The sequence below is a fragment of the Amblyomma mixtum genome, chromosome 2, assembly GCF_055824585.1.
Source record: "Amblyomma mixtum isolate Tamu chromosome 2, ASM5582458v1, whole genome shotgun sequence".
NCBI lineage: Eukaryota > Metazoa > Arthropoda > Arachnida > Ixodida > Ixodidae > Amblyomma > Amblyomma mixtum.
Window position 1 is genome coordinate 207,044,800 of NC_143013.1, and position 72,089 is coordinate 207,116,888.

At 43.7% G+C, this 72,089-nt stretch overlaps 2 long non-coding RNA genes across 2 annotated transcripts in view; both read left to right on the forward strand.

Annotated features, from left to right (window-relative positions):
- Positions 1-37,828: 37,828 nt before the first annotated feature.
- On the forward strand, positions 37,829-48,990 carry LOC149362368 (uncharacterized). The gene is made up of 3 exons (XR_016288496.1): positions 37,829-38,241; positions 39,326-39,399; positions 48,763-48,990. It is a non-coding gene; the product is annotated as an uncharacterized LOC149362368 (long non-coding RNA).
- A 15,712-nt stretch (positions 48,991-64,702) lies between these two features.
- LOC149362369 (uncharacterized) overlaps positions 64,703-72,089 on the forward strand; it is an 11,028-nt gene continuing 3,641 nt past the window's right edge. Inside the window, exons 1-2 of the long non-coding RNA XR_016288497.1 lie at positions 64,703-65,113; positions 66,196-66,269. This is a non-coding gene — a long non-coding RNA (uncharacterized LOC149362369). The remainder of the gene's footprint in view (positions 65,114-66,195; positions 66,270-72,089) is intronic.

Sequence of the window (72,089 nt, forward strand, 5' to 3'; positions counted from 1 at the left end):
GCCTCACTTTCAAAGCCTGCAGTGCAACACAAGCAGAAGCGGTCACGATTGCTCTTGCGGCCTCACCTTGCACTTCAAATTACATAAGCACCGAAACGCTAGGGGTCTGTCCGAACGTCGACCAAGGCTGCACTCCCTTGCTAGCCTATCGAATCTACCGAAATTGCATACTTTATACTGACACCACACACCGTTACCTTATATGGGCCCCTGCTCATTAGGGGTTGGCAGGAAACGAGGCAGAAGACGCAGCCGCCCGAGCTCTCTCTCACCGGGCTGTTTTCTCCTTCCCACCCGATCAGGAACCCCATTTTAATCCGGTCTATACCTTCAAAGATGTTACAACCTACTATTAAGATAGTGATCGCATTTACCCTCGCCCATGTAAAGGCCTGATGAAGGTGGATTAGTGGCTCCTTCTCTGCCTCTTCACCAATACAGTGCTGTTCCTGGCCGCACTAAAACATTTTGATCCCTCCTTTAGAAGCAGCTGCCCGCTCTGTAGTGCGGTGTCTTCGGACACCTATAACATGGTATGGCCTGCCCCTCCAACTCGACCATTCCCCCCATCCCCAACCCAACCCTCGGGGAATGGGAGCCGACCCTGCTCGGCTGCCACGACTTACAGGCCCAACAAGCCTTAGTCGGGCGCGCTCAGGCGGCGGCCACCGCCACTGGGGTCCCAAACTAGGGGCCTCCACCTAGTGCTTGCAAGGATCGGTTTCTAATGGGCTGAACCAAACATACCTCCTGTCCCTTCCACAAAATGTTTTCGCCACCTTCACCCCCGAACCAGTTCCTGTGCGTGAAGTGCAACAAGAGTATGTACGAAGCCTACAATTGTGACATCAATAACTGCAGCCACAAGTTCTAGAGATGTAAAATTTCAAGAAATTTTGAATGAGATGAAAAAAAAAACGTTTTTTCAGGGGTTTTTTTCATGAAAAATAGGAAATTTTGCAAAACGTGACAAAAAGAGATCTATTTGCAACAGCAAAACAATCAATAATAATGCTCTGAAGTTCAGTCGAACTCGCAGTTATAGATGTCATATTGTCAAACGAACTTCTTGTTATATTGCACCGAGATGATAAATAATGATTTACACTTCAGGCGAATATAAAGATATAAATATCATATTTGTGGAACGAACTTCTTGTTCTATTGCACCCAGAAAGGGAACATAGCAACTGATCTATAGGTCACTCCATATGGGACTCAGAATTACTGCCGCTGGATGCGGCACTACGTGCAGCAGCATGGATTGAAGCTGTCTCCACACCTAGGTTCGACTTGACATACACAAGCTTTGGAACGCGCTCCCCTGAAGGCCTGTTGCGAATCCTTGTATAGAAGTTTCCGAAACGTGACGAGTTTCATTCGCAGCTGGCGGATGATGGTGGTACCTGCAGCAGTCGGCAAGCCAGACGAGTTAGCGGCTGGTTGGTGCAAAGTTCTTGCCACCAGGTAGATGGGGCCACGTGCTTCACTGAAGACCCCTCTCCTGGATCAAATTCCTGCGGATGTCCTGTTCTCTGCTACGTTGGAAATCAAGAAGCTGGGCTTGTATTTGGCTAGAACCGCTTACGTGCACAACAGCCTATGTTATTTATGCCATGTGTGTTGTGTTGTAGAAGTTGCAGCCATTATGTTCTACTTAAGCCGTGAGTTCAAGTATTAGTGTGTTTTTAAGTCAAGCCTGGATCTTATATGTGACCTGGCCTTCAACCCGCGTACTCGTAGCACGAACGTTTTAAAAGCATTACCTGGCACCGGCGCTGACGACTGCTTTCCACTTGTTCAACGATGCACACTGTAATGGTTTTCAAAGCAAAAGCAATAACCTAAACTAAAAGCAAGCAATCATAAAACCTTGAAATTGCAGTGTTAAATTTTCGATGTTTCTTTCCATTTTTTCTTGTGTAAAAAAAACAAAAAAAACATTTTTTTTTTCTAAAATTGCAGTGCTTTTTCAGGCCTTCACATCTCTAGCCGCAACAGCGTCGAGGCCAGGCTGGGCACCTCCGCATGCTTTGAATGGCGACGCATCGGGGGCGTGCTCTGGGCGAGGCCACCTGTCTTGTACTTGTGCCGAGGTCTTCGGCTTTGTGAGCCCCGTGTCACAACCACAAAGTTTTCACAGCCACTCGACGGAAGAAACCATAAATTTCCTAGTGGACACTCCCTATTGCACAAGCTGTGTGGCAGACGTTACATCTGAAAGGAGACCGCAAAACGTGAACGTCTGAAGCCGTTATTTACACAAACGAAGCGCACTCATCCATGACTTCTTGAACCATTTTTATAACCATATTGCTTCCGGCAAAGAGTGTGTCGAGATGACGTAATAGGACTAAAATGTATTTATATCGCTCATCAGAGCTGGAGATTCGTGTGTGGCGCAGCATCCATGCCGTGTGCCCCAGCTCTTTCACGCCGCTTTCCAAGTAAATAAACATTTAGGGGTAAAAAATCTGAGCTTTTGTGCTCAAGCTCCTTGCGAAATGAAATAACAAGCATGGCTGAATTGGCATAGCCGGGTTTATAATCACAAGAAGGAGTTAATTTACCCTGAATTATGTGAAGCAGTCAGTTTAATTTGAGCTTTGTAAAGCAATCAGTTTGACCTGAATTTTGTTGCTCTGAACAAGTTATGATTTAGAGCAGCGGAGCGCAACCCAGGGTTCTTACGAACCGCTTAAGCCAATCGCAAGTCGGCGACATAACGCCGCATCGCGTGGACGCATCAATCCTGAGCTCTAGCCTGCGTCTGGCGGACGTATGACCGAGTGCTCCCTCTTCTAACGCAGTGAAGACAAACCGGTACAAAGCAACATCGCAGTTTGGATACTCGAGGTCGCCCTTTCATGGAAGCCACCTGGGGCGAAAGTGGGCTAACTACGACAGAAAAGCCTAATAAAGTTTATTCCTCCCCCTCCCTCTACTCCGCTTCGCTGACGCCTCGTCAGCCCATGCTTTATCCGGTCCAGGGATTGCTTGGTTCGCCCACCAGCATTACATCAAAATGCTTTGTGTACGGGTTTCATGGTGTGTTGTACACCGTTTGTTCAGTGGAAAGAAAAGCTGCAATTGCCTATCATCTTTAATCCTGCGATGCCCACAAAGCGTAGACTTTTTTACCGTAAACTTAATTTTAAAGGACAAAAACTGAGGCAACGCAGCCACAAGCAGAGCAGCTTATCGGACCTGCTCATCTGTGCACCGCGCGCGATATCAACTGCATCATCTGAAACCCATTGTGAACACGTAAGGAAGGTAAATGCGGTTTCCTCTCTTAGACAAGCTTTGTAAAGCAGCCGCCGCGGTCGACTAGTGGCTACGGCTTCGGGTGCCGAGTCAAAGGTCACGGGATCGAATCCCTGCCAGTGCGGTGCCATTTCAACCCAGGCGATATGCAAAAATGGCCGGGTACTGTTCAATGCGAGTGCACGCTAAAAACTTCCGGGTGGTCGACATTAATTCGAAGCCCGCCACTAGGGCCTCTCGTGTAGCTCACGTGCAGTTTCGGAATAGTAAACCCCACATAACTTATATCATATCGTTACAGTAAAGCATATCGACAACCTACGTGTGAGGGAATCTATTTGTTTACTTTATGGGGTTCAGCGTCCCAAAGTGACTCAGAGTATGAGGGACTCCGTACTAGAGGGCCTCAGAAAGTTTCGACAGTCGGTGGTTCGGGTCAGCAGCCGAGGATCCTAACCACCGAGCCACCGCGGCCGACAGAGCGAATTCCAAAAATGCAAAAAAAGTGAATGGCGGGATGAAACAAATGTTTGAATTCGCTGATAAGATTACAGGTTCAGATAGAAAGAAAAAGGGAATGTAAGTAAACAATATTTCAATTGTTTTTTGGCACAAGTGAGAAGGCACTTGAAGAAACCTAAGGCGAAAGAAAATGACTCAACAAAACCGAAAATTTGAAATTGTTTTTTGAGGAAAGGAAATCATGCAGAATTTTTCTCACATCTCGGTGGACACCTGAACCGCGCCGTAAAGGAAGGGAGGACGGTGGGAGTGAAATAGGAGACAAAGAGGTGCCATACCGGAGGGTTCCGGATTTATTTCGACCATCCGGGAAACTTTAACATGCATTGACATCGCCGAGCATTACATGCCCAGCCCAAGCCCACTTCGTCTTCATTTCGACTGCGATGTTATTAAGCCGCGCTGGTTGCCTTACCAACTCTGCCTGCTTCCGGTTTCTTAACGCTACACCTATCATTTTTCTTTCCATAGCTCGCTGCGTTGTCCTTAACTTAAGCTGAACCCTCTTTGTTAGCCTCCACGCTTCTGCCCCTTTGGTGAGTACCTGTAAGGTACAGCAGTTGTATACTTTTCTCTTGAGGAATATTGGTAAACTGCCATTCATGACCTGACAGAACCTGCCATATGCGCTCCACTCCATTCTTATTCTTCTAGTTATTTCCCTCTCATGATACGGATCAGCTCTCACTACCTGCCCTAAATAGACATATTCTCTTACTACTTCCAGCACCTCGCTATCATTTGTATACTGCTGTTCCCTTGATATACTGTTGAACATTACTTTGGGTTTCTGCATGTTAATTTTTAGCGCCACCGTTCTGCTTTGCCTATCTAACTCATTGATAATGCTTTTCAATTCAAGTGCTGAGTGACTTAGCAAGACAATGTCATTAGCGAATCGCAAATTACTTAGGTAATATCCATTAACTCTTATCCCCAACTGTTCCCATTTCAGGCCCGGAATACCTCCTGTAAACAGGCGGTGAATAGCATTGGCGAGATCGTGTCTCGCGTCCTGACACCTTTCCTTACTGGAATTTTATTGCTGACCTTTTAGAGGACTATGAGAGCTGTGCAATCGTTATAAATATCATCCAACATTTTTACACTCTCTTCTACACACTGATTCCGCAATATCTGCATTACAGCCGATGTTTCCATGAGTAAAATGTTTTCTCGTAATCAATGAAGGCAATATATAAGGGTTGATTATATTCTGCGCATTTCTCCATCACCTGATTGATAGCCTGAAAATGTTCTATCATCGAGTATTTTTTACGAAAGCCTGCGTGATCATTTTTTATTCATTTATTATTTATTATTGATGCCCTCATGACCAAAGGTATTTCAGAGGGGAGTGGTTACATATTATAGAACCAGAACAAAAACAAAAATGCAACATACAAGCGTCATGTTCCTGGTTATACAATTCAGTAAAAGAAGTAAGCATAATATGTAAGTGCAAGGTAAGAGAACAAACAAAGGTAGCTAAAGTAAACAAAGGAAATGAAGAATAATAAGTACATTTCTTGTGCAGTTATTGTTATACAATGTTAGCTAAATTGTTACGGAAGCGCAGGTTGTCTTGAATGCGGGCTGTCGATCCGGGAAGGTGGTTCTAATATGCTGATGTACGGGGAATGAACGACTGAGAACAAGCTTTTGTTTCGTGCGACGTTATACCGACTTTGTGAACGTGATCTAGCCGTGGAGAGATGAAAGACGGAGGAGATATCCTTTCATCGCGTAGATTGGGACAGTTGTAAAAAAATTTATGAAATAAACATAACCGTGAAAATATTTGACGGGAGGCTAAGGGTGGGAGGTTGAGCGTATTTTTCATGGAGGTGACACTTGCAGTACGATTGAAGTTAAGTAGGATGAAACAGGCGGCGTTATTTTGTACAAGCTCGAGTGGATTAATTGAATTTGCGTAGCTGCGGTCCCAAATTGCAGATGCGTATTTTAGTTTTCTACGAACAACGGTTTTATATAACATGAGTTTTAGGGTGGTAGGGGAATTGGAGAAATTCCGGCGTAAGTAGCCTAGCATGCTGTTAGCGTTGTTAATTATGGCGTTAATATGGAGCGACCAATTTAGAGAGGAAGATATATGAACTCCGAGGTAGCGATATGACGTGACGGCCTCCAGCGTGGTATTTTTTAAACAGTATGCAAAAGTAGTAGATGATGTGCGGGAGACAAGTAAAACTTTGCATTTAGAAGAATTTAGTTGCATTAACCATAAGTTGCACCATGCAGATATAGAAGATAGATCATTCTGTAGAGCGCACACGTCAGTAGTGTCGTTAATTTCACGAAAAATTACGCAGTCATCAGCGAATAAGTGTATGTTCGAGGTTACGCAAGAAGGTAGGTCATTAATATAAATAAGAAAAAAAAGAGGGCCTAAAACGGATCCCTGTGGCACTCCAGAATGGACGGGGGTTGATGGAGAAGTGGCATTGTTAGCAGTGACGAACTGAGAGCGGTTGCAAAGGAAATATTCGAGCCAGGAAAAAGCCTCGGATCAAGGTTTAGTTTCCTTAGCTTAAAAAGCAGTAATTTGTGGCATACCTTTTCGAAGCCTTTTGCGAAATCGAGAAAGACGCAGTCAGCTATTGAGCGGCGATCAAGGATCAGATTAAGTTTATGCGTGAATGATGCTAACTGAGTTTCGCAAGACAGTCGCTTACGAAACCGTGCTGCATGTCTGTGAAAAATGAATTTGATTCCAGGAAGTTCGCGATACCTGTGTATAGTATGTGCTCCAATACTTTGCATGGAATGCTTGTCAAAGATACGGGACGGTAATCAAAGGGTGAATTCTTGTTTCCTGATTTATGGATTGGGACCACCTTCCCTACCGTCCAGTCAGCAGGCAGAGAACCGGTATCGAGGGACTGTTGAAATATCTTACAAAGCAGCAATGAACAGTAAGTTTGAGAACACTTAAGAAATTTCGCGTTGATTAAGTCGATACCTGGCTGGAGCATGGTTTAAGGGATTCAATAATCTTCTCAATACCACAAGCTTCGATTCAATTGGGATCCATAGTTATGTAGTTGTAAGTCTGCACTTGTCGAAAAATGGCGTTAGTACAATGAACAAAGTTATTACAGAATATGGAGTTCAATACCGCTGGGCATTCTGCATCTGGGATGGCAAAGCCATTCTCGTCTAATAAGTTAATGGTATCACTGTGGCTGGAGTTGACAATGCGCCAGAACTTTTTAGGATCACTGGAAAGAATGCTAGGAAGTGTGTTGTGAAGAAAATTATTTTTGGTGCTTTTAAGTGCAGTTACGTAAATGTAGTTAGCTTCGCGGTACGCCTCACATCTTGCTTTATTACCAGTCCTTTTCGCAACTCGGTAAAAAGGTTTTTTCATTTGGATAATCGTTTAAGATAGGAGTTGTACCACGGGGCTCCCGAGTGGGAACAGATTGTCCGCAACGGTATGTATGCATCTGTTAGTTCTTTAACTTTGTTGACGAATAGATTCCAGTTAGTATCGATAGAGCGGTCATCAAACCCGTTGCAATAATAATCAGGAAAGTAGGTGAGTTCCCTATTAATGGCCCGAAAATCAGCTTTTTTATAGTCGCGGATGTGTTTAGAAATCTTCTCAGCTGGGGGAATAACGATGCAAATGCCAAATGAGAGCGATAGATGGTCGCTGAGACCAGGTAAGTAAGTGATTTCTCAGGCCATATCGGGATGGGTAGTCAGTATTAAGTCCAGGATGTTTCCAGAGATCGAACTGTAGAGGAAAACGAAGGTGGTCGGTCTGGCTGGTTTTGAGCTCTCCGCTCGGTGTGGGACGTCTTTTTGAGACGTTTTATTACAGACCGAGCGGAGAGCTCAAAACCAGCCAGACCGACCACCTTCGTTTTCCTCTACAGTCCGATCTCCTCCGCCTCGTCGTCGACACAAAGCACGTTACAGTATGTTAGTGAAACAGGCACCTAATGAACTTCGCTCAATAGGTGCCCACGATAGTTGATTAGGAATAGCCCCGAACCACACGTCGCCTTGATTTTCGCAGAACACCACCCCTGTAGTGTATAACTTCGCCGGGTAGTGTACTTAGAGGGTCCTGCAGTGCGCTACTGCAGGCCATTGGAGTGATGCAAGAAGTATAGGCTTCGATCATTTAACTCCGGAAAATTTTGCGTCGCCATTCCTAATTACCAGATGGTGCATGGTGTTATGCTTGCCAATTTCCGTTTTACTAACTTGACAAAAATTGAAAATTTGCGCCCACAAATTGGTATTGTTAACTCGCGAGGATTTTATTTCAGGAAAGGAATAAACTGTACATATGAATAGACTGCAATGGTTGTCAGCCGCCGCGGTGGCTCAGCGGCTATGGTGCTCGGCTGCTGACCCAAAAGACGCGGGTTCGATCCCGGCCGCGGCGGCTAGAATTTCTTTGGAGGAGAAATTCTAGAGGCCCGTGTACTGTGCGATGTCAATGCACGTTAAAGAACCCCAGGTGGTCGAAATTTCCGGAGCCCTTCACTACGGCGTCTCTCATAGCCTTAGTCGCTTTGGGACGTTAAACCCCATAAACCAAACCAAACCAATGGTTGTCATGCACTCAGCTGTTCTACGATATGACGTTTATTGAGGTAGGTTTTACGGGTAAGGAGTAATGCTGCTCATACTAGAAGAAACCTCCGATTAAATCAAATTTTTGGTGACGAATAAAAAACATTTTCAGTACAATTGGTTACTATGTTCTGCCATTATACAGTATTTCAGCATGCATGAGAATTAACAATTTTTGAGTGCAGCGTTATTTTTCCTGCAGTAGCAGCGCAGCGCGCCCAGTGTTGGTGACACGAGCAGAGGCCGCGTGTAACTTTTACTCTACTAGCTGACCAGGAATATCTTGCAAGGAATCTAGCACCAACACGGGCATCGTACTAAGAGGTGGAAGCCTATAATTATGTATAAAAAGTATTAACTACCTTACTTGTCCTAAAATGTGCGTCGTTTTTTTTTATTTTTCAGCGGCCGAGAGGAAAACGTCGGCATATGAACTGCTCGAACTGAAAGACAAGTTGTATTTAGCAAATTACTTCAATTTATTTCGTTTTGAATGGAGATTTCACGTAATACATTGTCAATTTGTTTATTCTTTAACTCACAACCTGCAAATCTGCGACAGTTTTATATGGATTCCAAATAACACGTTTCTTCATCTACAAAATGTGTCGAGCGTTGCAAGTGTATCGTTGTTCTCTTAGGTAGTCGTATTTTGCAACAGTTTTATTATGCTCATCAGTATTCTCATCCTGATGAATACGGAAAAAGAGGAACAAAATAAGATTTAACGTTTATTATTAGTTACTCAAAATTGATAGTGTTCACAGCGCGTACGGTCTAAGCAAGATAATTTTATTCTTCAAGCCATGAAGAATATGTCACTGAATTTTCTCTTTCTTCTTGCATAACTGCCCATATATAGAATAAGATTCTCAGACACACAGTTTATTTCTTTATTCAGATAAAGTTAGCTAATCCAAATTAGTTTAGCCAAGTTAGGTAAATTTTAAAGAAAGCGATTCAGTGGTGCAACAGACGAGAATAAGTGGGTGATCTGTATACCGTAATCAGAAATGTCTGAAATATTTCCGGGCATGTAGTTTCAAGGTGTTTTAAATTAATCGCAACCAAAGTTGGCGAAAACATCGCTGTGGGTAAAAATAGGTCTCTCTAGAGGGGTTATACGTACTATACCAACAGATTTCTGCGATATGTTTTTAAACCCGTGCGTGTTGATATGCTGTTCAGTATCGCGAATACTTATTTGCATTAGCAAATTTGCTGCTGCGGTGACTGAGTCGTTATGGTGCTCGACTGCTGACCCGAGTGAGTGAATAAACTTTGGAATTAATGGCGCATAGTGGGGCGGCGTGGCCCCCAGGTGGGGGTGACTGCTTGGGCCACGACTTGAGAGCGACTCGTTGCTTTTTGTGGTTGTAAAAAGGCCATTCCATCCCTCTTTTGTGGGCGCTGGCCGCAGGGCATGTGGGGGCAGTTTTGCGCGCACCCCCATAAGATGTGAGCCTGTGTTTCGGGGTACCACTGTTACAATTTGGGCAAGAAGGGTCGAATTCACCTTTGGTGCTAAGCGCCAAACAGAAGTGGCTGAGAAGCGAATGAATTTCTAATCAACGAAACAGGGTGGCTTGTGCTCTGCAGCAACTCACACCACCGTATCAGACTGCTGACCAGACAGACGCGGGTTCGATCTCGACCGCGGCGGTCGCATTTGGATGCAGACAAAATTTACAGGCCCGTTGACTGTGCGAGGTCAGTGGAAATAAGTCCGGAACCCCAGGTGACTAAAATTATCCGGAACCCTCACCTGTGGCGTCTTTCGTAGCCTAAGTCAATTTGGGACGTTAAACCTTACAAACCTGAACCAAAACAAATCTACAATTTTTTTTTATCTCCAGCCAAGCTTTCTGTATTCTGTAAGTTCTTCGAGTTTGCGCATTTAGACTTTTGCATCTGCAAGCGATACAGGATGAATATTTAAATATTTAATAGATAAGTTTGCTTGAAATGCTCTCTGAATTTTTTTGGTTAAAGCTTATTTGAAATTTTATATAAGGGCCTCTACACCACAAAAAACTTTTGTGCGCCAAATTTGGAGAAGGATTTGAAACAAAAAATCTTGAAATTGACCAAAATAATTAGGTCCACCTACGACAGTGACAGACATGCTGCCAATTGGCCGAAAGCAACAATGCAGATAAAGGCGCCGGGCATATCAGCGGGATCAAAGATATCTAGCGCGTCGAAAAAAGTTTCAGATCAATTAATCGCACATTCCTTTTTTCGAGTCATAGAACAGTTGCTTATTAGAGCACATACTTAATAGAACATGTCGACCAGCCATCCAATGCCGGATCTCGTCTTAAATCGCCATGGTCGAGTGCGAAAGTTGGTGTCTGAATGAGAGATCGTGCCAGTGAATGAGTAATAATAATGCATGGATAGAGCGAGAGAAACTAAGTGGGTCAAGTGGATACGCAGCAGTCTACAGACCATGCTGCTGCCAGGTTTTGGCTGGGACGAAAATCTTAGCACGGCATGACACTTGTGGCCGGATCATTCTCTCTCACTTTTTATGTGACTAGGCCTCAAAAGTCCCAAGCAGTGGTTCTTGCCTGTGTTGTATTTCATGGTACTTCAACCGACTAGAAGCGACAGTTCTACGTATGACAAGAAAGTTGACACCTACACCAGCATACCAATTCTGCGACCTTCGAGGAATGGCGAGAAAGCTCTAGCCCGCATTACATTTCATGATATTTTTTCATACCTTTTAAGGCCTCAAGGTATTTACATAAGGAAATGATAGAAAAACACAAGAGATACCACACAAACGTGATCGAGATCATGCAGTTTCGCGAAGAAAAAATAAAAAAATATTACAGGATTAACGATAAATAGCTCTTTTTACCTGTTTTAGAGCGGCCGTTATGCCATAAGGTCCATCTCCCAGTGGAGCTGGGTGAGGTTCCGGTGCGGAAGCAGTGTCGGCTCTACAGATTCTATGTTCTTTCGCTGACCCGTTGTTCGCAGACTTCTGGGCGGAGTGAAGAAATTGCGTGTTGTGGATAAGTCTTCGATGTCATACCTGGTGTCTGGAAACCTCAACGTGCCCCTTATGATGATAGGACAGCGAGCGGCTGCGATGATAATAGAAGACAACGTGGCCGCGCGCTGATTACAGAGAAGTGAAAACGAAAAACCAGCAAAAAATAAAAAACTTGCTTCATGTGAGCTCGCCGTGTTTTGTCTCGCTGAGACGCAGTACACGCTTTCGAGAACATGCCCGTTTGGCTCTTGCGTCAGCTTGCTTATTGCATCCTTGTTCATGGGCGATTGTGGGAATAAACAGGCTTGCACTGGAATTCGCTGGAACAAGATAAATTACAGCACATTTGCATCGACATCTTTTGGATTGTGTTTAAATTGTGTGCCGTGTTTTTTTCAAGATTTCAAGCAAGAGAACTAAGGTTTTCGTTTTCTATGATTCGTGCAGCAGTGACGCTGAAATTCTGAGTCCACGTTGGAAATCCCGTATTTTTGTTTTACATCGAGGACCCTTCATACCATTCCTTATATCGTAAGGCGTTCTTTTGCGTGGAAAAATGTAAAGCAACAAAACTTTAACGTCAATTTTTCTTCTGCGTCCCTGGTACATTTCATTTAAGGGAAGCGGAGTAGAAAAAAATTTTTTGCTGTCTAGCGCACGCTGTCGTCTTCCTTTTTTGGTTCATTTTTTTTCTAGTCTTTGCTACGAAATTGTACGGCTGAATAGCTTTTATACTGCCCCCCGACTCACTGCCGATCCCCCAGCGAGAGTACGCGTGTCATCCGTTGTTAGGACAATAAGTGCTACTGTCACAAAATTCGGCGCATTTTAGAAACAAACAAAGAAAAAACCACCGCGCGCAGGGCGTCTCGCCGGCGCGAGCCCAACGGGAGAGAGGGAAAGCCCCCGCCGAGCACGTGCCTTTCTCTCCCCTCCACCACCGCTCACCGCCACGGCGTGCGCCGAAGGAATGAGACATCCACGCCATCAACACACCATCATTTGGGTCCCTGACATTGGGGTTGAGGGAAATCTCATGGCAGACACCGTTGTCCGAGGGTTCACGAACCGGAGGGCGGGTTTGCCGGTCGAACCCTTCAGCACGCCAGAATCTTACGGGGAGGCAATGAAGGCGTTGTTGGGAGCGCGCAAGAAGTACTCGGCTCCGGCGGATATCCTCGACAGAGAGCAGGCCACCACGCTCAGACGACTACAAACAGACACCTACCCAAGCAGAGCCATGTATCACAAAATGTGGCCGAACAGATACGCGAAAGAGTGCGTGTGCTGTGGGGGCTACGCCACAACGTACCACGCCACCTGGGGCTGCGAAAAAAGCCCTTTAGTACCAAAGGTAAATAGCCCTAGTCTAGAGCAGTGGGAGGCCCTCCTGGCTGACTCCGACCCGAGCACACAGCTTATACTGGTGACGAGGGCCAAGGCAGCGGCGGAGGCCAACGGGATCTTGGACTAGGGAAGACCGACCACTGAAGCTCCACATCTATCTATCCCCATCCCCCTACTCCCTAACTCTTCCTTTTGAAAAAAAAAATAAATGTTTCACTACTACTCTCTAGAACGTGCGAGTCGTTTCTTCTGTTAACCGGGGGAAGAGGGGGAAGCCGTGCGTGCGCTAAGACATGTCCCCCTCCTTTACACTCGGACGTCGGCTACGCCGCCACGACGGCGACACGCTAGAACACGCTGGAACCTTCGCGAAACGACTCCTGACTTTAACCAATGAGGACGCGCGGCCGGCGAGAGAAAGAAAGGGAAACTACACTGGAGATGCTGCGTGTATGTGCGCACCTACTTTGGCGCGTAGAACAAACAGACGTGAGAGCGAGCCTATAAAAGAAGGCGTTGACCACGCTCAGCCAGTCCGGACCGCCGTTTAAGCTTCATCGAAGCGCGCCCGTTCGACTCCCGGGAAAACACCACTCGGCCAGCATCGGACCAACGAGGCAACGTTCGCCAGTCGGCGGGACGGCATCGTCGTGGAACTCTGGTCGTCAAACTGCCGCAGTGCCCGGTGAACAAATTGTGATTTGTTTGTTTACCTCTCTCTCTTGCGTTAGTGCACTTTAGGTGCAATATTGCCTTTGTATTGTACTCTCTCTCGAGTTTAACTTTGCATGAGTTGCATTGTTTTATTAATCACTCTGTATGTGCTTGTACTAGCGATTGTGAAATCCGCTGTATCGTCTCTTAGCTGTATAAACTTTGGTTTGTTTGTGAACCTTTGGCTCCGACCCATTCTCTGGCTTGCGACCAGCGAAAGCTGGGCACCGAACGCCCAAAAACCTCTTGTCACTTGGTAGCTGGTCTCCGCTGAGCTTGCCACGCTGAGCCGAGGGCATCTCCTTCGAGTCCGAGACCGCTACCCCCACGCGCTCTAAGGGTGTCTGGGAGCTTACCACGTAAAAGTGCGCGAAGTCTGGGTGGCAGCTACCCGTGCACGTTAAATAATCTCATGTGGTCGAAATTTCCGGAACCCTTCACTACGGCGCCCTCATAGCCAGAGTCGCTTTGGGATGTTAAACTCCCATGAACAATAAACCATTACTACCAAGGTCTGCTCTATAGTTAAGGAAATTCTGCACATCACGCATGCAGTTCAGCCGCTGCTTCATTTTGTGCGGATACCTGCCCCCAACACGGAAGGAGAAACGGGAAGACGCAGTGTGTGCTTACATAACACGTTCTGGACAACGGTAGAGAGAAAGCAGTAGGAGGGATTTTTTACAGCACAAAGCAAATGAAGAATGGCTGAATGTGGAACCACAGTACGCCAGTCGACGTTTCGGCAAGATGACTCCTCTTCATTTAGGGCCCAGACAAATACAAGCCATCGTATTGAAACGTTCCCCAGCGAACTGAGGTTCTCTGTGTTGATTTGTATTACCTGGTTTACAAGGTGGATTTGGCTTACAATCTTTGACGATTCAAAGGAGCCTGTTATCACAGACCATGGTCAAGGAAAGAGGGGCTTGGAGTTAACTTAAATGCTCGGTGCATAACGAACCAGCTGCTTTCCCGCAATAGCGAAGGAGCACAGCTGAAGCGTTGCTGCGGATATTCCTGGCTTGCGGTTTAGGATCCAAAAATTCCAAGTAGCACCTTATCGTCTTTTATGGCGACAGCATGAAAAGCCTCTTCGAAGATTCTTCCTGGCGGCGAAAGCTTGATCGATCATCTGAAGGTAAACGGAATAGCGGCAGCCTTGAGAGAAAACATTGGGATCGACGCACTGCTTAGGACACGTAAATGTGGGGCATGATGTATGGGAGAAAAAATGGATATAGGGTAGGCTGACTTGGGATAAAATGTGCTACTCGTTAGTTTGAAACAAGTGAGCGGTGTCGAGGCAGCGAATGAACGGTGCATTAAATATGCGTATGTGATGTAATGCTTTGAAACTATTGGATAAAAGAAAAAAGGTGCACAATCGGCCATTACCTGTAAGTTGAAAAATGTGTTTGTAAAGGGTGGTGGTGGTGTAGAAACATGTTTACTTTGGCTCAATTTCAAAAGGAGGGTTAACGGTGAATGATATTTTGTCGCCTGTCGTTCTCTATCTTTCACTTTGCGAGAGGGCACAGCCAGCGCTGCCAGCTCTCTGTCCAGGACACTGCACGTCAGGGGGGAGGGTATGGCGAGAGGGTGAGAAAGCGCAATTGGTACGTGGTTGCCATGGCCGCCAACCGATGGGTAGCTAGCTACCCTAGAAAGAAAAGAAGGGTTGCCGTGGAAGGAGGTATGGCGAGAGTTAAGGAAGGCGCACTACAGCAGTTATCCAAGACGTGGTTACTGCGGAAACATGAGGAGGTTATGGCGAGAGGAGAAGATAGCGGGGTCCGTCTGGGGAAACTGCCATTCAAAGGCCGGGGTGCTTGGGCAAGCAGGAACATGTTAGAGAGACAGAGAAAACTGGAACGAAGAAAAGGAGTACCCGTGACTACGGTCCAGGGTTAACGAAAAAAACAATAAAGCGCGGAAACATGCAGCGATGATAGCAAGAACCGAAGAAACTAACCGACCAAAGCTTTCGTTGCGCTACGTCCCCAGCAGATGCGCAGGCGATACTTAAATTAGTCGCACATCAGCCCGTAAAATAGCAACTTTCCGACGAGTAAGCGCAATGGACGGGGAAATTGGTGCGAATAGCGCCACCCGAGAAGGTAACCGTCGGCGGAGTTCTTCTTCAAGAGCAGGGACTGGAAAGGAGACATAGACGAAAAACAAATAATGTCTTGAAAACTAAAAAAACTGACTTAGGCCTGTACAGATACGCTATCACTCGGATATTCTCTGCCTGAACACATCATAAAATATAAACACCTTAACAGATGCCGCTGAATCTAGTATTCGACAATAGTAGTTGTCTTGTGAATTTTTTTGCTGGCTTTTTCAGAAGCTCCCAGTTGACCGATGCGGATTTAGTGCCAGAGGGAACAACCATTGGAAAGGCACTTTGGAAGCGAGATACTGCTTACGGCCGACATGTGCACGGTGCTCTGATTTCCGATGTGTTAGTACATTACGGGAGTGTGACTGCTTGAATGAAAGAGCTTATAGGTTCTATATGCACTGTGAACACAAATCTTGCCGTTTGGCTTTTTTCCTATGCTGTGAAAAATACGACAGGTCTTCTAACGAGTAGCAGTTTTTACAACCGTCAAGAGGAGCTCTAATGTTTGCAGACGAATCAGTGCTTAAAGGCCCCGCCATCGTAACATCAGGCTTTCTCCAACCCAGTAAATCACCTAATGCAAATGTCGTCGAAGACCGCATTGATCGCTTCGGGCATTTTCCTTTTTCCTCAGATGGCAACTTTTGGGACGTAGGCACCACTTGCTATTGAAAAATTTTTGCCGAAGCTAGGCCACTAACTTTATCATTCAGCAGATTTTACTTCGGAACGGCGCTGCATCCTACATTAGGACTACTGGATGTAATGCGAGTTTTCAATTAATGGTGGTGGTGAAAATGTTTTATCGATGCGTTTATTAGCGAGTGATAGATGTGGTCGCTGTCCCTAGACCGGAAGTACCTTGGCTGATGCTTCCGCCCTTGCTTGGTTGCTTGGTTGCAGTAGCCCGGCTTGGTCCTCTGGCTGCGAGCTTGAGAGAGCCGCCTCCTACCCTTCGATGATTGGGTGACAAATGTGAAGTAATTTCAGATTGTCATTACAGAACCCGACCATAGGATACAGATTAGAGATCTCCCCGCAGAAGCTGCACTAAAGATCAAAAGAGAAAGGGTGTATGGAATGTTCATGGGCATAGTTTTTCAGCTGAGTACCATGGCGCACCGCGTACGACTGCGCATCGCCCGCTGACTAACGGCCTAAGGGAACGACTCGCTTACACGGTAGCCTACGTACTCTCGATGTACATCGATGTTGAGCAAAAGTCCTTAGTCGTGTTCCTGCCGGACGAAACGTTCGCACAGAATACGGCACAAGGGATAACGGCAAGTTTCACGCTGTTTTCCTTCCTCTGGAGTAGAGAAGTTCAGACTATGCTAGAGTGAATGTTACGTTATCCAAACGACGACCAAACTGCCATTCGGCGCGCAGCAACTCATTAACCAAGAACAGAAGAGGCCGGTCCGCTAGCGCTTCTGCAGATCCAGCTCCAACACGGTAAAAGTACTTGCGGCTACAACCTTTGGCTTAGGCCACTATTCAACACTGGCGAAAAAGTTTGGGTGCGCACCATTTTGCGCCGGCAGCCTTTTTAGCTAAACTACTTTGTCATTATTTTGCGCATTACAGATTATTTCGGTCAATTACTGACGTCAGTTAAATAAATATGAAGCCTTTGTGAAAAGTAATGTGCCCCATTTCTACGCTTCTGAGCCCTGTAGGTGCATTCTGTAGCATTCGAGTGAATGCTACCTGCTAGAAAGCACAACTGTAGTTACTTTCACTTTCACGAGATTTAAAACGATTGATTTGCACAATGAGCCACAAAGCTCGGGCCAGAACAAGACGTCGTGGGCTACTGACTTTTCACAATTGATGTTGGTGTATTCAACAGATTTATATAACATCTACACGCGCAATAATTAATGGCCTATCAGCATACATCTATACATAGGAAATATGCAGGGAAGACGATCCTTTGAATCCTTCAAGAGAGAACGCTTCTCTTCCAAGCACAACCCTCTTCGTACGGTACTTTCCTTCACTTGCACACATTCTCTCGGCACAGTGGGTTGGACACGATAATACGCAAGCATACTGACTAGAAATGAACGTTTTAGTTCGTAAATACACGTTTAGCGGGTAGCTGCGTCACCTGCGTGAAAGAAAAGACCAACCCAGTTAGCTATCATGACATAAAAGCTGCGATGGCAATCCAGCACATTCCCTGGTGACTGGGACGCAGAAAGATTGCGGAGTTAGTGAGCAAAGTAAATTGTATCGCAATGAGAAATTCGCTGCAAAAGAATTATGCTAGGGTCACTGAATCCTCTAAGGGGCTTGCCACGGCGGCTGAGTAGTGTTGATGCTCGGCTGCCGGCCCGAAAAAGGTGGGTTCGATTCTGGCCGCAACGGGCGCGTTTCAATGGAAGCGAAGTGCTTGAGGCCAGTGTACTGTGTGAGGTCCATGCATGTTAAAGAATCCATGCATGTTAAAGAGTCCATGCATGTTAAAGAAATGTTAAAGAACCCCAGGTGGAGGAAGTTATGCAGAGAGCTTCACTATGTCCTCCATGCCCCGATTCGCTATGGGACGTTAGGCCCCAAACGATAAAACCATCCTCTACGGGTGGAGCGTTTTCGAATGCACAAATAACACATGTTCTCGACTGATTGCTAGAATGGCAACCATTTTCTTCAAATAGGAGAACTCAAGAGATTGGGTGAAAACTTAGAAAAAATATCCGCAGCCTATAGAGTTCAGAAATTATGTGACAAAGGCAAGTAGACACGTATCGATGATCTCATCATTTGTATCTTTATTTTCCGAAGAATGCCCAAACCTAATTGCTTACATAACTGCAGAATTGGTCGTATATGATTCCATTGACTACAGTGTTTCTGTACTCTTTCCAGGGATATTGTTTAGAAAGCATCACTGCCACAGTTTAGTTTAGCCTGCAAGGGAAGCTATGGTGTTAGCACTGAGATCTCTTCCTGATCCCTGGTTCGGTACCCCGTTGCGGTAGCCTTCCTCCGGAGCTGCTCTGGCTTCCGGCTCGGGTGCGCTGTGCATGGAAGTGCCTTCTGGAAACGAACGACACAAATTCCTAGTCGTTCGATGTTGTACAGAACTGATACGACAGCGCATCGCACTTCCTCTATAACACAATAGTGAATATTAGGTTTTATCTGGATTTGCAACGCACAGAATGTTTTGAATTGCCTATCTACGGGGCACATTTCCAAGAGTAATAGTAATCTTCAAGAAAAATACGTAATGTAGGCCGGTCGCCACCGTTTTCTCCTCATTAGTTAAGTCCCGGAAGATAAAGGGGATGGGGAACCTTCTGATTTCATCTCCTTTGAACGGATGTTTGTGCCGCTATAACATCAGGGGTCGTAGGTACGAAATCAAAGGAACTCGCGTAGAAAGAATTCACAATCTCGATCGCCACCTGCCACTGGACTCTGCTCAGAATCCGATGGGTGGGTTAGGATAGCGCCACATAGTCACGTGACCTAGATGGCGCACCTGGTTGTTTCTCATGCTGTTTTTCACTCACGACGCCACCGACGACGACGCCGGGCTGTCACAGAACGGGAGCCTTAACGCTATCCTGTTTAAACAGGTCGAGCTGATAAGGTACTAAGTATTATTTCCCACTGGCATGCAACGTGACAAAGATGCAAGTATCTCTGGGGCCACAGATTCGCTCGCGAGAGTGCGTGCCTTTACTCCTGAATCAATAACAAGCATAGAAGGGCCTGACGGCTGAGTTTGAAGTTCACCATGCTTCTTGTGATCATCAAAATAGTAATAAGAGTACGTGCGGAAACGTGGGACATCGCATGCGGTGGCATGTGGGACGGCAGTCCGCTGATATGATTGCATCAGCTAAGTGCCTCGCTCGAATGTTTGCCTAGCCAGTCGCCTCTTCGTCCTGAAAAACAAAACTCTAAGGGTGGCTGTCGGGGGGCGGCAAAAGGATGTTGAAGGTACCTTATAATAGTCCTTGGCTACACTGGAAGTTGTGATTAGCGACTTACATAAAGCGCACCAGTGCAGAAACGTGGTGCAGAAAAACCTTGGTGCAGAAAAAAATCACATCACGTCACACATGTATGGAGCTCTTTTGTTGGACATTATAAAGTGCTATGCTGTACCTATGGTAGCCTATGAATGTTTTCCGGTAAGGTTTTATCTAAGATAGAGTGACTTCGAACCTCAAAGTCCATGGTAGAGAGAGGGTGTGGTTGATGGTCCTTTGCGATCACAAAAATGAACAAGGGAGGGGAAAACCTCAGGTTGCTTGAGCCAACCTTTCGACAAGGGGACTTGTCTTCGTCTGGGCAAAGCGTTCATCATTGGCAGGGATTAAAGAGGGCCTTCGCTCCGAGGAGGAAGGCCCTGGGGGTGGGGAAGGAAAGTGGTGTGAGAGGGGATGCGTGTGAGGAAGGGGAAGGAGGTGAACCTTGATTCGTTAAGCTGCAATAGTGGAAAAACTTATATCCGGGGGGTGTGTAATGAACAAAGGCTTTGAAGGGGCTGCGACGGGGGGAGGCGCTGTAGGACCTGAAAAACACAGATAAGAGGATTAGTCAGCGTGGTACAGGGAAATGAGAACAAGGCAAAGAAAATAGGCTGGCACTGGAAGGATAACGAAAGGGGGGGCATTTTCAAGGAAGGACAAGGCAGGGGGGGAGGGGAGGAATGGCTCGAGTTCAGAGAAAGCCAAAAAGGTGGGGTGGAGGGGGTAACAGGAATGTCATGGTTTCTGAGAACTGATAGTAGGGGATTAGGAGAAAAAAAAGGGGGGGGGGGTGAGTCACAGGGAGACGGTGAGAAGGCCGGAAATGTGGTGGAAGATATGACGTGGGAGGGGTGCAAAGAGCGATAGTATACTCAGAAGTACTTGTATTTGGCCGTGTTGGTTCATAACATTTCAGGAGGACACAGGGGCGCAACAAAAGACCCGGACATAGAAGCAGACAGGGACAAGCCCTTGTCCCTGTCTACCTCCACGCCCGTGCCCCCCATCCTGCCCCTGTGTCCTCCTGAAAAGATAATATACTTATGCGAGGTTCTAGGAAATGGTCTGAGCACGTGCAAGACATTTGTTAATTTAAAATTATGCTAACCCTGGAATGTACCTGAGAGATTCCAGGTTTCCTCTAGACATATTAATCCCTGTTGGGTGCAGTGTTTTAAATTTGTGGATTAGGAATGCTTCTCTGTATTTTCTGTCCCTAGTCGATTTGAAGCCTGACTGAAGAATGAACAATTTGAGTTCGTCGAATTTGTGATGGCGTTGATTAAAATGGGTCGACACTGCCTTCTGTTCATTCCGTGTTGTGTCAGCCCGGTGCCCGTTTAATCTGGCACTCATTGTTTGCCCGGTTTCCCCGATATATTGTTTCTGGCAGAAGGAGCACTGGAGCATGTAGATAATATTGGACGATGTGCAGTCAAAACTAGTCTTTATATCGAAACTGAAATCGTTTGCCGTACTTTTAACCGTAGTGTCCCTTTGTAAATGTTTGCATGTCTTGCATCTAGGTCGAGAGCATGAAGTTACTGTCGGTGGTGGTTTCTTACCGAGCCTAGCATGCACCAGGATGTCCTTCAGGTTTGTGTTGCGTCTGTATGTTACCCTTGGTGCGTCGGGAAATCTTTTCTTGAGACGGTCGTTACCAGTTAAAATGGGGTGGTATTTCCGCAGGATATTGTTTATGTTTGGAAGCGCGTTTGAGTATTTCGTTATAAGTGCAGGAGGTCGTTGACTGTTAGCTTTTGTTCGTTTTTTAAGAACTACATCTCGTTTCAAAGTGGTTGCTCGTTGGAACGCATTATTGAGGGTTGTCTGTGGATGGTTTCTGGTGATTAGTGTGTTTTTTAGCGAGTGTAGGTGTTTCAGGTAGTCGTCGTCGTCGCTACATGTTCTTCTTAGTCTCGTTGCCTGTCCTACGAATATACCTTGTTTGCAGTGTCTTGGATGGTGGCTAGTGAAATCTAAGTATTGTTGTCGGTCAGTGGGCTTCCTGTAAAGTGTGCTTTTGAGCTTGCTATTTTCTAAACGGACAGTGGTGTCAAGGAAATTGACTTGCGTTTTCGAGGAGTTGAAGGTGAATTTAATGCTAGAGTGGCATGAATTGAAATGTGTGACGAATGTCATTAGGGTCTCAGCCCCATGCTCCCATATCATGAAAATGTCGTCTATGTAACGCAGGTATATAAGTGGTTTTTTTAGAAATGAATTGAGAAGTTTAGATTCTAGTAGCCCCATAAAAATGTTCGCGTAGGTGGGGTCGAAGGGAGTGCCCATGCTTGTTCCAAATACTTGAAGGTAGTAAGAAGAATCGAATTCAAAGTAGTTGAGTGTTAGTACCAATTCAAGTAGCGTGGGGTACACTTCAGTTTCGTGCGGGTGAGGACTTTGAGTTAGAATTTTGTAGAGTGCGTCGATACCTTCATTTATGGGAATATTTGTGTACAAAGCGGCGACGTTAATTGTGACAAGTATGCTATCTGCTGGGATAATGGAAGCGTGATTCAGAGACTCTATTATGCGGAGAAAGTGCGGTGTATCCTCGACAAAGGAAGGGAGGTGGGTAGGAATATCTGCAAGATAGTTGTTCAGGAAAATTGATAAGTTCTCTGTGGGCGTGTTATTGTTTGAAACGATAGGTCTGCCGGGGATATCTGCGGTAAACAAGTCTTCTGCGGAAACCTTATGGATTTTGGGAAGTAGGTAAAAGCGTCCTGCCGGTTTGTTTAGCGGATTTAGGAAGTGGTAGTCGGACTGCGTGATTAGTTCCCGTGATAATAAGTTTGCCAGTTTGTTCAGAATCAATTTGCAGAACTCTGAAGTGGGATCTGAATCTAATTTCCTATAATGACAAGGGTTGTTGAGTTGCCTAAAAGCTTCCTTTTTGTATTTTTCGGCCGGCAGGATAACTATGCTACCTCCTTTGTCTGCAGGCTTAATGACTATATCGGTTCTAGAAGCTAAGTGGTTCAGAGTAGCCTGTTCTGTTGGGGTGACGTTTCTGCGTTTTCGAGCTTGCTTTGTTTGGTCTATAATTTCTTTCGAGACAGATTTAATGTACAAGTCTAATTCGGGACTCTGCTGCGCTTCCGGCGTCCATGTGCTTTCGGCTTTAAGAGGGATGGGATTAAGGCTGGTTTCTCACACCACTTTCCTTCCCCACCCCCAGGGCCTTCCTCCTCGGAGCGAAGGCCCTATTTAATCCCTGCCAATGATGAACGCTTTGCCCAGACGAAGACAAGTCCCCTTGTCGAAACGTTGGCTCAAGCAACCTGACGTTTTCCCCTCCCTTGTTCATTTTGGATTCGAACCTCAAAGTATAGTAAATAAGTTGTGAAATGCCAACCAGTTTTACGAACGCCATGTACCCTGAGCACCATAGCCCATGATCAGTGAATAATATACATGACAGAGCGCACTTTATTTTCTCCCAGTGCCAAAGTTTCTGAATATCACAAAGCTTGATAACTGGAGTCATATTCGCAGTGATAGGCATTCCGTGTATGCAATTAAAACAAATTTTCGCATGTATTTGACCACAACACGTTCGGTTTTCGTGGACGCAAGCGCCGAAGAAGGCGGTACTTTGAACGTAGGACTAAGCCACCCGCAGTAGTCCTACTCGCTGATGAGGGAACCATTGCTCCTGATATCTAACCGCAGGTGTCAGCATACGTAATGATGTTGACATTAGGTTCCCGAAGGCAAGTAGTATCAAACGATTTCTCTTGTGCCAGCAATGCGAACTCATATAGCAGACAGAATCAACCCATGCAGCTTCAGCTTTAAAGAAACCTACTGGTTAAGATCTGCGGTGGTGCAGTCAGTGGACGAAAACCATGACAAATGTCCCAACATTCTTCCGCCTTAACTTTCCAGTGGAGAACACAGCTGTTACTCGTTACACTGATGCGTTACACTAATTCAATTTTTCTTTGTGTATATGCAGGTATCTCCGCTCAAGTTGCTGTAGTTTACTTCCATTGTTGCACACCTTCTGAATGTTTGCTTCAATACTCCAACATCACCACTAGGGTAAACCTTGTCAAGTATATATAAAGTATACCTTCCTCCACCTGATCGTTTTAAAGGGCTAGGCAGCACCATGATGACATGAGGAATAAATAACAAGTTTTTTTTTTTCCGGAGGGAAAACGATGGGCGAATGAGATATATTTCCTCGAATGTGCTACTTTTTAAGGCTTATACCGCACTATGCTTAATTGTTCGCTCCCTACTAATTTTACGCTCCGTTACTTACCGCAGACAAGAGCGACGCAGACGAAAACAGCAAATATGACCACAGCTTTCTTCATGATCTCGAAGGAGTTGTGAGCCCAGGCAGCATAAGACTGAAAATTCGGTAAAGGTACACGACACTGTGCAAATGAACTCGTGACACCCCCAGAAACTTCAAGTTTCTACGATTTCTACGCCGCTCTTCGTCAGTGCAGTGCCATTAGCCAGATGGGAAGGTGTAGCAACTCGAGTAGTGACACCGAACTTGGCGCTGCGGTCAGAGCCCTGCTGCTTTCGCGCTTACCGTCTGCTACTTGAGTCAGCCTGTGAGTGCTGAGGTATACAGCGTTTACGGAAATAAACCTCAGCATTGTGATTATTTACTGGATTAGACAGTGGAACGATAACTTGTTTCTTGCACAAACAGAACCAGAGAATGATGCATTTATGACTTCTACTAACACTTAAACCGTGCGGTGCGATACACTTAGAACAGGAATAATTCCCGCCGTCGTTCTTGTTTATTTCGCCCCAATCAGGTAGGATTCAAATAACGATTGCACATAGTCGTGTGCACGTAGAAGTACCGCATCATCCTTGACCAAAGTTTGAGCGTTTCTGAAGAGGCTAAAGCCAGCAAAGGTACCACTTCCTTTCTACCAATTCTAAATCAAGACTAACATGCTATTCAAGGCGCTATGACTTCTCTGTTTCTGGTGCCAAGGGACGCAGAACTGTTTCTGACTTGGAATGCTCGAGCTTCAGACTGCTAAGATATATGCTGGGTTAATTGGGTGTCAAAAGTAATACAAATATTTTTGCGCCAAGACAAGACACAAGAAAGAATACAACGCGTGCTGTCTTCTTTCTTGTGTGTTGCCCTGGTGCAGAAATTAGTTACAATGTATAAAATATTAAAGCCGGGCTCAGTGATGTGCGAGCGACACTTAACGAGAAGTCGGCAGTGTCTCATCAGAAACAACGCAGGACGCTAGCGTTAGCAGACACAAATTCTTAGAGATGCCATACACGCCCTTTGCTATCCAGGCACTAAACTATCACACACGAAGAGAACAAATGCAGCGCGTGCAATCCCACGTATGTGGGAGGCTACGAACGCGTGCTGGAATTCAGCATCGAATGCATCACATAAACGGCACTGCCCGTTCCAAAATGATCAAATGTTGTAACATATACAGCGAGTCTCTCTGTTGTCATCTTGCGAGAATATTGTGCGTTCACAAGCGGATGAAATATACTGCTCTACCTTCTCTTTTATAGACATTTTGCTTTTCTCCTTTGCTTTACCGCACTTTAAATCAGCAATGGTTCGTAGCAAAGCTTTTGTTGTTTATGTGGCAATTGTTGCAAGCTAACTACCACACGCGCAAGCGCCCTTCTTTCCATCGTCCTGTACGGCCTAATACCACTTGACAGGAGGAGCAGCGGCGGATGCTCACATCCTCGCGAAGGGGTCTCAGCGAACCGTTTTCCCGCTTCCTAATGTCACATGAAAGGCAGGAGTTCAAGTCTCTCGCAGGGCGGCCGAAACTGGCTGCTCCTGTTGTATCATTATATGCCACCATCGCACTCGCTGCTTCGGTTGCTAGATGACGGCTGATGCGACGCCGCCACATTCTGGGCTAACTCTCGGCCTCAATGACGGTCGCCAAAGGAATTGCGTGTAATAGGGCTAGTATGGTTAATCAGTGCATAATAAGGTGCGCATGAGTCAGCCATGGCTTCTTTGCAGCTTACCAAACTACCCATTTTTTGTAACAAATTGTTAGGCGCGTTTCTATTTTGTATTTCAGTTGCCATCGAAAAAAAATTTGACCTTCAATGTGAATAGTAGAAATAAACTAGCTCAGAAAGGAGCAAACACCGCTGGCAAGACAAACACCCTCGTGTAAGTTGGACGCGGGAAAAGTGCGCGGGTTGCGTATTGTCGCTGCTTTCGCCGTATTTTCTGAGGTCATCACCCATCCAGCCAATCTACAAGTTATGAAGGTACACAATTCACAGGCTTCACTGGTTGATGCCAATTAAATGTTTTCAGCGGGAAAATGTTTTCTAGCTTAAATTATGATCAGGAACTTGATGAAAACGAAGCATAAAGAACTGTGCAGAATATTTACATCTCAATTAATTTTTACCGGCTACACAATAAGGATCTGAACTCCATCCTGTCACATGTATAAAACGGTCCAGCATGTTCTTAAGTTTTCTAACTTTTTACCAGTCAGTAGTAAATATTTATAATATAATAGGCTTGACAGGATTATTCTTGAGTGTACTACTTTTGAAAGAGAGAAAAATGTTGATGTATCGGGAAACACTGCAACATATTCAGTGTTTTGTACACCAAGAAGCGCATGTACGATATTTAGCGCCAGAACTCAATAAGGCATTCCGTACAGTGCTTAATCATAAAAAATGGCGTAATGGGGCCAGAAAATAATTTTGCGCACATGGCCAGAATTTCTGCAATTTTGGAGCGAAATTTTTAAAGCCCGCGGCTGCACTTACTCATTATGATAACGTCAAATGGACGTTCGCTTACAGATTAGCTTATTTACATATTCAACCTGTCAAATTGCAAGACGGATCGGCGAAGGACAGGAGAGCTGACAAAAATAAAAATTCCTTGTTCGTTCCACCTTAAAATCCCCATATGTTGATCATTATTCCTGTTTACAAGTACATTTTGGTGTATCTGGAAGACTCTACGCAACACCCTTAACAGGCAGGGTCTAAACGTTTATTTAGGACGCCCAAATAAAAAAAAAACTCCGTAGTTGACCTTGTTTTCGACAGTAAAATTAAGTTTAGGTCGCGTTGAAGACTGAGGACACAGAGTGTGACCGGGTGGCATAAAACATTGTTTCTCCTATTTGTTTTTAACTAACTGTTTTTACACGAGCTTCCCACATTTGAAGTAGGGGAAAACTACGAGAAAGCCCTCTGTAGTTGTAAAGATGAGGAAATAGAAAAACAAATAATATCAAATTTATTTGCTGGTTTAGTTTATTAGGAAGAAGTGCTTCTGCTTCGAATTTAATCTTTATTAATCTTAACGCTGTGGTTGCCCTGTTGCCCAAACTCTTCATTACTCAATGAACCTTTTTTTCGCGAGTAAGTGTGCTCAAGCACAACTGTGTAAGAGAAAGAGTGTGTATGGAGTCCGCCTGCGGTGGTTTCAGCATCACATAGGTTTGGCTCAGTCTTACTAGAACCGTCCTGAATAAATGGCCCTTGTTGCAGTGAGACAAATCGTCTTGAATGGCCAGAAAAGTATAAAAAAACGACGGAATCGCGAGAATCAAGTTGTCTCCCACTCACCTTGCAGAAAAAACGCTGGGTTGAACGCTTGGTAAACTGCTCTGGTCGGGACTCCTTTTTATTTCATACGGGCATCCCTTCTCTATAGTACCGCAAAAGTAAAAATGTACACTTAAGAACGTCAGCCAGAGTTTTCACCCTGTGAAGACTTCAGAGCTGCGCATCCGCTCGTAAAAACATTGTGAAAAAACTAAGGCACTTCCCTGTCTTTCATTCAGGCGGACGTTGATTCTGATTGCTTTTGTTTCAGCCGGGGAAAACAAACATTTTTATAGCTAGCCGCTGAAGTTATAAACGCAGCGAGACCACACAATTACACAGATTCGGTGGCGAATCGGTCAGTTCTGTTTAAGGTCACATCGATAAAATGGTCTTAAAATCTGGAATGTTTTCGACGATATAGGATCAGCTATAGAACGCTGCAGGTCAAAGGCCGGTTGCTAAAATGCACTTATGTTTCAAAACTCTGTTTTTAAACGTTTCTTTTCTAATGTCGAAGGACAGGGTGTTATCGAATGGCGACTACATTTTGAGGATTAGGCTCAAATATTCCTATAACAGGAAATAATGATGTAAAGGGCAATCAAATTGAAAGTGATTGAAAGACAAAAATTTATGCCCAGAAGAGAACGACCCTCACAGATTCGCATTTTATTGCACACCGCAGTGGCGGTTAAACTGAGAGTGCTCGAGGTATAATTTAAAAATGAACTAATATTTAATCAGATTCCTGATATACATTTCCAAGCCTTTAATTCGGCAGCAGTGTGATGACCACTCGTCAGAATGGAGCAAAGGTATTCATTTCAAATTTATAATGTTTCTATGAAGACATTCGCTTTTAAGGTTATTCCAGGTCAACTAATGCCGGCATTATTGTCGGCCCCACAGAGTTGTATAAAAGCATTATTATAGTGACACGTTAGTAAGTGGTCTCCCAGCATTTTGTTTTGTGTGGGTGAGGGGGGTACCAAAATTATCTTTGTGTTTGTTGACGCCTTAACTTCGCAGCTGATACCGAAAAACTGTGTAAAAGAATATTTAAAGACCTAATTTCTCATATGCCACCATGACAGTTGCATTAAAATACATTGCGCTTTCATAGATAGCAACTTCAAGTGAGTTTCATGAATTCCTATTTTATTACACAGTGTAAAACTGGACAAATTTATAGGCATGGTAATGTTTAAAAAACAAACGTTAGTTTTTGCAGTACCTAATCAAGCTACCTTCTCTTATTCCGCAGAAGATGAGGAAGCCGCAAAAAAAATCGCACCCAATCCACGCCTAAAATGAAGCTATAAGCTAAAAAAAGTGCTTTTACCTGCATATTTAGTTCTCCAGTCAGTAATGAGATGATTCTACCAGAATTATGGAGGACCGTACCTTAATTACTTAGTTCAAATTAATTTATTTAAAATGTATTGAGAATACAGTTTCGTTGTTAGGTAGAAAATCATTTTTAAAGCAAAGCAAGATTTCCTACCACAGTGTAACATCGTTTTCGTTCTTCACTGTAAAACGTAAAATAAATTTCTCGCATAGAAGAAATTTTTGTGGCCAAGATTCAAGAAATGAATCCTTTTTGTTTGGGCTATGCAACACTGTATCGTTTAAATTTTGACTAACACCTCCACGTCATGTGACAAACGGCCAAATATGCAGCTGAAGACAATTCTTTCCAAAGTATCAGGTATCCGTTTCTTTCAGTAGTGTTCAGAACCTTTTAGTTGGTTTCTTATCACACGTGTAAATAATGAATGTAGCTGTAATACAATGTAGTTGTAATACAATATCACTAAAATAATTGAGAATTCTACAAATTGACTTTTCGCTCGACCTGTGCTATTCAAATTGTAAGGGAGGTTCGTATATTTGCAAGGGCAATGTTTTTGAATTATCAGAAGCTCTTTTTCGACGAAAGGCAAAAAATTTGAAAAACTGTGTTATTACTCTACAGAGCACGAAGCATTTTTTGCCCAATAAAGAAGCCAGGAGAGTGCAGTGCGCAGTGGCGATATGGAATATGATATTTTTAAAGAAAACTGACATAATTGTGCTCAAGCCTTGAATCATTTGCTGGTCAATGACGCTATATTGGAACGCTTGGACGTATGCATTTGTGTTAGTGCCTGTGTTCGTAAGAGCGGCGCAACTGCATAATCGGCGGTAAAGTGTTCACCACATTTAGAAACAAAACACCTACCCTTCATGATAGCGTTTCTAGCGGCGTAATGTTACGACGGGTGTTAGTCACTTGAGTCCAGTGGCAATGGCGGCAAGCTCGTAAGGAGATTGAATATAATTGGCGAGAATGGTAGGTAGTCTCCAATGTGCAACGAACGGCAGGCATGAAAACAATGGCCACAGAAGTAGTCAGTGAAACTCTCTGCCATTGCACATGATCATGCCATCGTTATCAAAAGAACCCTATTGCAGTTTAAGTGCAGACTGACTCTTCCGCGACATCGAGGGCTATCTCAAAAAGGGTGTCGTTGTAAACTAACGCATTCAAACACTTGAGTTTGAGAGTGTTAAGTAATGGCCGTATTTCGCCATGTCCCGGGGAATCTAGCGATATCTCATTCCACCTAACTTCATATCTTGCCATTGCAGCCTTGATTAATTTTAACTACATTACTTTAACCATGCACTACATGTTGATGCAACTGCACTCAAATATATGAAACTTCCGAAGACGACACACTTACTGACGTTAGTCAAACAATGTAGAAATTGCTACTATACTGAGGATGTTCCTAAATAACAGTAACTTCTGAATAAAAAGCCCTTGCGGAGCTGGGTGAACAGATGCTTTTTATTAGGTCACTTTACTCAGTGAATCGCAGAATTAAGCTTTCCAAGCTGTTTGAGAAGCTAGGCTTTTGCCTTAATTACTTCTTTAGGCGAGGAATTTTTTTTCAGAATTTGGCCTCAGTGCGTTCATTAAAGAATTCAGGTCTTCTGGCTCTAACGAATGCCTGCAGAAAAAATTAGACGTACTGCGACTTCTCCGCATAATAACGCAGCAGGTGGTTACAGGTTACAAGCACCTTCATCCACCATTCCCTGCTTCTTTCGCACTCTATGGTGCCCAGTGAACGCACTTCCTTAACTCCTACGCGAGATGGTCGCCTTCGTGCCGTCGACAGCGTCAGAAATGCCGGTCGCCTTAACACTCTTTGGCACCACTCGGCCGACCACAAACACCAACAACCAAAACCCAGTCGCGCACACAGAAGAGATTCCGTCTTGAGTCGTCCAGTGGGCGGCATTTCATGGCTGCCGTAGGCCATCCACTCGGCATAGGACCGTTGAAACTTCTTTCTGAATGGGTGGTCTACACGTGCGTTGAGCTGCTGCAGCATGCTCGTCATGCTGGCTGCCGTTAAAGACTTTTATTTCGTTTATTGAACCCTCAAGGCCAAAGGCATTAAAGAGAGGAGTGGTCACAAAAACAAGAAAATACATAAACAGATGCAACACATGATACAAAACAAAGTATTATCATATTCCTGTTATACAATGTTAGTTAGTGCAGAACGAAAATGCTGGTTATCACTTATGTCGACGATATCTGCGGGAAGGCGGTTCCATTCGCGTGATGTACGAGGCAAGAAAGACTGAAATGCAGTTACAGTGTTACACGTTTCAATGCCAACTTTGTGACGACGATCAATGCGCTTTGACACGTATCTGGGGGACGAAATGAGGGCATCCTGCGCCGGGATGTTTACCTTTTCAGTTCGCACTGAACTGGCTTGTTTCTTTTCGAATGCTTATTAAATGTTTTTTTTAAGAAAAAGAGCGCAGCAAAAAGCTAATTGTACGGAAGTACTGGTTATAAGAAATCATTTAGTGCGTTAAGCTCTAAACGAGCCGTTCCCGAGCCATGCGCACCGATTTTTCTTGTGGTTTATATAGCCTACATCATTAACGCAAGTTCACTAATTAATTTGAACACCACTGTTTTAAACTTCTTTTCTATACTTTTCATGACCCCTCGAATTTGCCGTTTCAGATTTATTGTCTTACCCTTACCCTCCGGATAAAGACGCTTCTTTTGGAAAGACCTGACGTGCGGACACTGATTGCATTTATTTAATTATTCATTCTGTTTATCGTCATTATTTTTCTAAAGCGTAAATCACCTCCTAGGGAACTGGTACAGGCTATTTAGTAGTCATCAATCAATGCCACGATCGACAACATGATACACTACATTTTCACGAAAAGAGGGAAGTGCATAAAAAGTAAAATGGCAGACACGGAGTCAACAGCTGTTCTTCTGGAAGCCACACATCGGACAACGCGCAAGAGTGCCTAACTTCGCCGTCTTCCGGGTGACACCTTAGGTGATTCTTGCTTTTAAAATTACACAGAATATGTTTCGGCTGAAAGTATTCGCATCAATGGACTTGCTATGAGCTCTTCAACATTGGTCTTTTTTTCACTTTTTTTTAGGAAGGCGGTGTCTGGAACAAAGCAGCATTGCATTTTCCAACCAGAAACCTTCTGTGAAGCATCGCAGTAACTCGGGTTAGTTCGGAGGAGCACCGCGCAAGCTGCACCCAATGGCAGGAAGCTTGGGTAAGTTCGTAGGAGCATGGAGCCCGCCGTAGCTAATGGGAGGGTGACCTTGGGGGTGTCCTTTGCCAAACCTAGCATAAAAGTAGCCCAAGCAGAAATAAAAAAAAATATTGCCAGGTCTGGGTTTCGCACCCACGGCGGTGCGAACAAATCGGCTTTGTCATGGACAATACTTTCTTCTGTGATGTCGAAGTCATCATGATAGACCTATCAAAGAAAAATTGCATTGAACATTTAATATCTGCACTAAGCAGTACCACTGCTTTCTTATGGAACATTAAAGTTGCACTAGTTGGCAGGGTCGCATTCAGGGGTGGTGGTGTTTGGGGGGTCGCATTTCACCAAGTGATAAATTTGACATCGAAGATGTAGGCTGAACCTCATTTTTTTGTCCTCAAAAAGTCTTAAATACAAATACATGGCTCAAATCTTACCGCCCCCTCCAAAAGTGACCCACACAACAGCACTTGCTAGTTTGGTGACTTCTATTAGTGCAGCTAGTACGAAAACCAATGTCAAAGGGCACCAAAAAAAGTTTTTCAAGGCTAGGTGTTGTAAGTGAGAAAATACAAATGTTTTATTCTTTTGAGATGGAGCAATTATTGCTGTATGGGTGCGGAATTTCAGTACGAGGGAGGCGGATTGTTTCTTACGTGGTGGAATACCCCAATTCGCTGCCTGTACTGGCGAACTAGGACTGAGCGTGCACTAATATAAACAAGCGGGCACATTTCGACCTCGTGAAATGCGGCCGCCTCTGCTAGGCATGCGGCTACTACACACCGAGGTCGGCTGTTAAGACTGAGCCATTGACATGCTTTATGCACTACTGTCATGCTGTATTTATCTTTCAACTATAATGTGCCGAAAACATTGCAGTCTTGGACCCTCCCGTGCAAGCCGAGTCGTGCTACCCCTTGCCTTCTACATTCACGCGATATTTGGTAAAGTACAGAGGTGATCACGCGTGTGTAGAACACTCGTGCGAAGGTCTGCGAAAGAAAAAGGAACCGAAATTTTAAAGTCACTGCATAGCTCTAGGGTAAAACCTTGTATTCGAGCGCAGCCGGAAAGACGTCAAAAGTGTTCAGGCGCAAGCACTTTGTCCCTAAAAAAACAGTGACTCTAGCGTGCTCGCCTGTGTACATAAAAGATATGTGCAACGATTCACGCAATATATCCGCAAAAACGTATCAGTCTGTGTAAGTAGCCTGCGCGCGGATATCATCATCGCCTAATAAATAATAAAGTTCAAGTGAGAAATGAAGTGACTTGATACCCGAAATAAAAAGCGCCCGAAAAGCGGGACAAAATATCATTGAAATAAACGACGCTCTTCTTTCGTAAATAATCAGCCAACTAGACTAGCAATCCTCCCTTTTTCTATGTATTGAGGTTGTATGCACCTACCGATAATCTCAGAAAAGTCAAATCAACTCTAGCAAAGATTTCTGTCGCCTTCAGCTGGTGGACCAGGTAGCCGCTTTCAAATTCCTTTCAATTTGACTACAAGATTGTGGTACCTCAATACTATCAGGCATTTTGATGACATTACCATTACGGTGCCACACAGGGGCAGTGAGACAGACGTCGCTTGCAAACACGCTAGTTATTCTTTGTTCAATGTAACCAAAATTGCCAAATATGGTCGACAGAGGCTGTAGCCTAAAAACGCCGATGATTTTTAAAAGCATGGCCGTAGCGGCATGGGGCAATCCTCAGGAACTGGCTCTTTTTTTGTTTACGCTAAGTAAATTGAAATGTCGCATAAAATTTTCAATTATATTTTTTGATTTTCATGGATAGCATTGCGCGTAAATTTGCCGTTATGTGTTGCTTGTTTCACCGGAGTTGACATGCATGGCGGAATCCGGCTAACCCTATTGGAAAAAAAGGCAATGATGTAAATATTGGAAACCAACACTGGAAACCTTGGTGGATTATGGTAATGGAAAATGCGTTGGAATGACTGGGCATGTTGGAATGACTGGGCATGTTGGAATGACTGGGCATGTTGGAATGACTGGGGCAGGTTGGAATGACTGGGCATGTTGGAATGACTGGGCATGTTGGAATGACTCGGCAGGTTGGAATGCTGGGCAGGTTGGAATGACTGGGCATGTTGGAATGACTGGGCAGGTTGGAATGACTGGGCAGGTTGGAATGACTGGGCATGTTGGAATGACTGGGGCAGGTTGCAATGACTGGGCAGGTTGGAATGCCTGGGCATGTTGGAATGACTGGGCATGTTGGAATGACTGGGAGATGTTGGGGCAGGGGCCATGCAGCAATGTTATGTCTGTCGCAATGAGACAGCAAATTTCAAAATAGATGAAGCTCCTACAGCCAGTTTTATTTTGTGTTCATGCTCCTCTTGCTCTTCTTTAGCCACTTGTCAATGCAGCTGGGCCCCATGAAACAGCCTTGTTGATGTACCACCGGTGCATGAGGGCGTGGGAAAACTGGGCGATGCACTCTGCAGAAAAGATTGAAATGAAAGAATTAGGATCCACAAGTTTTTATTCTTGCCAGTATTAGAGTGCTAAAAAAGTAAACTCCGTATTGTGGCCACAGGAATAAAGTGAGCCTAAATCAAGAACCACTGAAGCTATTCGCACTCAAAAAGAAAAATAATTTGAGGTTCTTATTCAATATATCATATGCTCGTCATTAAGTACCATCATCAGCAGCATAACTATAGTCGGATAAAACTTAAGTCTGCAGTGAAGCTCCGCCCACATTCAGCCTCCGCGCACAGAATTCCTCCACGACAAAAACATAGTCCGCTGCTTAAACGTTTCTTGTTACCTAAACAAGAAGTTTTATCGAAAGAGAAAAATTATGAGCTCTAGAATTTCCATATATGGATTGTCTGATATAGTCAAACATTAAAAAGCTGATTTTGTTTACAGTTGCGATTGGGCAGCGAAGTAATACAAGACGCCGCGAACCGCGACCCAGTGTTAGCAACTGCTGTTTTTTTAAGTTGTATCCTACTATAGCACCACTGCAAGACAAAGGCCTCTCCTATATCCCTAAACATAAGCCTGACGTGTGCCATAATGAGCAAAATAAAAAAGCCATCGTTTTTTGTCCTCTGAAGGCTTTTAGTGGGGTATTAATAAGAGGGACAATATAAAGGTAACATCAGAAGGGTGACTGCAGTAGCACAGCTGAGATGTCGCAGACGATACACTACGAAAAGAGGCATACAATCCATTGATACATCAGTTGCAAAAAATAAAAACAGCAGCAAAGAAAAGGTAAAACAAACCAGTGTCAATGCTCCAAGCGATATCACTTATTTCCATAATTTTGAGGGACCACATGCAATGAAAATGTGGTGAGGTAGAGTCACAAGCGAAGGCCATTCTGTTCTCGATTTAATTATTACTAACTCTATGCAGCTGAATGCTTTTTCTGGTGTTTTATCTTGTTGTGTTAGTGACCATCTTCCTGTGTTTTCTTGCATTGAGAACGCTAGTACAATAGGAAGTAAGTCCACATCAATCACATACCAAGCTATTACAGAATCATCATTGAAATCCTTTAGGGATGCGCTCATGAAAGTATATTGGAGTAAGATAGCTGAACTTCATAATGCAAATGTTGCCTATAATACGTTTGTCGATTGCTTTAAACAGATATATCACGACTGCTTTCCTCTTGTAACACGTGCGAAAAGTCGCAGAATCCGCAAGCCATCCCTGTTGAAAATTCCAGCAAAAGTCAAGTTGGAGAAAACGGTGGGCCGAATGGAAGTGTTGGTTTCCATGTTGGAGAAAACGGTGGGCTGATTGGAAGTGTTGGTTTCCACGCTGGGTGCTGTTGGAGCGAATGGGAGAGATGTTGGATGCACTAATGGCGACTTTGGGCCACCCTGGATTGAGTGGAAATTGTGGTGGCTGCACTGGCACTTCCAGTAAACAATATTGGGCTGAATGGAAACCACGCTGGACACTTCAGTGAACACGGTGGGACGGGATGGGCTTGGTGGTATCCATCGTGATTATCTCGGTGGGCCTGGCAGGCAACACTGGACTATGTGGAAACCACGGTGGGAGCCTATGGATGTGTACAGTCGCGAGCAAAAAATATTAGCACAGATCACTGGCGATCAGAATTCGTATATCTCACCACGCGGCGCTGCGGTAGGCAGAACTGCCTAACGGGCCGTTTCCATGTTTGCAGCCTACGGGGGGGGGGGGGGGGGGGCAGGAAGTAAGCTTTATCAAGCGTGCACCGCCCGAGCGTTGAAGTGCCGACCCTACGTGACTGTGCTTGCGGAATTTATTTTGGCTCGGTTATCATGAGCACAGATGGCTTCTTTTTATTACTGTTTTTTTATGTCCGCGATGGTTTGTCAAAAGGAACTCGCGGGAACAATATATGATAGCGCTGCTTTTAGTCAGCAGTTTTGCTGTCCGTGGCAGTCCGCTAATTTGCTGTCCGTGGCAGTCCGCAGTAATTTTACTGTCCGTGGCAGACCCCCTTAATACTGTAGAATGGGAACGGCCCGGCACTCCCGTTATCAGCCTCTCCGCCACCCGCAGTGCCAGGCGTTGTCATTCTGGCGCTCTGGTGTTCCGTCATGTGTGCTAATCTTTTTTACCCACGACTGTACCTACTTGTTTGGCATGGCACAAACCATGGCTGTATTTGAATGGCCGATGCTGGGCAGCAGATACTGCATGCATGTGCCTATATGGTTGACAAAATGAAACTCATCAATGCACTAACAATCTCAGTGGGTCAAATCCATCAAACGCGATGGTTTGATGGATGGTCTTTGTCAAAAGTAACCAGGCTGCATGGTTGTATAGTGGAGCCCTTGTGTTATTCCTAAGGATCAAAACGTGTTGGAAGGTAATAAGACCCTCAGTCCTTACCTTTAGCTACCATTCCAGCTTTAGGGAAGCTGTGAGGGATCCACTGTACGAGCTAGAAGCAAACCATGCAGCCTGGTTACTTTTGACAAAGACTGTACACTTGGCACTTTATGCTGTTAGAATAAAACCTGCAAGACAAATTTCTCTTTTTTACACGTGCATTTGTTGACTTGACAGTTTCAGAAAATTTTTTTAAAAAGTAACGACTTATATACTTGGGCTTAGATTATCATTAGCAAAATATTTGAGAAAAAGTTTAACTTCATTGTTCACAAAATAATAAATTGCAGGTTTGCAGAGCCCTGCATGCCTGAATCCGAACACTCAATTTCATTCAGAAAATTTTATTGAGCGTGCATTTCAAGACATATACTAATTCAATTAACAAATTGTTAACCACATAGCTGGCCACAGCTTCTTTGTAGAAGGGTTACGAATACAAATATATACACAGAATATTTCGACAAGGCTGCACTCTTATACATGCACCTCGGTACACAATTACCAGTACAACACTGTTTTTCAAAATAGAAATGCAGATATATATAAACTCAATATGAGGATATAAATTACACAGCATATTTCATACTAAGAATTGATTTGGTTTTCACGTTGGATGAGAGAACTCCACTATAAAAAATGCACACCTTCACTGTAGTCTCAAGAAAGCATATACCGTGGAGGTTGTTCTCTCGACGCGCGTTTCAATGCTGCCGCCTCTCACGTCGTGCTGCCGATCAAACAGCGTCACCATGTTTTTACGACAACCTACTCTCTACGACTGCTACGTTGGGTATTTTGTTAGCCTTGCTGATCTCCCATCAATATAAAAAAAAACTTCCCCATACAAACAGAAATCGGCATGTAATTTCGTGAATGAGCAAAGCAGCAAGCCATACTGCCGTGAGAACTCAGGCATTTTTCAACCGCAGCGCAAGCAACAGGTCGTTAATTCGCGCGTTTCTACCAGTGGTAATTGCTCGCAATCGCTGCAATTTCTGTGGATGCCGATACGGCTGAATACCCAATAAAAATACCAAAAAATAAAATAAAAAGTAGGATACAAGCTTTTTCACAACGAAACCGAAACAAAAACTGGTTGTCACCGCCAGGTGGCTGCCGGTAGCTGTTTTTCTGTATAACCCTCTTGGCAGTTCGGGTGCTGCGTCGCGTTCATCGCGCTTCGGCGCTTGCTACAATTCGCTACTTGGATTGTGAGCCGTCGTGAACTGTGTTGTGGTTTGCGTGTGTTTCTTCTTGCTCAAGGGTGCACAATCGCGCAGTGCTGTCGACGTAGCCTATTCGAGGCAAAGTGTCATTTTTCTGGTCTCTCTAACTTTTCAGTCTGTGCGCTTCTTTGTGTAGTCCAGGATGGGTGTCCAGGCACAAAGACGCGCGGGCAGTGTCGCGGTGGAAATGTTCCAAATAAGGCCCGGAATATTTTCTTCTGTGTGACTACGTGGTAGAGAGTGCCGGCTACGTAGCACTCGTGCTGAAATCTCACTGGTTGGTGTAGTGCCCGTGACACGAAGGCAAACAGCGTTCTGCACGACTACGCAATCATCTGAAAAGGTAAGCAGTACTCGTGCATTATCCGAAGCATATAATGCTGGAACGGTGACCTGTCGTACTGCTGCAGTATTCGTGTTCAATGCTATAAAAAGCGTTTAAGGCGCTTATGTTGTCGCCGCGGTGAGTTGCTCTGCCAAGAATTGTCGCTGTCGGTACTTGTTTTGGCGAAGGGGATGCGACCGTGCGTGCGCTAGCTTTGCATGATTTTGGTATGCGCATGTTTGCGCGTTTTGTTTCTTGTTGAGCACAGATTTGTCCTCGTATATGCCTCGTTCTACGCGTTTCTGCCCATGCTTGTTCACACCACCGCGCACGTTTCAAGGACCGGCACTTTGGCTGTGCGTAAAATGTATGATTGTCTTTCAAGATAGCGTTAGCACTTTGAGGGGGATTGAAACACTTTTTATTCGCCGCGGTTTTTGCTTGGCCCTAGACTGTTGAACCTTAGGTCGTGGGGTCGATCCTGATGTCAGTAGCCGCATTTCGATTTAGGTGAAATGAAAAAAAGAATGCCCCTGTGCTGTGCGATGTCAGCTCACGTTAAGAAATTCTAGGTGGTCTAAATTAATCCGGAACCCTCCAATACGATCAGTGCCCATTTTCCGCATCTGAATTCAAACCCCACTATAAAGAAAGCACTGTCTCAGGTTGCAGTTACCAACGAAAGTTAATTTCCGGCCGTCAGGATCTAATTTTTAAATGAGTATGTGAAGATTTTTTTTTTTTATGATACCGATAGCGTTTCTGGCTACCCAGAGTATAGGATCTTGCATTTTGATCACTCTGCTGTTTGAAAATTGGTTTCTGAGGAAAACAAGTGACGCAATAATTGTCTCAGTTATTACGATGTTTATCTACGCTTTCGAACGCAGATTTGTTTTGCTCATAGCAAGATTCCTTTACTAGTGCTAGGGGAACTGATGCATTTTAAACAGGGTAGTTTTCCTTTGTATTGAGGCGTATACTTGGGCAAGTATATTTTTCCTGATCTTTTTACATTCATGTGATATTCACCGTTGGACCGAGTTCGCATGCTTGTTTTTGTACTCCTGTCATAGTGATAATGGGAAATTGGTATCCGCAGGTGGCGCATCTGTCTTCCAGACCGAGTCAATGGCATGGATTTTGTGGCCACCAGATGAAGTCAAAAGCTGTGTTGTAAGTTGTTACTGCATTGTGCTTTGTTCTTGTGGTTGCCATGAAATGTTCTCTTACTTTCATTGCTCTTTTCCTGAATGCTACTGCTTGGAGCAGTTTGGATAGCTCTGGCCTGATATGTTTACATGTTTATATGAGTAATATTAGTTGGCTGTCAGAATGGGCCGGTTGCAGGCCATTTGAAGTTTTACATTCAATATTGCTCGTCTTTTAACCGTTGCATTCTATGCATGAAGTGCGAAATGTCTGCATGTTTTTGGCTGCATTATGTGATACTATTTGACTACGAATATTAACATTATGATGCATGTGTGTTAACTTAAATATGTGTTTTTATGCCACTCATCGCAGGTCACAGATGTAAAAGAAAAAGTGCACACATGAGAACTGGTTTCATTACTGCTGCCTTGTTTTTGCTAAGCATGGAGAGCTGAGCTAATTGGTTCTGGGTAGAATTATGAGACATCATTCCAGTGTACAAAAACACATGAACGAAGAGAGTAGACTCCATAGACCCCATACTTCAACTGAGGTTGATTTCACAACATGAGCTTTTTACATGCATAGTGGTACTAGTGACCCCTGTGGCTGAAAAGTGTTTCCTCGACCAGGTAACAATTATTCAATGTTGCAAAAACAAAAACATAGGCGTAAGGTTAGCTTGTCACTCAAGTTGAATGCATTGGCGTGACTAAACATTGCCTACCTGGCTGACCCAACACACATTTGCGTTGAGATAATCTATTTCTTTTTCTGCCTGCCTGCTCCAGTCGCCTTACTTCGGCATTGACGCTGTCACGACTCTGTGACAGCATCAATGCGCAAGTAAGGAGACTGGAGCAGGCAGTTTTCACAGGAGAAATTGTAGCCTTAGTGGTAGAAAGCCAGGTTCGAGAGATGAAGTGTGCTGGGCAGCGCAAGCCGGAAGACAACGCACATTCGCAACAGTGACCTGTCATTGTGCCGTATTGCCATCAGGTGTCACACCGCCTCAAGAAGGCCAGTGACAAACACGATGTACATGTTGTATTTTCAGCTTGGGAAAGCTGGGATGCATGTGCCACCTGATAAATGACGTTACGAAAAAGCCTGCCTACAAAACTAAGCACACCAAACCCCTCGTTAAGCATGAGGTTGACATGGTGTACAGCATCCTCCTTGCCTGTGGCAAACATTACATTAGACAGACGAGGCTTGCATCAATGAACGCTTGCTTGAACATTGCAGGACAGCTGATTCATTAAGTGGCAGAGGTCATTTAGCGGAGCACATTCGCCTTTGCTCGCACAAGCGAGCATGCAAGGCGTTTTTGAAAGAAACACATGCCTTGTGCAAGTTTAGCACTTGAAAGGGCTGGGAAATTTTTTAAGCCTTTTGTATCTCTGTTGAAAAAGAGAATTACGTCAGCAGCCCTTCTGCAGTGCTCCAGAAAAAGAAATAGATTATCTGGAGGCAAATATGTTTGTTGGGTCAGCCAGGTAGGTGATGCATAGGCGTGCCAATGTGTTTAATGTGAGTGGCAAGATACCTTTACCCCTGTTTTTTTGTGTTTTGGTTTTTGCCGTCCTGAATAATTGTTATCTGGTGGCGGAAATACTTTTCAGCCCCAGGGATCACTAGTACCCCTTTGCACATAAAAAGCCTGTGTTGTGGAATAAACCTCAGTTGAAATATGGTGTCCATGGAGTCTACTCTCTTCATCCGTGTGATTTTGTGTGCCGGAATGATGTCTCATAATTCTCCCTTGTTTTCAGTGAATAAGGAGGGCTTCTGGTGTCTCTTTTTTTGTATGTGATGGTTATAACAAAGTGGCTACCCATAAACTGTCATTTTGGGCTTAATTGAAGGATCCTTGGGAATTTGTTTGACAGCATATTCCATGGGCACTTTCTTGAGAAAAATCAGTTATTTGTTTCCCATTTCACTGCATTAACCATTGCTTCTCATCATGTCTCGAAAGTCATTGATAAGCACAAGCTTTCGAGTACCTGAGGGCTGTGTGAGAAGCCTTCTGACATACTTTAAACTACTGAGGATATCTGAAGACAGATTTTACCAATAATTGTTAGCCAATCCAAACCTCTTGGTTCTATCCCTGACAACCTGAAGCTGACCTGTCAATAATTAAGGCTGGAAACCGTTCTGATCCCCAAACTGTTCTCCTATTTTATTGATGTGCATTTTGCATGAACTGTTAGAGCACGAAATGAGTCCGCATATTACTTGCCACCATTATTCAAACTAATATTTCTATACCAGTCATCACGGCTCCCATTCTCTTTACTAATGTGCAATCCAACTTTTCGAATTCACAACAGATTTTCAGCCAAATTTAGATTCTTTATTTTAGGCAAGTGTCATCGACTTGAATTTCTCCAAAGCTTTTCATGTTTGTCATTATAACCTTTTAGCTACACTCTCATGCTTGAGCCTTCATTCTTTGATATTAGTGTAGATTCATTGCTTCCTGTTCTACGGCTGGCCTTAAAAAACTATTGTACTTCTTCTCTTATGAAGCCCAGCATATCAATATGCAAAATCATAAGGCGTCCCTCATCCTGAGTCACTTTGGGATGTTAAACCCCCATAAACCAAACCAAGCACATTACTAAAGTACATTAATATTAGCCATTCAATAACAGTCTTTGTCTTTATGTCCCAACCTTGTCTTTATGACTGCATTATTCTGAAGGATGCCCCAACTATCTCAGCTACTCTGACTGTATTGACTTTTGCAAGACGGATGAATGGTCTTGTTTGTAATTCATCGTGTCAAAACAGCGCAAAGAAGAGAAAGATGAGGAAGGAATGCAACGGTGCGAGTGCTGACTTTCAAGAAGGTTTATTGGAAAGCACATCAAAATATATACACTGTGGCCTAAAAAAAGAATGAAGAAAGGGCGCCTTGTAACATTCACTTTGGATCTGTCAAAAACAAAACGAAAGTTGAATATGAAGCATTTAAGAGCATGAACTCTTTCATAGGGAGCGATAAAGAAGGTGTGTTAACACATTGATTGTGTTTTTTCTACAATTTCAGTGGCCTCGATCATCTCATGCACAAACTTTTCTGTGTCTGTCTAGCACAATGCAGCACAAGAAATTACGCCTCACAGCATAAAGGATGTGGCAAACGATCGCAGTCGCGACAGGGAAACATCAGATTCCCCCTGCTAGCTTTGTTCACATCGTAACGGTGGTCTTTTGACCTCTCATTGGCACCTCTGCTAGTTTCTTGCTGAAGTTGATACATTAGCCAGATGGTTCAACTTTAGATTATTACATAGTTTCTTGGCTCTGGACATTGCTATTAACAAATCAGCTGTTGTGTGACACTTGAACTCAGAATTAACTGCCTTCGTTGCCTTGGACAGAAAGACGCCTTTAGACATGACCACAAAACCACCTTCTTTATCAGCAGTTGAATGCGATAGGGCCCACCGTCTTAAACCCGTTACAGTTCAGCCTGCGGGCAAGTTCCTGGCATGGTTCAAACCACGACACCCCATCAACCAACGCCCCCTGAAACACACCTGTCACGCTCAGGTCCAGGCACAGGAAGGCAAGACGTCAAAGTATGGCAAACAGCTCCAGAATAGTCCTCTTCGAAGGAACAATGGCAAATTTTGGCCCGTATATGCTTCAAGCAGCAGACGAGGCAGCAACTCAGTGTCGACATTGTGCACCTTGTTTTCAGACACTCGTGCCTTGGCTTCTCTGCTCCGGGCTAGTGAGCGCAAAGTGGCTGCAAAGTGGCATTCCAGATGGCTTTCACCTGGTCAACGGTGCGTGACACCGTCAACCAGCCACTCCCTGGCTTGTTTTCAGGCACAAGAGTTTGACAACAAGGTGCACACCTTCAGCTTGGAGTCGCTGCCTCGTCTGGTCCTTGAAGTGCTTATGGACCAAAATTTTCCGTTCCTCCGAAGAGAACTATTGTGGAGATGCTTGCCATGGTTTGACGAGTTGCCTTTTCCACGCACAGACCTGAGTGTGACAGGTGTGCTTCGGGATGTTTTGATGCAGTGTCACGGTTTGAACCCTCTTTAGGAACTTGCCCACAGGCCGAACTGTGTCGTATTTAAGAGGGTGGGCCCTCTTGCTTTCAACTGCTGATAAACGGTGGTTTTGTGGTCGTATCGAAAGGCGCCTTTCAGTCCAAGGCCACAGATGCAGTGTATTCTGAATTTGAGTGCCACTTACTATCTGATTTGTTAAAAGCAAAGTCCAGTGCCAAGAAACATTAACAATCTAGAGTTTAACCATCAGGCTAATGCCATCAACTTCAGTAAGAAAAATTGTCCAGCTATCTTCTTTACCGCAAAGACCCATAAAGGTGACTGCTCCTTGAGGGTTGTAGTTTAAGAGAATGGAACCTGTCAGAAACAAATCGCCTTCTCTTTGCGACATAAAATTAAGTTGCTGAGCATTGATGACTCCTCTCGTGTAAGATCTGCAGAGAAAGTAACGCAGTTTCTACACAATAACTCTCGCACCAGTTTCATGGGGTGCTATGTTGACATCAAGGATTTATATTACGCCATCCCTCAATCAGGATCAATAATGTGTTGAAGAATTCATTAACCTAAATGGAGCAGTGGCATTCCAAACGTCTCAGGCGTTTTGGTGAATAATTTTGTCGCACTTTTAAGCTCATACCTTCAGTCCATCTTTATTACATTTCAGAATAGCTTGTTTTTGCAAAAAAAACTATTAGCGCCGCTGTTACGTGGCTTATTGCAGGATCTCCAATCCTGACGAAGCATGTGAGAGAGGAGTTCAGTCAAAGCCTCAGTCCACTTTGAATCACCACTGAAATTATAGAGGATAATATGTCATCACATTTATTGGATCTCAATCTTGGGTGGTTACACTTGTTGGGCTTACGAGCCAAGGGAAAACAAGCTACTTTTACCATTTTCTTCGGTTCAGTCTAAGCTGGTCAAGAGGTGTCACTAACCTTTGCTTCAAAAATTCCTTAATGAAATCCTGTTTGATTGCCATGACATCCAGTTTTGCCCAGCTCATATGCCGTTTGTCCTTTACTGGATATTCAGAACCTTTGTCAGTGTCTTTAGCCGATTGCTTTAAGCAGAAGTTGAAACATTCTTTTTGTGCCCCCGTCGAGACTGTAACTCCCAAAAGGAAGTTTGTACGTACCTTTCCCTACATCCACAATTGGTCGCACCGGTTAAATAGGCAGTCGAGTTGGCGTCGATATTGTTTTTCTAACCCTATGAAGTTTCAGTACCTGTAGTCAACCGAGATTATCCATCAGAGTCTCTTCGTGCACTGCACAGAAGACATAGTGTGTTCGAACGCCTTGAAATGCGGCTATGTTTACATTGGGAAAACAGGCAAGTGTGTCACTGAGAGGTTTAAAAGACCACCACGACGATGTGAACAAAGCTTGCGGGAGAACTTTGATGATTCACTGTCGCAATTGCAATTGTTTGCCAGATCCTAAACGCTGTGAACCGGAATTCATGTTCTGCATTTTGCCTGACAGACACAGAAAAGTTTGTGCGTGAGATAATCGAGGCCACTGAAATTTAAAAAAAAAACCGCAATCACTGTGTTAGCACACCTTCTTTATCGCTTCCTAAGGAAGAGTTCATGCTCTTAAATGCTTCTTTGTCAGTTTTTGTTTTGTTTTACACTCATGCAATGTGGTTGACACAAGGTGCTCTTTGTTCGTTGTTTTTTTAGGCTACAGTGTATATATTTTGACGTGGTTTTCAATACACATTGGCGATAGTCAGCACTCATGCCATCATATTTATTCCTTCGTTGTCCTTGTCTTGTCTGCATTGTTTTGTCACAACGTATTGACCTCCTTTCCCACCTCTAGGGTTAATGGTATGGAGAAACCTTAACCAGATGCAGCCCCACATACTTGGAGCATGTCACGATACATGCTGCTGGCACCACAAGGGCACTCGGGTTTATCAGGAGATGTCATGATCTGTGTGCTCTTGCCATGCTGCGCAGTTTATGCATAAAAATTTTATTGATTCCAAACTGAAGTATTCCCTAGCTCTTTCAATTTTGCACCAAACTGTTTGATGCTACGCCACCAACTCCCTTTAATCCAACAGCGACACTTGGTACAGCATATGTGTAATCAGTCATCTCATTTGACCACCAGACATCACTGCATAAAAGGGGAAACGCTCGTTTAGGTGTGTTCCATATACTCTACAATACTTTTCCACAACTTAATGTTAAATGTTGCTGCCCCGCTTCAGACCAGGATGCCATCACAACTAAATCAAGAAATTTTTCCTGTTCCCATTGAAGAATAAATCAAATCAAAGTTTATTTCCCATCTAGCACTACAGATGGAGGAATCGTAGAAAAAAGCTGCCCTTGGGCAGCTTGACGAGTCTACAATCCTTATTATTGACAGGGAGGCAACACAAGAGTTTATACAATTTTAAAAAACAAGCACATTAAGGAAGCACCGGAGAATACACGAAACAGCAATATGTATACATAATGAAACTTAAACAATGTTATGCAAAAACAAATTATGTAGTTCATGACGTGAAAAAGAAAACAAATCGAGGTTAATGTGGATATACCTATTTAGAAGAGATGGAAGTGTGTACTGAAGGCATTCCCTACCAAGATTTAGTCGAGGTGTTGGCACTGTCCATTCTTCGCCACGTCTTGTTGGATAGACTGATTCTTTTTTCCTTAGTTCTGCAAAATTTTTAAGATTTGTTACATTCTTCTTGATTTCTGTTTTAAAAGTAACACTGAGGCGATATTTATAAAGATTATGTGCTTTAATAACTCTGGAACGACAAAAGAAAGCTGCACTGGGATGTCGGAACGGTAAATTATATGCATTTCGGAGATATCTTTTTTGCATTAACTGAATACGTTCAAGGTTAGTGAATGTTGTAGTGCCCCACACCAACTGGCAATAGTTTAAATGCGAGTTGAATATTGAATTGTATACCAGCATCTTAGTTTTTGTGGGAAGTATGTATTTTAGACGGCCTATAACACCAGTGATTTGAGCTATTTTTTTCAAGATATAATTGACATGATAATCCCATGACATACTGGCAGAAAATATGACCCCAAGGCATTTAAACTGCTCAACAATTTCTACAGCCCGCGAGTTTAATATAATATTCTCGTGCAGTGGGATAACTTTATTTTTCGGCCTAAATATGACAGCTTTGGTCTTACTCTCATTTATTTGCATCAGGTTAACTGCAGACCAGACCTCAAGAGGCATTGTGGCATTACATTGTTTGATAAGTTCATGAACATTTTCACCCGAAAAAAATACGCTCGTATCGTCTGCATAGATGGAAAACTTTGTATTATCGCTAATGTTGACAATATCGTTTCGGTAAATATTGAAGAGTAGAGGCCCTAGCGTACTGCCTTGGGGGACACTGTAGAAGAGCGGCTTCGGTTCAGACTGTATACCATTTATGTACACCACTTGCTGTCTAAACGACAAATAAGAACTTAACAATGAGAGCGCTTTTCCTCGGATACCATAGTAGTGTAATTTATTTAGTAAGATTTTATGATTTACCAGGTCAAAAGCCTTTGAGAAGTCCACAAATACACCAATGACAATAGATTTGTTTTCAAGTTGCTTTATTATATATTCCTTTTGTTGGAGTAATGCAAGTTCAGTGGATTTGCTTTTGCAGAAGCCAAACTGAAATGGTGTTAGCAAGTTAAATTTATGGATGAAATTTGACATTCTTAGATGCAGCATTTTCTCAAATGCTTTCGAAAACACTGGCAAAATAGAGATTGGTCTGTAGTTGGCGAGGGCGTTGCGATCTCCTTTTTTGTAAAGAACAACAACTTTTGCTAATTGCATTTTTTCCGTAAAAACTGCAGTTTCTAAACAGATGTTAAAGATGTGAGCAAGTATGGGAGCAATTATGTCAACTACATGCTTGACTGGCCGTATTTGGATATCATCAATGTCACAGCTACTGCTATTGTTAAGATTTGTTATCACCGACACTACTTCGTCTACCGTGACTGGGTGCAGAAAAATTGTTTCATCATTCTGAATTCGATCATATTTGCAAGCGTCAGATCCGGCAGCACGTGTTATAGCACGGGTAGCCAAGCTCGTTAAAAAAATATTGAATACATTAGCCAGTTCGACGCCAGAAACTTCCTTTCAATCAATATTTAATTTTGTTAATGCAGTGCGTGAACTGTCCCGCTGCAGAAGTGTATTTAATCTCGACCATAGTACACCATTTCGAGCATTCTTAACATCTAGAAGTGACACGTGATAGGCTGTTCGTGCAGACCGCAGTTTTTTAGTCAATTTGTTCCTATATTTCTTAAATACCGCAAGGTCCTCAACCTTCCGGCTGCTCAAAAATTTTCTGTACAGCTTGTCTTTCATTTGTATTTCTCCGCGAAGCTCTGGCGTTACCCATGGCTTGCGGATTCTGCGACTTTTCACGCGTGTTACAAGAGGAAAGCAGTCGTGATATATCTGTTTACAGCAATCGACAAACGTATTATAGGCAACATTTGCATCATGAAGTCCAGCTATCTTACTCCAATATACTTTCATGAGCGCATCCCTAAAGGATTTCAATGATGATTCTGTAATAGCTTGGTATGTGATTGATGTGGACTTACTTCCTATTGTACTAGTGTTCTCAATGCAAGCAAACACAGGAAGATGGTCACTAACACAACAAGATAAAACACCAGAAAAAGCATTCAGCTGCATAGAGTTAGTAATAATTAAATCGAGAACAGAATGGCCTTCGCTTGTGATTCTACCTCACCACATTTTCATTGCATGTGGTCCCTCAAAATTATGGAAATAAGTGATATCGCTTGGAGCATTGACACTGGTTTGTTTTACCTTTTCTTTGCTGCTGTTTTTATTTTTTGCAACTGATGTATCAATGGATTGTATGCCTCTTTTCGTAGTGTATCGTCTGCGACATCTCAGCTGTGCTACTGCAGTCACCCTTCTGATGTTACCTTTATATTGTCCCTCTTATTAATACCCCACTAAAAGCCTTCAGAGGACAAAAAAACGATGGCTTTTTTATTTTGCTCATTATGGCACACGTCAGGCTTATGTTTAGGGATATAGGAGAGGCCTTTGTCTTGCAGTGGTGCTAGTTATGCTGCTGATGATGGTACTTAATGACGAGCATATGATATATTGAATAAGAACCTCAAATTATTTTTCTTTTTGAGTGCGAATAGCTTCAGTGGTTCTTGATTTAGGCTCACTTTATTCCTGTGGCCACAATACGGAGTTTACTTTTTTAGCACTCTAATACTGGCAAGAATAAAAACTTGTGGATCCTAATTCTTTCATTTCAATCTTTTCTGCAGAGTGCATCGCCCAGTTTTCCCAAGCCCTCATGCACCGGTGGTATGTTGGGGAGGAGGGATAACCACAAACTTGACAGGACTGAAGATCGAGAAGAGGACAGGACGAGCGGTGGTACATCAACAAGGCTGTTTCATGGGGCCCAGCTGCATTGACAAGTGGCTAAAGAAGAGCAAGAGGAGCATGAACACAAAATAAAACTGGCTGTAGGAGCTTCATCTATTTTGAAATTTGCTGTCTCATTGCGACAGACATAACATTGCTGCATGGCCCCTGCCCCAACATCTCCCAGTCATTCCAACATGCCCAGTCATTCCAACATGCCCAGTCATTCCAACCTGCCCAGTCATTCCAACCTGCCCAGTCATTCCAACATGCCCAGTCATTCCAACATGCCCAGTCATTCCAACATGCCCAGGCATTCCAACATGCCCAGTCATTCCAACATGCCCAGTCATTCCACCGCATTTTCCATTACCATAATCCACCAAGGTTTCCAGTGTTGGTTTCCAATATTTACATCATTGCCTTTTTTTCCAATAGGGATGGGTAACGCCAGAGCTTCGCGGAGAAATACAAATGAAAGACAAGCTGTACAGAAAATTTTTGAGCAGCCGGAAGGTTGAGGACCTTGCGGTATTTAAGAAATATAGGAACAAATTGACTAAAAAACTGCGGTCTGCACGAACAGCCTATCACGTGTCACTTCTAGATGTTAAGAATGCTCGAAATGGTGTACTATGGTCGAGATTAAATACACTTCTGCAGCGGGACAGTTCACGCACTGCATTAACAAAATTAAATATTGATGGAAAGGAAGCTTCTGGCGTCGAACTGGCTAATGTATTCAATACTTTTTTAACGAGCTTGGCTACCCGTGCTATAACACGTGCTGCCGGATCTGACGCTTGCAAATATGTTCGAATTCAGAATGATGAAACAATTTTTCTGCACCCAGTCACGGTAGACGAAGTAGTGTCGGTGATAACAAATCTTAACAATAGCAGTAGCTGTGACATTGATGATATCCAAATACGGCCAGTCAAGCATGTAGTTGACATAATTGCTCCCATACTTGCTCACATCTTTAACATCTGTTTAGAAACTGCAGTTTTTACGGAAAAAATGCAATTAGCAAAAGTTGTTGTTCTTTACAAAAAAGGAGATCGCAACGCCCTCGCCAACTACAGACCAATCTCTATTTTGCCAGTGTTTTCGAAAGCATTTGAGAAAATGCTGCATCTAAGAATGTCAAATTTCATCCATAAATTTAACTTGCTAACACCATTTCAGTTTGGCTTCTGCAAAAGCAAATCCACTGAACTTGCATTACTCCAACAAAAGGAATATATAATAAAGCAACTTGAAAACAAATCTATTGTCATTGGTGTATTTGCGGACTTCTCAAAGGCTGTTGACCTGGTAAATCATAAAATCTTACTAAATAAATTACACTACTATGGTATCCGAGGAAAAGCGCTCTCATTGTTAAGTTCTTATTTGTCGTTTAGACAGCAAGTGGTGTACATAAATGGTATACAGTCTGAACCGAAGCCGCTCTTCTACGGTGTCCCCCAAGGCAGTACGCTAGGGCCTCTACTCTTCAATATTTACCGAAACGATATTGTCAACATTAGCGATAATACAAAGTTTTTCATCTATGCAGACGATACGAGCGTATTTTTTTCGGGTGAAAATGTTCATGAACTTATCAAACAATGTAATGCCACAATGCCTCTTGACGTCTGGTCTGCAGTTAACCTGATGCAAATAAATGAGAGTAAGACCAAAGCTGTCATATTTAGGCCGAAAAATAAAGTTATCCCACTGCACGAGAATATTATATTAAACTCGCGGGCTGTAGAAATTGTTGAGCAGTTTAAATGCCTTGGGGTCATATTTTCTGCCAGTATGTCATGGGATTATCATGTGTATTATATCTTCAAAAAAATAGCTCAAATCACTGGTGTTATAGGCCGTCTAAAATACATACTTCCCACAAAAACTAAGATGCTGGTATACAATTCAATATTCAACTCGCATTTAAACTATTCCCAGTTGGTGTGGGGCACTACAACATTCACTAACCTTGAACGTATTCATTTAATGCAAAAAAGATATCTCCGAAATGCATATAATTTACCGTTCCGACATCCCAGTGCAGCTTTCTTTTGTCATTCCAGAGTTATTAAAGCACATAATCTTTATAAATATCGCCTCAGTGTTACTTTTAAAACAGAAATCAAGAAGAATGTAACAAATCTTAAAAATTTTGCAGAACTAAGGAAAAAAGAATCAGTCTATCCAACAAGACGTGGCGAAGAATGGACAGTGCCAACACCTCGACTAAATCTTGGTAGGGAATGCCTTCAGTACACACTTCCATCTCTTCTAAATAGGTATATCCACATTAACCTCGATTTGTTTTCTTTTTCGCGTCATGAACTACATAATTTGTTTTTGCATAACATTGTTTAAGTTTCATTATGTATACATATTGCTGTTTCGTGTATTCTCCGGTGCTTCCTTGATGTGCTTGTTTTTTAAAATTGTATAAACTCTTGTGTTGCCTCCCTGTCAATAATAAGGATTGTAGACTCGTCAAGCTGCCCAAGGGCAGCTTTTTTCTACGATTCCTCCATCTGTAGTGCTAGATGGGAAATAAACTTTGATTTGATTTATTCTTCAATGGGAACAGGAAAAATTTTTTGAGTTAGTTGTGATGGCATCCTGGTCTGAAGCGGGGCAGCAACATTTAACATTAAGTTGTGGAAAAGTATTGTATAGTATATGGAACACACCTAAACGAGCGATTTCCCCTTTTATGCAGTGATGTCTGGTGGTCAAATGAGATGACTGATTACACATATGCTGTACCAGGTGTCGCTGTTGGATTAAAGGGAGTTGGTGGCGTAGCATCAAACAGTTTGGTGCAAAATTGAAAGAGCTAGGGAATACTTCAGTTTGGAATCAATAAAATTTTTTATATAAACTGCGCAGCATGGCAAGAGCACACAGATCATGACATCTCCTGATAAACCCGAGTGCCTTTGTGGTGCCAGCAGCATGTATCGTGACATACTCCAAGTATGTGGGGCTGCATCTGGTTAAGGTTTCTCCATACCATTAACCCTAGAGGTGGGAAAGGAGGTCAATACGTTGTGACAAAACAATGCAGACAAGACAAGGACAACGAAGTAATAAATATGATGGCATGAGTGCTGACTATCGCCAATGTGTATTGGAAACCACGTCAAAATATATACACTGTGGCCTAAAAAAACAACGAACAAAGGGCACCTTGTGTCAACCACATTGCATGAGTGTAAAACAAAACAAAAACTGACAAAGAAGCATTTAAGAGCATGAACTCTTCCTTAGGAAGCGATAAAGAAGGTGTGCTAACACAGTGATTGCGGTTTCTTTTTAAATTTCAGTGGCCTCGATTATCTCACGCACAAACTTTTCTGTGTCTGTCAGGCAAAATGCAGAACATGAATTCCGGTTCACAGCGTTTAGGATCTGGCAAACAATTGCAATTGCGACAGTGAATCATCAAAGTTCTCCCGCAAGCTTTGTTCACATCGTCGTGGTGGTCTTTTAAACCTCTCAGTGACACACTTGCCTGTTTTCCCAATGTAAACATAGCCGCATTTCAAGGCGTTCGAACACACTATGTCTTCTGTGCAGTGCACGAAGAGACTCTGATGGATAATCTCGGTTGACTACAGATACTGAAACTTCATAGGGTTAGAAAAACAATATCGACGCCAACTCGACTGCCTATTTAACCGGTGCGACCAATTGTGGATGTAGGGAAAGGTACGTACAAACTTCCTTTTGGGAGTTACAGTCTCGACGGGGGCACAAAAGGAATGTTTCAACTTCTGCTTAAAGCAATCGGCTAAAGACACTGACAAAGGTTCTAAATATCCAGTAAAGGACAAACGGCATATGAGCTGGGCAAAACTGGATGTCATGGCAATCAAACAGGATTTCATTAAGGAATTTTTGAAGCAAAGGTTAGTGACACCTCTGGACCAGCTTAGACTGAACCGAAGAAAATGGTAAAAGTAGCTTGTTTTCCCTTGGCTCGTAAGCCCAACAAGTGTAACCACCCAAGATTGAGATCCAATAAATGTGATGACATATTATCCTCTATAATTTCAGTGGTGATTCAAAGTGGACTGAGGCTTTGACTGAACTCCTCTCTCACCTTAGACAATGCTTCGTCAGGATTGGAGATCCTGCAATAAGCCACGTAACAGCAGCGCTAATAGTTTTTTTGCAAAAACAAGCTATTCTGAAATGTAATAAAGGTGGACTGAAGGTATGAGCTTAAAAGTGCGACAAAATTATTCACCAAAACGCCTGAGACGTTTGGAATGCCACTGCTCCATTTAGGTTAATGAATTCTTCAACACATTATTGATCCTGATTGAGGGATGGCGTAATATAAATCCTTGATGTCAACATAGCACCCCATGAAACTGGTGCGAGAGTTATTGTGTAGAAACTGCGTTACTTTCTCTGCAGATCTTACACGAGAGGAGTCATCAATGCTCAGCAACTTAATTTTATGTCGCAAAGAGAAGGCGATTTGTTTCTGACAGGTTCCATTCTCTTAAACTACAACCCTCAAGGAGCAGTCACCTTTATGGGTCTTTGCGGTAAAGAAGATAGCTGGACAATTTTTCTTACTGAAGTTGATGGCATTAGCCTGATGGTTAAACTCTAGATTGTTAATGTTTCTTGGCACTGGACTTTGCTTTTAACAAATCAGATAGTAAGTGGCACTCAAATTCAGAATACACTGCATCTGTGGCCTTGGACTGACAGGAAAGCAAGAGGGCCCACCCTCTTAAATACGACACAGTTCGGCCTGTGGGCAAGTTCCTAAAGAGGGTTCAAACCGTGACACTGCATCAAAACATCCCGAAACGCACCTATCACACTCAGGTCTGTGCGTGGAAAAGGCAACTCGTCAAACCATGGCAAGCATCTCCACAATAGTTCTCTTCGGAGGAACGGAAAATTTTGGTCCATAAGCACTTCAAGGACCAGACGAGGCAGCGACTCCAAGCTGAAGGTGTGCACCTTGTTGTCAAACTCTTGTGCCTGAAAACAAGCCAGGGAGTGGCTGGTTGACGGTGTCACGCACCGTTGACCAGGTGAAAGCCATCTGGAATGCCACTTTGCAGCCACTTTGCGCTCACTAGCCCGGAGCAGAGAAGCCAAGGCACGAGTGTCTGAAAACAAGGTGCACAATGTCGACACTGAGTTGCTGCCTCGTCTGCTGCTTGAAGCATATACGGGCCAAAATTTGCCATTGTTCCTTCGAAGAGGATTATTCTGGAGCTGTTTGCCATACTTTGACGTCTTGCCTTCCTGTGCCTGGACCTGAGCGTGACAGGTGTGTTTCAGGGGGCGTTGGTTGATGGGGTGTCGTGGTTTGAACCATGCCAGGAACTTGCCCGCAGGCTGAACTGTAACGGGTTTAAGACGGTGGGCCCTATCGCATTCAACTGCTGATAAAGAAGGTGGTTTTGTGGTCATGTCTAAAGGCGTCTTTCTGTCCAAGGCAACGGAGGCAGTTAATTCTGAGTTCAAGTGTCACACAACAGCTGATTTGTTAATAGCAATGTCCAGAGCCAAGAAACTATGTAATAATCTAAAGTTGAACCATCTGGCTAATGTATCAACTTCAGCAAGAAACTAGCAGAGGTGCCAATGAGAGGTCAAAAGACCACCGTTACGATGTGAACAAAGCTAGCAGGGGGAATCTGATGTTTCATTGTCGCGACTGCGATCGTTTGCCACATCCTTTATGCTGTGAGGCGTAATTTCTTGTGCTGCATTGTGCTAGACAGACACAGAAAAGTTTGTGCATGAGATGATCGAGGCCACTGAAATTGTGGAAAAAACGCAATCAATGTGTTAACACACCTTCTTTATCGCTCCCTAAGAAAGAGTTCATGCTCTTAAATGCTTCATATTCAACTTTCGTTTTGTTTTTGACAGATCCAAAGTGAATGTTACAAGGCGCCCTTTCTTCATTCTTTTTTTAGGCCACAGTGTATATATTTTGATGTGCTTTCCAATAAACCTTCTTGAAAGTCAGCACTCGCACCGTGGCATTCCTTCCTCATCTTTCTCTTCTTTGCGCTGTTTTGACACGATGAATTACAAACAAGACCATTCATCCGTCTTGCAAAAGTCAATACAGTCAGAGTAGCTGAGATAGTTGGGGCATCCTTCTGATTAATGCAGTCATAAAGACAAGGTTGGGACATAAAGACAAAGACTGTTATTGAATGGCTAATATTAATGTACTTTAGTAATGTGCTTGGTTTGGTTTATGGGGGTTTAACATCCCAAAGTGACTCAGGATGAGGGACGCCTTATGATTTTGCATATTGATATGCTGGGCTTCATAAGAGAAGAAGTACAATAGTTTTTTAAGGCCAGCCGTAGAACCGGAAGCAATGAATCTACACTAATATCAAAGAATGAAGGCTCAAGCATGAGAGTGTAGCTAAAAGGTTATAATGACAAACATGAAAAGCTTTGGAGAAATTCAAGTCGATGACACTTGCCTAAAATAAAGAATCTAAATTTGGGTGAAAATCTGTTGTGAATTCAAAAAGTTGGATTGCACATTAGTAAAGAGAATGGGAGCCGTGATGACTGGTATAGAAATATTAGTTTTAATTATGGTGGCAAGTAATATGCGGACTCATTTCGTGCTCTAACAGTTCATGCAAAATGCACATCAATAAAATAGGAGAACAGTTTGGGGATCAGAACGGTTTCCAGCCTTAATTATTGACAGGTCAGCTTCAGGTTGTCAGGGATAGAACCAAGAGGTTTGGATTGGCTAACAATTATTGGTAAAATCTGTCTTCAGATATCCTCAGTAGTTTAAAGTATGTCAGAAGGCTTCTCACACAGCCCTCAGGTACTCGAAAGCTTGTGCTTATCAATGACTTTCGAGACATGATGAGAGACAATGGTTAATGCAGTGAAATGGGTAACAAATAACTGATTTTTCTCAAGAAAGTGCCCATGGAATATGCTGTCAAACAAATTCGCAAGGATCCTTCAATTAAGCCCAAAATGACAGTTTATGGGTAGCCACTTTGTTATAACCATCACATACAAAAAAAAGAGACACCAGAAGCCCTCCTTATTCACTGAAAACAAGGGAGAATTATGAGACATCATTCCGGCACACAAAATCACACGGATGAAGAGAGTAGACTCCATGGACACCATATTTCAACTGAGGTTTATTCCACAACACAGGCTTATTATGTGCAAAGGGGTACTAGTGATCCCTGGGGCTGAAAAGTATTTCCGCCACCAGATAACAATTATTCAGGACGGCAAAAACCAAAACACAAAAAAACATAGGGGTAAAGGTATCTTGCCACTCACATTAAACACATCGGCACGCCTATGCATCACCTACCTGGCTGACCCAACAAACATATTTGCCTCCAGATAATCTATTTCTTTTTCTGGAGCGCTGCAGAAGGGCTGCTGACGTAATTCTCTTTTTCAACAGAGATACAAAAGGCTTAAAACATTTACCAGCCCTTTCAAGTGCTAAACTTGCACAAGGCATGTGTTTCTTTCAAAAACGCCTTGCATGCTCGCTTGTGCGAGCAAAGGCGAATGTGCTCAGCTAAATGACCTCTGCCACTTAATGAATCAGCTGTCCTGCAATGTTCAAGCAAGCGTTCATTGATGCAAGCCTCGTCTGTCTAATGTAATGTTTGCCACAGGCAAGGAGGATGCTGTACACCATGTCAACCTCATGTTTAACGAGGGGTTTGGTGTGCTTAGTTTTGTAGGCAGGCTTTTTCGTAACGTCATTTATCAGGTGGCACATGCATCCCAGCTTTCCCAAGCTGAAAATACGACATGTACATCGTGTTTGTCACCGGCCTTCTTGAGGCGGTGTGACACCTGATGGCAATAGGGCACAATGACAGGTCACTGTTGCGAATGTGCGTTGTCTTCCGGCTTGCGCTGCCCAGCACACTTCATCTCTCGAACCTGGCTTTCTACCACTAAGGCTACAATTTCTCCTGTGAAAACTGCCTGCTCCAGTCTCCTTACTTGCGCATTGATGCTGTCACAGAGTCGTGACAGCGTCAATGCCGAAGTAAGGCGACTGGAGCAGGCAGGCAGAAAAAGAAATAGATTATCTCAACGCAAATGTGTGTTGGGTCAGCCAGGTAGGCAATGTTTAGTCACGCCAATGCATTCAACTTGAGTGACAAGCTAACCTTACGCCTATGTTTTTGTTTTTGCAACCTTGAATAATTGTTACCTGGTCGAGGAAACACTTTTCAGCCACAGGGGTCACTAGTACCACTTTGCATGTAAAAAGCTCATGTTGTGGAATCAACCTCAGTTGAAGTATGGGGTCTATGGAGTCTACTCTCTTCGTTCATGTGTTTTTGTACACTGGAATGATGTCTCATAATTCTACCCAGAACCAATTAGCTCAGCTCTCCATGCTTAGCAAAAACAAGGCAGCAGTAATGAAACCAGTTCTCATGTGTGCACTTTTTCTTTTACATCTGTGACCTGCGATGAGTGGCATAAAAACACATATTTAAGTTAACACACATGCATCATAATGTTAATATTCGTAATCAAATAGTATCACATAATGCAGCCAAAAACATGCAGACATTTCGCACTTCATGCATAGAATGCAACGGTTAAAAGACGAGCAATATTGAATGTAAAACTTCAAATGACCTGCAACCGGCCCATTCTGACAGCCAACTAATATTACTCATATAAACATGTAAACATATCAGGCCAGAGCTATCCAAACTGCTCCAAGCAGTAGCATTAAGGAAAAGAGCAATGAAAGTAAGAGAACATTTCATGGCAACCACAAGAACAAAGCACAATGCAGTAACAACTTACAACACAGCTTTTGACTTCATCTGGTGGCCACAAAATCCATGCCATTGACTCGGACTGGAAGACAGATGTGCCACCTGCGGATACCAATTTCCCATTATCACTATGACAGGAGTATGACAGGAAGCATGCGAACTCGGTCCAACAGTGAATATCACATGAATGTAAAAAGATCAGGAAAAATATACTTGCCCAAGTATACGCCTCAATACAAAGGAAAACCACCCTGTTTAAAATGCATCAGTTCCCCTAGCACTAGTAAAGGAATCTTGCTATGAGCAAAACAAATCTGCGTTCGAAAGCGTAGATAAACATCGTAATAACTCAGACAATTATTGCGTCACTTGTTTTCCTCAGAAACCAATTTTCAAACAGCAGAGTGATCGAAATGCAAGATCCTATACTCTGGGTAGCCAGAAACGCTATCCGTATCATAAAAAAAAATCTTCACATGCCCATTTAAAAATTACATCCTGACGGCCGGAAATTAACTTTCGTTGGTAACTGCAACCTGAGACAGTGCTTTCTTTATAGTGGGGTTTGAATTCAGATGCGGAAAATGGGCACTGATCGTATTGGAGGGTTCCGGATTAATTTAGACCACCTAGAATTTCTTAACGTGAGCTGACATCGCACAGCACAGAGGCATTCTTTTTTTCATTTCACCTAAATCGAAATGCGGCTACTGCCATCAGGATCGACCCCACGACCTAAGGTTCAACAGTCTAGGGCCAAGCAAAAACCGCGGCGAATAAAAAGTGTTTCAATCCCCCTCAAAGTGCTAACGCTATCTTGAAAGACAATCATACATTTTACGCACAGCCAAAGTGCCGGTCCTTGAAACGTGCGCGGTGGTGTGAACAAGCATGGGCAGAAACGCGTAGAACGAGGCATATACGAGGACAAATCTGTGCTCAACAAGAAACAAAACGCGCAAACATGCGCATACCAAAATCATGCAAAGCTAGCGCACGCACGGTCGCATCCCCTTTGCCAAAACAAGTACTTACAGCGACAATTCTTGGCAGAGCAACTCACCGCGGCGACAACAAAAGCGCCTTAAACGCTTTTTATAGCATTGAACACGAATACTGCAGCAGTACGACAGGTCACCGTTCCAGCATTATATGCTTCGGATAATGCACGAGTACTGCTTACCTTTTCAGATGATTGCGTAGTCGTGCAGAACGCTGTTTGCCTTCGTGTCACGGGCACTACACCAACCAGTGAGATTTCAGCACGAGTGCTACGTAGCCGGCACTCTCTACCACGTAGTCACACAGAAGAAAATATTCCGGGCCTTATTTGGAACATTTCCACCGCGACACTGCCCGCGCGTCTTTGTGCCTGGACACCCATCCTGGACTACACAAAGAAGCGCACAGACTGAAAAGTTAGAGAGACCAGAAAAATGACACTTTGCCTCGAATAGGCTACGTCGACAGCACTGCGCGATTGTGCACCCTTGAGCAAGAAGAAACACACGCAAACCACAACACAGTTCACGACGGCTCACAATCCAAGTAGCGAATTGTAGCAAGCGCCGAAGCGCGATGCACGCGACGCAGCACCCGAACCGCCATGAGGCATGAGGGTTATACAGAAAAACAGCTACCGGCAGCCACCTGGCGGTGACAACCAGTTTTTGTTTCGGTTTCGTTGTGAAAAAGCTTGTATCCTACTTTTTATTTTATTTTTGGTATTTTTATTGGGTATTCAGCCGTATCGGCATCCACAGAAATTGCAGCGATTGCGAGCAATTACCACTGGTAGAAACGCGCGAATTAACGACCTGTTGCTTGCGCTGCGGTTGAAAAATGCCTGAGTTCTCACGGCAGTATGGCTTGCTGCTTTGCTCATTCACGAAATTACATGCCGATTTCTGTTTGTATGGGGAAGTTTTTTTTTATATTGATGGGAGATCAGCAAGGCTAACAATATACCCAACGTAGCAGTCGTAGAGAGTAGGTTGTCGTAAAAACATGGTGACGCTGTTTGATCGGCAGCACGACGTGAGAGGCGGCAGCGTTGAAACGCGCGTCGAGAGAACAACCTCCATGGTATATGCTTTCTTGAGACTACAGTGAAGGTGTGCATTTTTTATAGTGGAGTTCTCTCATCCAACGTGAAAACCAAATCAATTCTTAGTATGAAATATGCTGTGTAATTTATATCCTCATATTGTGTTTATATATATCTGCATTTCTATTTTGAAAAACAGTGTTGTACTGGTAATTGTGTACCGAGGTGCATGTATAAGAGTGCAGCCTTGTCGAAATATTCTGTGTATATATTTGTATTCGTAACCCTTCTACAAAGAAGCTGTGTGGCCAGCTATGTGGTTAACAATTTGTTAATTGAATTAGTATGTCTTTAAATGCACGCTCAATAAAATTTTCTGAATGAAATTGAGTGTTCGGATTCAGGCATGCAGGGCTCTGCAAACCTGCAATTTATTATTTTGTGAACAATGAAGTTAAACTTTTTCTCAAATATTTTGCTAATGATAATCTAAGCCCAAGTATATAAGTCGTTACTTTTTAAAAAAAATTTCTGAAACTGTCAAGTCAACAAATGCACGTGTAAAAAAGAGAAATTTGTCTTGCAGTTTTTATTCTAACAGCATAAAGTGCCAAGTGTACAGTCTTTGTCAAAAGTAACCAGGCTGCATGGTTTGCTTCTAGCTTGTATAGTGGAGCCCTTGTGTTATTCCTAAGGATCAAAACGTGTTGGAAGGTAATAAGACCCTCAGTCCTTACCTTTAGCTACCATTCCAGCTTTAGGGAAGCTGTGAGGGATCCACTCTACGAGCTAGAAGCAAACCATGCAGCCTGGTTACTTTTGACAAAGACTGTACGTTTGATGGATTTGACCCACTGAGATTGTTAGTGCATTGATGAGTTTCATTTTGTCAACCATATAGGCACATGCATGCAGTATCTGCTGCCCAGCATCGGCCATTCAAATACAGCCATGGTTTGTGCCATGCCAAACAAGTAGGTACGGTCGTGGGTAAAAAAGATTAGCACACATGACGGAACACCAGAGCGCCGGAATGACAACTCCTGGCACTGCGGGTGGCGGAGAGGCTGATAACGGGAGTGCCGGGCCGTTCCCATTCTACAGTATTAAGGGGGTCTGCCACGGACAGTAAAATTACTGCGGACTGCCACGGACAGCAAATTAGCGGACTGCCACGGACAGCAAAACTGCTGACTAAAAGCAGCGCTATCATATATTGTTCCCGCGAGTTCCTTTTGACAAACCATCGCGGACATAAAAAAACAGTAATAAAAAGAAGCCATCTGTGCTCATGATAACCGAGCCAAAATAAATTCCGCAAGCACAGTCACGTAGGGTCGGCACTTCAACGCTCGGGCGGTGCACGCTTTAAAGCTTACATCCTGCCGCCCCCCCTAGGCTGCAAACATGGAAACGGCCCGTTAGGCAGTTCTGCCTACCGCAGCGCCGCGTGGTGAGATATACGAATTCTGATCGCCAGTGATCTGTGCTAATATTTTTTGCTCGCGACTGTACACATCCATAGGCTCCCGCCGTGGTTTCCACATAGTCCAGTGTTGCCTGCCAGGCCCACCGAGATAATCACGATGGATACCACCAAGCCCATCCCGTCCCATCGTGCTCACTGAAGTGTCCAGCGTGGTTTCCATTCAGCCCAATATTGTTTACTGAAAGTGCCAGTGCAGCCACCACAATTTCCACTCAATCCAGGGTGGCCCAAAGTCGCCCTTAGTGCATCCAGCATCTCTCCCATTCGCTCCACCAGCACCCAACGTGGAAACCAACACTTCCAATCAGCCCACCGTTTTCTCCAACATGGAAACCGACACTTCCATTCGGCCCACCGTTTTCTCCAACGTGACTTTTGCTGGAATTTTCAACAGGGAATCCGACCCAGCCATCGATGGACCAGCACAGAGGGCATAGCTGCCAATGCTTGCTTTTCATGCTCGTACACCTGTTGGCCAGTGTTCGAAGCTTTGTGCTCTTACTATGCCTTTCGTTTTGCTAAGTACGCCAGTGGCGGGTTCTAACCGTGAAAAAAACGCTTGTGAACCAGTTCACAGTCCCGGTCATTGTCGCTCGTTACACCTGCTGCATGCTGTTTCGTAGCGATCATCACCGCTGTCTTAGCTGCGTTCCCATTCTTCAACTGACTGATTGTTGCTGAATGCCATGATGAAGGTGCAGTTTTGTTCTTGGTGCTCGTTCTTTGCGTTCCAGCTGACAATGGTCGTCACTCACATTGGCCTTGTGCATACTTCAGAGCCGAACTTCAGTGTCTACTGTGGAATAAACGGCTGTGCGAACTCATACAAAAATTTTTTATCTTAAAAGTCCCACTTGTATCGTCAGCAAAGAGCTTTGCGGGAGGATAATGAGAGCAATTTTAAGCAAGAACCCCTTTTGCGCCAAGTGGTGTGAGTGATCATTCAGATGTGTCGCAAGTTGCAGATGCTGCACTGCAAAACAACTATGTCCATACTGCGGGCAGTGACAGTGCTTATTTCCCAAAGTGAGCGACGTTCACAAATTAACTACGGAAAGCAACAAGCTCCACCACCGAATCATGGTTTTCAGCACTCTTTGGTGCAAACGGAAGTCACCATTTAGACTTTTTTTTTAATATACCTGTTGAAAATTCCAGCAAAAGTCATGTTGGAGAAAACGGTGGGCCGAATGGAAGTGTTGGTTTCCATGTTGGAGAAAACGGTGGGCTGATTAGAAGTGTTGGCTTCCACGCTGGGTGCTGGTGGAGCGAATGGGAGAGATGCTGGATGCACTAATGGCGACTTTGGGCCACCCTGGATTGAGTGGAAATTGTGGTGGCTGCACTGGCACTTTCAGTAAACAATATTGGGCTGAATGGAAACCACGCTGGACACTTCAGTGAGCACGATGGGACGGGATGGGCTTGGTGGTATCCATCGTGATTATCTCGGTGGGCCTGGCAGGCAACACTGGACTATGTGGAAACCACGGTGGGAGCCTATGGATGTGTACAGTCGCGAGCAAAAAATATTAGCACAGATCACTGGCGATCAGAATTCGTATATCTCACCACGCGGCGCTGCGGTAGGCAGAACTGCCTAACGGGCCGTTTCCATGTTTGCAGCTTAGGGGGGGGGGGGGACGGCAGGAAGTAAGCTTTATCAAGCGTGCACCGCCCGAGCGTTGAAGTGCCGACCCTACGTGACTGTGCTTGCGGAATTTATTTTGGCTCGGTTATCGTGAGCACAGATGGCTTCTTTTTATTACTGTTTTTTTATGTCCGCGATGGTTTGTCAAAAGGAACTCGCGGGAACAATATATGATAGCGCTGCTTTTAGTCAGCAGTTTTGCTGTCCGTGGCAGTCCGCTAATTTGCTGTCCGTGGCAGTCCGCAGTAATTTTACTGTCCGTGGCAGACCCCCTTAATACTGTAGAATGGGAACGGCCCGGCACTCCCGTTATCAGCCTCTCCGCCACCCGCAGTGCCAGGCGTTGTCATTCCGGCGCTCTGGTGTTCCGTCATGTGTGCTAATCTTTTTTACCCACGACTGTACCTACTTGTTTGGCATGGCACAAACCATGGCTGTATTTGAATGGCCGATGCTGGGCAGCGGATACTGCATGCATGTGCCTATATGGTTGACAAAATGAAACTCATCAATGCACTAACAATCTCAGTGGGTCAAATCCATCAAACGTACAGTCTTTGTCAAAAGTAACCAGGCTGCATGGTTTGCTTCTAGCTCGTACAGTGGATCCCTCACAGCTTCCCTAAAGCTGGAATGGTAGCTAAAGGTAAGGACTGAGGGTCTTATTACCTTCCAACAAGTTTTGATCCTTAGGAATAACACAAGGGCTCCACTATACAAGCTAGAAGCAAACCATGCAGCCTGGTTACTTTTGACAAAGACTGTACACTTGGCACTTTATGCTGTTAGAATAAAAACTGCAAGACAAATTTCTCTTTTTTACACGTGCATTTGTTGACTTGACAGTTTCAGAAAATTTTTTTAAAAAGTAACGACTTATATACTTGGGCTTAGATTATCATTAGCAAAATATTTGAGAAAAAGTTTAACTTCATTGTTCACAAAATAATAAATTGCAGGTTTGCAGAGCCCTGCATGCCTGAATCCGAACACTCAATTTCATTCAGAAAATTTTATTGAGCGTGCATTTCAAGACATACTAATTCAATTAACAAATTGTTAGCCACATAGCTGGCCACACAGCTTCTTTGTAGAAGGGTTACGAATACAAATATATACACAGAATATTTCGACAAGGCTGCACTCTTATACATGCACCTTGGTACACAGTTACCAGTACAACACTGTTTTTCAAAATAGAAATGCAGATATATATAAACACAATATGAGGATATAAATTACACAGCATATTTCATACTAAGAATTGATTTGGTTTTCACGTTGGATGAGAGAACTCCACTATAAAAAATGCACACCTTCACTGTAGTCTCAAAAAAGCATATACCATGGAGGTTGTTCTCTCGACGCGCGTTTCAACGCTGCCGCCTCTCACGTCGTGCTGCCGATCAAACAGCGTCACCATGTTTTTACGACAACCTACTCTCTACGACTGCTACGTTGGGTATTTTGTTAGCCTTGCTGATCTCCCATCAATATAAAAAAACTCCCCATACAAACAGAAATCGGCATGTAATTGTGAATGAGCAAAGCAGCAAGCCATACTGCCGTGAGAACTCAGGCATTTTTCAACCGCAGCGCAAGCAACAGATCGTTAATTCGCGCGTTTCTACCAGTGGTAATTGCTCGCAATCGCTGCAATTTCTGTGGATGCCGATACGGCTGAATACCCAATAAAAATACCAAAAATAGAACAAAAAGTAGGATACAAGCTTTTTCACAACGAAACCGAAACAAAAACTGGTTGTCACCGCCAGGTGGCTGCCGGTAGCTGTTTTTCTGTATAACCCTCATGGCGGTTCGGGTGCTGCAGGGTGCTGCGTCGCGTACATCGCGCTTCGGCGCTTGCTACAATTCGCTACTTGGATTGTGAGCCGTCGTGAACTGTGTTGTGGTTTGCGTGTGTTCCTTCTTGCTCAAGGGTGCACAATCGCGCAGTGCTGTCGACGTAGCCTATTCGAGGCAAAGTGTCATTTTTCTGGTCTCTCTAACTTTTCAGTCTGTGCGCTTCTTTGTGTAGTCCAGGATGGGTGTCCAGGCACAAAGACGCGCGGGCAGTGTCGCGGTGGAAATGTTCCAAATAAGGCCCGGAATATTTTCTTCTGTGTGACTACGTGGTAGAGAGTGCCGGCTACGTAGCACTCGTGCTGAAATCTCACTGGTTGGTGTAGTGCCCGTGACACGAAGGCAAACAGCGTTCTGCACGACTACGCAATCATCTGAAAAGGTAAGCAGTACTCGTGCATTATCCGAAGCATATAATGCTGGAACGGTAACCTGTCGTACTGCTGCAGTATTCGTGTTCAATGCTATAAAAAGCGTTTAAGGCGCTTTTGTTGTCGCCGCGGTGAGTTGCTCTGCCAAGAATTGTCGCTGTCGGTACTTGTTTTGGCAAAGGGGATGCGACCGTGCGTGCGCTAGCTTTGCATGATTTTTGTATGCGCATGTTTGCGCGTTTTGTTTCTTGTTGAGCACAGATTTGTCCTCGTATATGCCTCGTTCTACGCGTTTCTGCCCATGCTTGTTCACACCACCGCGCACGTTTCAAGGACCGGCACTTTGGCTGTGCGTAAAATGTATGACTGTCTTTCAAGATAGCGTTAGCACTTTGAGGGGGATTGAAACACTTTTTATTCGCCGCGGTTTTTGCTTGGCCCTAGACTGTTGAACCTTAGGTCGTGGGGTCGATCCTGACGGCAGTAGCCGCATTTCGATTTAGGTGAAATGAAAAAAAGAATGCCCCTGTGCTGTGCGATGTCAGCTCACGTTAAGAAATTCTAGGTGGTCTAAATTAATCCGGAACCCTCCAATACGATCAGTGCCCATTTTCCGCATCTGAATTCAAACCCCACTATAAAGAAAGCACTGTCTCAGGTTGCAGTTACCAACGAAAGTTAATTTCCGGCCGTCAGGATCTAATTTTTAAATGAGTATGTGAAGATTTTTTTTTTATGACACCGATAGCGTTTCTGGCTACCCAGAGTATAGGATCTTGCATTTCGATCACTCTGCTGTTTGAAAATTGGTTTCTGAGGAAAACAAGTGACGCAATAATTGTCTCAGTTATTACGATGTTTATCTACGCTTTCGAACGCAGATTTGTTTTGCTCATAGCAAGATTCCTTTACTAGTGCTAGGGGAGCTGATGCATTTTAAACAGGGTAGTTTTTCTTTGTATTGAGGCGTATACTTGGGCAAGTATATTTTTCCTGATCTTTTTACATTCATGGGATATTCACTCTTGGACCGAGTTCGCATGCTTGTTTTTGTACTCCTGTCCTAGTGATAATGGGAAATTGGTATCCGCAGGTGGCACATCTGTCTTCCAGTCCGAGTCAATGGCATGGATTTTGTGGCCACCAGATGAAGTCAAAAGCTGTGTTGTAAGTTGTTACTGCATTGGGCTTTGTTTTTGTGGTTGCCATGAAATGTTCTCTTACTTTCATTGCTCTTTTCCTTAATGCTACTGCTTGGAGCAGTTTGGATAGCTCTGGCCTGATATGTTTACATGTTTATATGAGTAATATTAGTTGGCTGTCAGAATGGGCCGGTTGCAGGCCGTTTGAAGTTTTACATTCAATATTGCTCGTCTTTTAACCGTTGCATTCTATGCATGAAGTGCGAAATGACTGCATGTTTTTGGCTGCATTATGTGATACTATTTGACTACGAATATTAACATTATGATGCATGTGTGTTAACTTAAATATGTGTTTTTATGCCACTCATCGCAGGTCACAGATGTAAAAGAAAAAGTGCACACATGAGAACTGGTTTCATTACTGCTGCCTTGTTTTTGCTAAGCATGGAGAGCTGAGCTAATTGGTTCTGGGTAGAATTATGAGACATCATTCCAGTGTACAAAAACACATGAACGCAGAGAGTAGACTCCATAGACCCCATACTTCAACTGAGGTTGATTCCACAACATGAGCTTTTTACATGCAAAGTGGTACTAGTGACCCCTGTGGCTGAAAAGTGTTTCCTCGACCAGGTAACAATTATTCAAGGTTGCAAAAACAAAAACATAGGCGTAAGGTTAGCTTGTCACTCAAGTTGAATGCATTGGCGTGACTAAACATTGCCTACCTGGCTGACCCAACACACATTTGCGTTGAGATAATCTATTTCTTTTTCTGCCTGCCTGCTCCAGTCGCCTTACTTCGGCATTGACGCTGTCACGACTCTGTGACAGCATCAATGCGCAAGTAAGGAGACTGGAGCAGGCAGTTTTCACAGGAGAAATTGTAGCCTTGTGGTAGAAAGCCAGGTTCGAGAGATGAAGTGTGCTGGGCAGCGCAAGCCGGAAGACAACGCACATTCGCAACAGTGACCTGTCATTGTGCCCTATTGCCATCAGGTGTCACACCGCCTCAAGAAGGCCAGTGACAAACACGATGTACATGTCGTATTTTCAGCTTGGGAAAGCTGGGATGCATTTGCCACCTGATAAATGACGTTACGAAAAAGCCTGCCTACAAAACTAAGCACACCAAACCCCTCGTTAAACATGAGGTTGACATGGTGTACAGCATCCTCCTTGCCTGTGGCAAACATTACATTAGACAGACGAGGCTTGCATCAATGAACGCTTGCTTGAACATTGCAGGACAGCTGATTCATTAAGTGGCAGCGGTCATTTAGCTGAGCACATTCGCCTTTGCTCGCACAAGCGAGTATGCAAGGCGTTTTTGAAAGAAACACATGCCTTGTGCAAGTTTAGCACTTGAAAGGGCTGGGAAATTTTTTAAGCCTTTTGTATCTCTGCTGAAAAAGAGAATTACATCAGCAGCCCATCAGCAGCCCTTCTGCAGCGCTCCAGAAAAAGAAATAGATTATCTGGAGGCAAATATGTTTGTTGGGTCAGCCAGGTAGGTGATGCATAGGCGTGCCGATGTGTTGAATGTGAGTGGCAAGATACCTTTACCCCTATGTTTTTTTGTGTTTTGGTTTTTGCCGTCCTGAATAATTGTTATCTGGTGGCGGAAATACTTTTCAGCCCCAGGGATCACTAGTACCCCTTTGCACATAAAAAGCCTGTGTTGTGGAATAAACCTCAGTTGAAATATGGTGTCCATGGAGTCTACTCTCTTCATCCGTGTGATTTTGTGTGCTGGAATGATGTCTCATAATTCTCTCTTGTTTTCAGTGAATAAGGAGGGCTTCTGGTGTCTCTTTTTTTGTATGTGATGGTTATAACAAAGTGGCTACCCATAAACTGTCATTTTGGGCTTAATTGAAGGATCCTTGGGAATTTGTTTGACAGCATATTCCATGGGCACTTTCTTGAGAAAAATCAGTTATTTGTTACCCATTTCACTGCATTAACCATTGCTTCTCATCATGTCTCGAAAGTCATTGATAAGGACAAGCTTTCGAGTACCTGAGGGCTGTGTGAGAAGCCTTCTGACATACTTTAAACTACTGAGGATATCTGAAGACAGATTTTACCAATAATTGTTAGCCAATCCAAACCTCTTGGTTCTATCCCTGACAACCTGAAGCTGACCTGTCAATAATTAAGGCTGGAAACCGTTCTGATCCCCAAACTGTTCTCCTATTTTATTGATGTGCATTTTGCATGAACTGTTAGAGCACGAAATGAGTCCGCATATTACTTGCCATCATAATTCAAACTAATATTTCTATACCAGTCATCACGGCTCCCATTCTCTTTACTAATGTGCAATCCAACGTTTTGAATTCACAACAGATTTTCACCCAAATTTAGATTATTTTAGGCAAGTGTCATCGACTTGAATTTCTCCAAAGCTTTTCATGTTTGTCATTATAACCTTTTAGCTACACTCTCATGCTTGAGCCTTCATTCTTTGATATTAGTGTAGATTTATTGTTTCCTGTTCTACGGCTGGCCTTAAAAAACTATTGTACTTCTTCTCTTATGAAGCCCAGCATATCAGTATGCAAAATCATAAGGCGTCCCTCATCCTGAGTCACTTTGGGATGTTAAACCCCCATAAACCAAACCAAGCACATTACTAAAGTACATTAATATTAGCCATTCAATAACAGTCTTTGTCTTTATGTCCCAACCTTGTCTTTATGACTGCATTATTGAGAAGGATGCCCCAACTATCTCAGCTACTCTGACTGTATTGACTTTTGCAAGACGGATGAATGGTCTTGTTTGTAATTCATCGTGTCAAAACAGCGCAAAGAAGAGAAAGATGAGGAAGGAATGCGACGGTGCGAGTGCTGACTTTCAAGAAGGTTTATTGGAAAGCACATCAAAATATATACACTGTGGCCTAAAAAAAGAATGAAGAAGGGGCGCCTTGTAACATTCACTTTGGATCTGTCAAAAACAAAACGAAAGTTGAATATGAAGCATTTAAGAGCATGAACTCTTTCTTAGGGAGCGATAAAGAAGGTGTGTTAACACATTGATTGCGTTTTTTCTACAATTTCAGTGGCCTCGATCATCTCATGCACAAACTTTTCTGTGTCTGTCTAGCACAATGCAGCACAAGAAATTACGCCTCACAGCATAAAGGATGTGGCAAACGATCGCAGTCGCGACAATGAAACATCAGATTCCCCCTGCTAGCTTTGTTCACATCGTAACGGTGGTCTTTTGACCTCTTATTGGCACCTCTGCTAGTTTCTTGCTGAAGTTGATACATTAGCCAGATGGTTCAACTTCAGATTATTACATAGTTTCTTGGCTCTGGACATTGCTATTAACAAGTCAGCTGTTGTGTGACACTTGAACTCAGAATTAACTGCCTCCGTTGCCTTGGACAGAAAGACGCCTTTAGACATGACCACAAAACCACCTTCTTTATCAGCAGTTGAATGCGATAGGGCCCACCGTCTTAAACCCGTTACAGTTCAGCCTGCGGGTAAGTTCCTGGCATGGTTCAAACCACGACACCCCATCAACCAACGCCCCCTGAAACACACCTGTCACGCTCAGGTCCAGGCACAGGAAGGCAAGACGTCAATGTATGGCAAACAGCTCCAGAATAGTCCTCTTCGAAGGAACAATGGCAAATTTTGGCCCGTATATGCTTCAAGCAGCAGACGAGGCAGCAACTCAGTGTCGACATTGTGCACCTTGTTTTCAGACACTCGTGCCTTGGCTTCTCTGCTCCGGGCTAGTGAGCACAAAGTGGCTGCAAAGTGGCATTCCAGATGGCTTTCACCTGGTCAACGGTGCGTGACACCGTCAACCAGCCACTCCCTGGCTTGTTTTCAGGCACAAGAGTTTGACAACAAGGTGCACACCTTCAGCTTGGAGTCGCTGCCTCGTATGGTCCTTGAAGTGCTTATGGACCAAAATTTTCCGTTCCTCCGAAGAGAACTATTGTGGAGATGCTTGCCATGGTTTGACGAGTTGCCTTTTCCACGCACAGACCTGAGTGTGACAGGTGTGTTTCGGGATGTTTTGATGCAGTTTCACGGTTTGAACCCTCTTTAGGAACTTGCCCACAGGCCGAACTGTGTCGTATTTAAGAGGGTGGGCCCTCTTGCTTTCAACTGCTGATAAACGGTGGTTTTGTGGTTGTATCGAAAGGCGCCTTTCAGTCCAAGACCACAGATGCAGTGTATTCTGAATTTGAGTGCCACTTACTATCTGATTTGTTACAAGCAAAGTCCAGTGCCAAGAAACATTAACAATCTAGAGTTTAACCATCAGGCTAATGCCATCAACTTCAGTAAGAAAAATTGTCCAGCTATCTTCTTTACCGCAAAGACCCATAAAGGTGACTGCTCCTTGAGGGTTGTAGTTTAAGAGAATGGAACCTGTCAGAAACAAATCGCCTTCTCTTTGCGACATAAAATTAAGTTGCTGAGCATTGATGACTCCTCTCGAGTAAGATCTGCAGAGAAAGTAACGCAGTTTCTACACAATAACTCTCGCACCAGTTTCATGGGGTGCTATGTTGACATCAAGGATTTATATTATGCCATTCCTCAATCAGGATCAATAATGTGTTGAAGAATTCATTAACCTAAATGGAGCAGTGGCATTCCAAACGTCTCAGGCGTTTTGGTGAATAATTTTGTCGCACTTTTCAGCTCATACCTTCAGTCCACCTTTATTACATTTCAGAATAGCTTGTTTTTGCAAAAAAAAAACTATTAGCGCCGCTGTTACGTGGCTTATTGCAGGATCTCCAATCCTGACGAAGCATTGTCTAAGGCGAGAGAGGAGTTCAGTCAAAGCCTCAGTCCACTTTGAATCACCACTGAAATTATAGAGGATAATATGTCATCACATTTATTGGATCTCAATCTTGGGTGGTTACACTTGTTGGGCTTACGAGCCAAGGGAAAACAAGCTACTTTTACCATTTTCTTCGGTTCAGTCTAAGCTGGTCAAGAGGTGTCACTAACCTTTGCTTCAAAAATTCCTTAATGAAATCCTGTTTGATTGCCATGACATCCAGTTTTGCCCAGCTCATATGCTGTTTGTCCTTTACTGGATATTCAGAACCTTTGTCAGTGTCTTTAGCCGATTGCTTTAAGCAGAAGTTGAAACATCCCTTTTGTGCCCCCGTCGAGACTGTAACTCCCAAAAGGAAGTTTGTACGTACCTTTCCCTACATCCACAATTGGTCGCACCGGTTAAATAGGCAGTCGAGTTGGCGTCGATATTGTTTTTCTAACCCTATGAAGTTTCAGTACCTGTAGTCAACCGAGATTATCCATCAGAGTCTCTTCGTGCACTGCACAGAAGACATAGTGTGTTCGAACGCCTTGAAATGCGGCTATGTTTACATTGGGAAAACAGGCAAGTGTGTCACTGAGAGGTTTAAAAGACCACCACGAAGATGTGAACAAAGCTTGCGGGAGAACTTTGATGATTCACTGTCGCAATTGCAATTGTTTGCCAGATCCTAAACGTTGTGAACCGGAATTCATGTTCTGCATTTTGCCTGACAGACACAGAAAAGTTTGTGCGTGAGATAATCGAGGCCACTGAAATTTAAAAAAAAACGCAATTACTGTGTTAGCACACCTTCTTTATCGCTTCCTAAGGAAGAGTTCATGCTCTTAAATGCTTCTTTGTCAGTTTTTGTTTTGTTTTACACTCATGCAATGTGGTTGACACAAGGTGCCCTTTGTTCGTTGTTTTTTTAGGCCACAGTTTATATATTTTGACGTGGTTTCCAATACACATTGGCGATAGTCAGCACTCATGCCATCATATTTATTCCTTCGTTGTCCTTGTCTTG